Source organism: Rana temporaria, chromosome 4 (assembly GCF_905171775.1).
Source record: "Rana temporaria chromosome 4, aRanTem1.1, whole genome shotgun sequence".
NCBI lineage: Eukaryota > Metazoa > Chordata > Amphibia > Anura > Ranidae > Rana > Rana temporaria.
In genome coordinates, this window is record NC_053492.1 from 111,481,546 (window position 1) to 111,553,634 (window position 72,089).

Sequence of the window (72,089 nt, forward strand, 5' to 3'; positions counted from 1 at the left end):
TGATTTTAACCATAACGATACTATTCTAAAAAGCAACGTGCCTACAGCTTCAAGAGTATTGAATTTTTTTTCATTATTTTAGTCATTTGTAGTTTCATTTAGTTTTCGGTTGTGGCAAAAAATACGAATAAAAAGCCGCATGTTTCCTGGCCAGGGACTGAGATGTAAAAAAACATATTCAATAATGTAACATAAATGTTACAATACTGCCAAATTAAAGTCATGGGGGAAGCCTGAGCCCTTTTAACTGGCATACTACTGAGGAGTAAGAGGGGCTTTTTATGGCAATCCAGTTCCTCTTTTGGTGCAGCTCTGCAAACTGTACATGTTTCTCTGGAGGAAATCGGTTGCTCAGGGATAGGAAGGGAGCAAGCTGCAAAACACAGCTTCCTGTAAAAGACTTCTGCTTTCTCAAGGGCAAGCGATGTGTCATGGTATTTTTTTTCTTGCTCAACAGAATCTAGGGGGGTAGAGGACTTAATTCCTACCCTGGTAAGAAAATCTGAATAACAAAATGTCCAGATGTGTATGTATACAGTATGTGCATGCATGTCTACAGTACCTTGAAAAAGTATTCATACCCCTTGAAATTTTACACATTTTGTCATGTTGAAACCAAAAATGTAAATGTATTTTATTGGGATTTCATGTGATAGACTAACAAAAGAGGTACATAATTGTGAAGTGGAAGGAAAATGATCAATGGTTTTCAATATTTTTTACAGATAAATATCTGAAAAGTGTGGCGTGCATTTGTATTCAGGCCCCATTGTTCTGATATGCCCAACTAAAATCTAGTGGAACCAATTACTTCAGAAGTCACCTAGGGCCAGATTCACAAAAGAGATATGATGGCGTATCTCCTGATACGCCGTCGTATCTCTGTGATCCGCCCGTTCTAACTATGCGACTGATTCATAGAATCAGTTACGCATAGCTAGCCCTAAGATCCGACAGGTGTAATTGACTTACACCGTCGGATCTTAGGATGCAGTACCTCGGCCGCCGCTGGGTGGAGTTCGCGTCGTTTTCCAGCGTCGGGTATGCAAATTAGCAGTTACGGCGATCCACGAAGCTACTCGCGTGCGTAACGTCGGTTTTTCCCGTCACAAAGTTAAGCAATCTTTTTCATTGCTTAACTTTACACAAGCCATGTTAAAGTATGGGCGTCGTTCCCGCGTCGAATTTAAAAAAAATTTTTTTGGCGTAAGTACGTTACGCACATCGCCATTCACAAACACGTTGGGGCGCCGTAATTTCGCGCAAAGCACGTTGGGAAATGAACGAACGGAGCATGCGCAGAACGTCCGGCGCGGGAGCGCGCCTAATTTAAATGGTACACGCCCCATTTAAATTAGGCAGGCTCGCGCCGGACGTCTTTACGATACACCGCCGCAAGTTTACAGGTAAGTGCTTTGTGAATCAGGCACTTACGCTGAAAACTTGCGGCGGTGTAACGTAAACGGGATAAGTTACGCTGCGCCGCAGGTACCTAAATCTGGCCCCTAATTAGTGAATAGATTCCACCTGTGTGTAATTTAATCTCGGTATAAATATAGCTGTTCTGTGAAGCCCTCAGAGAACCTTAGTGAAAAAAGAGCTTCATGAAGGCCAAGGAACACACCAAGAGAGGTAAGGGATAAAGTTGTGGAGAAGTTTAAAGCAGGGTAAATTATAAAAAAAATATCCAAAGCATGGAGCACTGTTCAATCCATCATCTGAAAATGGAAAGAGCATGACACATCTGCAAACCTACCAAGACATGGCCGTCCACCTAAACTGACATTAATCAGAGAAGCAGCCAAGAGGCCCCATGTTAACTCTGGAGAAGCTGCAGAGATCCACAGCTCAGGTGGGAAAATCTGTCCACAGGACAACTATTAGTCGTGCACTCCACAAATCTGAGTGGCAAGAAGAAAGCCATTGTTGAAAGAAAGCCATAAGAAGTCCTGTTTGCAGTTTGCGAGAAGCCATGTGGGGGACACAGCAAACATGTGGAAGAAGGTGCTCTGTTCAGATAAGACCAAAATTTTACTTTTTGGCCTAAAAGAAAAACGTTATGTGTCGTGAAAAACGAACACTGCACATCACCCTGAACACACCATCCCCACCGTGAAACATGGTGGTGGCATGCTTTTATTCAACAGGGACAGGAAAGCTGGTCAGAGTCGATGGGAAGATGGATGCAGGGCAATCTTAGAAGAAATCCTGTTAGAGTCTGCAAAAGACTTGAGACTGGGGCAATGGTTCACCTTCCATCAGGACAACGACCCTAAACATACAGCCAGAGCTACAAAGAAATGGTTTAGTTCAGTGGACTCCAAACTGCAGCCCGGGAACCGGATATGGCCCTTTGCTTGCCTTTATCTGGCCCCTTGGGCACTATTTTACCAATGAGTTCAGTGATGGGGCACCATTCCCCCTACTGACACCATCAATGGGGTACTAATCTCTTCATTGATATCAATAATGGGCACTATTCATTCTATTAAAGCTGATAATGGGGCACTGATGATGAGGTATTTTTTACTCCTACTGGTCACAGTCCATTCCCATCAAAGCCTGAAGGACAGTAAACTGGCCCTTTGCCTGGGAAGTTTGGAGAATCCTGGTTTAGATCAAAGCATATTTATGTATTAGATTGGCCCAGTCAAAGTCCAAACCTAAATCCAATTGAGAATCTGTGCCAACAATATGATCAAAAAAACAAATACGGTAATTTCCAATGGCTAGGTTGCTGCTCCTTTAACACCATTATTACAATAAAAAAAAAGGGAGCCTATTTGTGCATAGCTGGTAGAGACATTCCCAAAAAGACTTGCAGCTGTAATTGCAGAAAAAGGTGGTTCTACAAAGTATTGACTCAGGGGGGCTGAATACAAATGCACGTCACACTTTTCACATATTTGTTTGTAAAAAAATGTTGAAAACCATTTATCATTTTCCTTCCACTTCACGATTATGTGGCACTTTGTGTTGGTCTATTACATAAAATCCCAATAAAATAAATTTGTGCTTTTGGTTGTAACATGACAAAATGTGGAAAACTTCAAGGGGTATGAAAACTTTTTCCATGCACTATATATTAAGGTGACCAGATGTCCCTGGTTTCCAGGGTCAGTCCCCAATTTTAGGGCGTTATCTCCGGAAAAAATATCCTTGATATCATCCCCAGATTTTTCATGATTTTTCCAGCTTAAAGTCTTGTACACACTGCAAGTTTTATTTATTTATTTCATTCAACCCAGCGAGCTGAATGAAAAACATCTGCTCAGAAAACTGCTGAAAAAAGTTCAGGTCGGAGCCGCTGTACTAACAATTCAATGTTAGTAAAGCGATCTCCCCTGCTGTTATATTGTGTTCTGACAGGGGGACAGCCCCCCACCAGAACACTCCGGCCAGCGCTCTCAGCCATTGGCTGAAATTAGCTGCCAGTTGGCAGACCCTTTTCGGTCATGCTCCTTTTTACGATACGGCACTGAATTACCTGTACTGTCAATTGCGCGGTTGTGTGACGCTGTACCCAAATAAAATGTATGTTCTTTTTTCCCCACAAATAGTGCTTTCTTTTGGTGGTATTTTATCATCTCTGCGTTTTGGGTTTTTTTACGCAAATTTTGAATCCCCCTAGGAAGCAGCAAAAACTTGACAGGGGTTCTAACGTCTCACTATTCTGCCCAAAACAAAAACAAAATGGCTTTAGATACACTTTAAAAGACAATAAAACTGCTTTCTCTAGTCTCTCTGTTTCAATCTCATAAATCTTGCGAACTTTGGGGAAGCCAGAACATTTTGTTGTCCAAAAAATAATAATTTTGCGTGGTGACAGTTTTGACAATGAAGAACTATTTGTGTATGAGGATATTACACAAGGTCAATTTCCTTGGTATAAAGAAACTTTGTTTTTGCAGTTAGTGCCGGGAACATACTGTAGGCTGTTTATGACACTGGATGTGCAATGAAGCCAATCGTGAACAGTGTAACTGAAAATGCTGAGTTGACTCTTTCTACCTGAATACAAAAATCCCAATTTAGAGGTTGTATACCCCAAGTGATGGCATAGGCTAAATACGGTGCAAAAGTCTGAGGCACTACTCATTACAAAGGCATAAAGAACTGCCAAGTACAGACAGATGCGAGCCATTGCGCTTAACAAAGACAAGAGAGATTCATAAAGAGTGCAACCAAGTCAAGAACTTATTGGATGGAAACAGGTGCATGAACTTGTTGCTCATTTGGCAGGACTGAATGGTTCAGGCTCTCAGCGGTGTTCTAAAAGGCTGAGCAGGTATCTGGGTGGATCCCAGCAGCTGGCTCAACCTCTCAGAACACCGCTGAGAACTTGAACCATCCGCTCCCGTCCCCTGCACAGCCAGGCACTCCAGTGAGCACTGGAGGGGCAGAGCAGAGAGCTGGTGGCTGACAGTCACTCACTGACTCTCTGCCCACTGAAGACCAACTTTGATCACTCGGTTCTCAATCTTAGAGGCGGTGGGGAGATGCAGCATTGGACCCATGCTGTATCCACCTAGGTGAGTATGTGTATTTTTTTTTTTTAAATCCTGCACTTCTCTTTTAATTTATTGCAACTATTACAAAGTACCCAGAGAGGTGACAGCAAACATTTGATAAAATCATTTTAGAATAAAGCCAAAATTTAGAATAATCCCTTTTAAAGAAAATGTGAAACATCCATGGTGAGGACCATGGACTTAGAGCTTTTCATAACAACCCCCTAAAAACTTGCAGCTAAATCCAGCAGGATGCTGAGAGGAAAACGTTTCTGCATCTTGGTTAACCTCTAGCTATAACACTTTTTTTGACTGGAGGATTTCACTGCCTTTAAAGTGTTACTAAACCCACAACAGTAAAATCAGTCTATACAGTATATGCAGTAAAGCATGATTGTTATACTCACTGTGGAACAAAAGGGGCCAATCCTATGTATTGTGTAAAAATGCTGTTTGATCCCGTCTTCTCAGATCCACCCCTTCTTCCACTGTTCTCAATAAATCTCCTGATATTACAGAGCCATGGGGGCACTCTGCACATGCTCAGTTTGGTGTGCATTGCTAGACAGTTTTTTTTTTTTCTTGGGAGGGTGCATGTGAGAGTAACAGTCTGCAAGCAAGAGTTCTGCTGGAGGAGACTGTAGTAACCAAGTGTATATAGTTGTTCCAACTGATTGATATACAATCACAATTGCTTGTTCTACTGGGCATCCCATGTATTCCTATCACTATCCAAGTTGAATCAATAAAAATACAAAACAATCAGATGGACTGTGCATTGTCTCAAAAGTGACTGGGACGTGAATGCCAGGCTGGGCAATGCGACAGGTGGGCCACAACTTTCAGAAGCCCCTATGGGGGTACCGCTACATTCGGGGGCTCATTTGGGGACCACCTGTTCACTGGGAACATGTCAGCCATTGCCCCTAGCAACTGTGGTTTAACGAGCCGGGAACTTTGTTTGTTCCACCAGTATTGAGGAATTGAACCCTGGAAAGGACTTGTGTGCTCTGCCTGCTATTCAGAATTGTAAAAATAAGTGCTCTTGCTCATAGCAACCAGCAGGAGTTATTACCAGTTATTACTGCCTGCTTACCCAGCTGCCCCAACCAGCACTGGGGTGGACACTTATATTAATCCTGCAATTCAGTGACTTTTCACCATTTGCTGTCACCGTGGCAACCACAGCGGGGCATCGCGCCTATGGATTACAAATATGTCCAGCGACCTGCTAATGCTGGGCATCTTGAACTGTTGCTTCAAACTCCTGCATTATTCAGTAAAGTGTGCCTGGAAGTGTCTACTGTTGCCGGGGTGATCAGGGTCAACCTGTGGGTGCCTGCGGGCGGGTCTGTGCTAAGATAGTATCCTTCAGTGAGACATGGGTTACAAACTTTATTGTTGCTACCTGCAACCACCAGAAAAGTCAGCAGTCATTAGTTGCCCGGGCACAGTCGGTGCCATTGCCGAGCAACATGCCTGGACAAGTCCTATTAGCATCAGCATGCCTGCCAAAGTTCGTCTAACAAGGGGATACAGCAGCGTGCCCAGGGAGGAGACTGACTATCAGTCACACAGACGCCAGCCCATCTGAAAGCGAGGGACGGTGCAACGTCCCTGAGGAGACCAAAAGTTTCCTGCTAGCAGCAGACACTACGAGGCAGAGAAAGATGGCGGAAGGTAGCCGGCTGCTACCCACCTTGACGTGGTTGCCTGAAAAGCAGGACCGGGCACTGGTGGATACCGGTGTCCGACTGAAGCCTCGTGGGGGATTCGCTCTGGGAGTGATGGATGGGACGGAGTGGTTGTGTCTGCTGTGTCCGGAGTGTCGGATCCCGACTGCGGTGGTTGCTGCCTGGGCCCAGTGTGGCCATTGTGATGAACCGCTTACCCGGCTGGCGTCCATTCATCAAAAGCCATGCTACTATACTGTGGATCTGCTATCAGGACTCTGCTGTCCACAGCCGCAGAAGGTCGGAGAGGGCCTAGAATCCCCCCTAAAGATGGAATGGAGTTGCGGCCTAGCGACTCCCCTGTGAAGAGAGAGGAGTCTGTCCTGACCTGTGGCCTGACCAGGGACCTGGTAACTGTGAGTACTGCCCCGCTGGAACCAGCTCAAGTCCATGAAGAGCCGGCCAGCTCTAAGCCCCTTGCCGCCCTAGTCCAGAGGAAGGTGCGCCTTCAGGTGAGCTGGACGGGGAAAACTATTGATTGGGGTTCCCCCAGACTATAGGCCGTATTTGGATCCCTTGAGAGGCTGGCGGAGTGGTCATCCCAAATTGAAGGCTCGGAGGAGTGGGAAACCGGAGGATCTCAAATCGTGGTAGCCCAGTCTGAGAGTCAGTAATTGGGTCTGGAGAAGCCACAGGAACCCTGACCAGTAGCAGGCAGCTTTTCTTATACAGGCCTTCTACCACCCAGACCAAAGCACCCAACTATCATCAGTGGGTCATAAGGGCCCAGGACGCCAGGGAACGGAAACCCTAGAGAATTATCAAGGTTTTCCTGATTCCAGTGAGAAGTGCAAAGAAGTGTAGCCCTGGAATGGAGCCTGGACTTTCCATATATTCATCCCCAGATTATGGACTCGTGGAGAACTCCTGGGGAGAGTGGAAGGATGACCTGATCTAAGACTTGATCTGCAACTGTCCCTAAGCCACTGGGGGTACCGGAGAGTGAGGTCTGGGCCCGGTTTAAAAACATTGAGTGTGAATGGTGGCTAGGAAGATCCATCTACAAAGACTGGGTATTCATTGCCAGGGCAGGATGGTCCACACAGTTATTCAGGTTCCAGCCAGGAAGAAGGAGGGAACCGGAAGAGGTTACCTGATCCTCACTTTTATGCTTGAGAGGTCTGTAAGGAGCCACAGTGTGTGTAAAGGTGAGCCACATAGACTGCAGCGGAGTTTTAGAATGTGTCCTTTTTCCCTGATTGCAGGAACAAACTAGCTTGCCACCCTGTGTGCCTGATTACGTAACGTTCCCATTGCAAGGACATCTGGTTGAGGTTTGTTCTCACATTAAATCTTTCAAAGAGCCTGTTTTTCTGGGGGGGGGGGGGGGCATCAGAAACTCCAGAAAAGAACTATCCATCCTGTATACATGTGTTTTTTCTTCCCTATTGTTTCTGTTAGCAGGTTATGACCCCCTCCTGACAGAACAAGTTAGAAAAAAAATGTGTGTGCTACATTGAATTTATTTCTTGAAATTTCTGTTGGTAGGACCCTAACCCCCTCCCAACAGAAATCGTGTACAGATAAGGATGTTGTTATTTTGTCTTCTCTTAAGATCTTCTGGGATGGGATGGCTGTCAATCCCCTCCGGCTGATGACAAGAATTTCCTGTGGGCAGAGTGTCTTTCTCGAGGGAAAGATGCTCTGGCTCAAATGTGTATATGTATGTGTTATTGTTAACTGCAGGGACCTGTAGTTAGATGTGCCCTGTTTGCTCGGTACATATGTAAATACCTACCAGAAATGTTTATATATATTTTTTTACAGTTCCTCATCCATGTTGTTTCCTTTCCACCTTCCATTTTATCTTATGGGATGCCCTTGCTACTAGGCCTGGAGCCATTTTTGGAAATTTTCCCATCTGAGGGACCAGCTGGATTTTGGTGGGGTGGGGGTGGGGGGGTGAATGTAGTACCCTCTACATAAGTAGGTGCTAGAGGTGAGGATTTTTGTAGTGCAGGTAAATGTAGGCAGGCCTAGCTGGAAGCTAAGCCTGTTTGATTTGATCTGTGTGGGCTGGGAGCGGCTCAGAGCGGCAGCTGTGATTTACAGACAGCATCACTCCACGGTTACCTCCCTCTTGCTTCTAGAGGATTCTAGAGGAAGAGGAGGGGAAGAGAGACGGAGGTCTGGGCTGTCTCAGGGAGCCCTGACCAATCCCCAACTAGAATTAGCAGGGGGCAGGCCTCTTTGAAACACCCAGCATCAGCCCAGCTGGGGGAGGAGTTGTTGGCTGGAGGAACTGAGAATGGAGTACTAGGCTGTCGGGGCCTTGGAGGGAGCTCCCCAGTCTGGGGGGGGGGGGGGGTGCTGACCTTGGGCCTGGGACTCGGGTGCAGGACGAATGCCTTCAAGAACTCATGGAGAATCTGAACAGGAGGCACAGAGAGGAGACAGAGATGACAGCAGGAGCTAGTACTGCCGGGCAAGTATTCAGGAGGGAACCACTGGTTTGAAGCCAGGAGGGCTGGTGAGTGACATATGCTATCAAGAGAACTGGAGAGGCATGCCAGAGAGGACTGAGAGGAAACATTCAGAGCTGGTGGGAAGCCAGTGAGGATTGCAATGTCACAGGCAGTGAAGACAAGCAACTGCAACCAGGAGGGCTGGCAGGGCCTGAAGAGGGCTTACTGGGAGTAGTCGAGAGAGTGTAACAGTCTGCAAGCAAGAGTTGTGCTGGAGGAGACTGTAGTAGCCGAGTGTATATAGTTGTCCCAACTGATTGATATATAATCAACCAATTGCTTGTTCTACTGGGCATCCCATATATTCCTATCCAAGTGTAAATACCTCAATAAAAATAACAAACAAGCACATGCATAGACGTGCGCACAGGGTGTGCCAGGTGTGCCCAGGCACACCCTAATCACCCGGTGCAGAACAGATTACCCCTACTGACCTGGCTCCCCCTCCTTTTCCCGACAGCACTGCTGGCTTCACCCCTCTCCCACCGGCTGTTGCTGTGGATGTTTTAGGATGAGTGGCACCTTCCCTTTCTGAATGAACATCGCGAGTGATCGGTAGAGTATGTTTGAGCTTTGGGGTGCACACCCTAGTGCCAAAGGCTGCACACACCTATGAGCACATGGACTGTTAATTGTCTCATTGACTGGGAAGTTATTTCCGGGCTGGGCAGGGTGACCGGTGGGCCACAACTTTCAGCAGCCCCTACAGGGGGTACAGCTACAGTAGAGCTGCACGATTAATCGTCAATCGTTATCGCAATCTTTTTTCCGTTGCGATTCTTGACACAGGGTTTCACGATCTTTGACATGAAAATAATTTTCTCTCTGCACTTTGGTATGCAAAGAATTTCCTCTCTGCTCTCAGCCAAAAGTCAGTGGAAAGTTAAGTCTAAACATTTGTATCACATTAACTTCTGTATGTAAATTAGGAACGTTTAACCACTTAAACACCAAACCTTTTTCTGACAGCTCTTTTCAAGTTAAAATCATTATTTTTTTTTGCTAGAAAATTACTTACATTAAACATTAAAAAATTTTTTAGTAGAGAGCCTAGAGAATAAAATTGCGGTTGTTGCAATACTTTATGTTGCACTGTATTTGCGCAGCAGTCTTTTTAAATGCAATTTTTTGGGAAAAAATTACTAGCCAGTAAAGTTAGCCCATTTTTTTTTTGTGTGTAAATGTAAAAGATTTTACGCCGTGAGAATCGTGATCTTCATTCTAAGCAAAAAAATCGTGATTCTCATTTTGGCCAGAATCGTGCAGCTCTAAGCTACAGTACCTATAATGTACATATAAGGGTTCATTCACACAGCCATGAAATAACACATATACAGTTGAACCTCGGATTACGAGCATAATCCGTTCCAGGAGTATGCTCATAATCCAAAGTACTCATATATCAAAGTGAGTTTTGCTATTGAAGTCCATGAAAAAAAAAATTAGTTCCGCATTGACTTCAATGGGATTCAATACCGAATGCGGCCAGAGGTGGGCTTGAATTCTTCCCGTCTTGCGAGTCAACACTTGCAAACCGAGTCAGAATTTAAAAAATAAGTTGCTCGCAAATTAAAACGCTCTCAAACCAAGTTACTCTTAAACCGAGGTTCCACTGTACTGTACAAGTGATTTTTAATTACAGATCTGAACACAGCTGCATTGTTTTCAATAGAGCCATTGACACAGGTGAAGGGCATTTTAATTCATAATACAAAATCCCCAAATCTGCATCCAAGAACATGCGCTTTACTTGGTTACGCTTATAAACGCATGTATACACATTTATGAGCATGTACATTAATTCTAAACAAAGGGGCAAAAAAATTACCATTATGTACGCATACGCGTCTTTACATTTCTTTATGCGTTTAATTCGTACAAGTATTTTACGGATCATTAATGCAGGACCTTTTCTCCTAAAAATAACGTGTAATAAAATCAGTAAAAAATTTACGGCCATGTAAATGAAGACTAATAAATAATAATCAAATACATATGGCCAGTTTAGATGTAAAGGTGGTGTTTATCTTTGTGTCTTTATGCAGAAAGCATGGAGTGACCTCTTCTGGTCAAGATATGTACTGCATTAAACATGTCAGGTGGATGAGAGCTTAAAATGTCATATTACTCTTCATGCTTGTGTTTGGCTAGTATGCAAGGCCATGCCATGTGATTATCACAGTTGTATAAAATAAGAATATTTGTATAAAATAAGAATATGCATGATTAAAAAAAAGACAGCTGTTTATAACTAGAAGGGATAAAGCAGCAAAATATATAAATAATTATCACTCATTTTCATATTTGTATGATTAAACGTGCAATCAGCATACTTTTTTTCATACAGTTTTTTTATACACTGCAGATCGACACACCAATAAAAAATTTATTTTTGAGTAAAAGTTGAATGAATTTCCTTCAGATGTTTGTCTCACAGTTTGAAAATATTTTTTTATGAAGCATGGTTGTTTAGTAAAAGATGACGGAATCCTTTTGAGGCTGCAGTTGATAAAAAAAAAAAAAAATCACATTATTTTTTTTATTTCAGTATCTTGTGTACATTCTGCTACTGACTGCCCATTAAAGGAGAACTATTAGGGCTTATTCACATGGGCATCTACTGTAATACCCTCTGTTGAGATGCATAACATGTAAAGTTTTGTACGCATCACTATAGGAATCAATGAGGCCATACACACAGCTGCTTCTACAAACAAAAATGCGCACCATGTTTAGCAGCATACAAGAAAGTAGGACATAGCTGTATCCTGGGCCATACATAGCCTATCTGCAGATGTTACATGTGTAATTTGTGCACGCATACATACATACATACATGCAGAAAGTTATTTGAAGAATTCTGTACAATCTTAAAGCGGAGCTCCAACCAAAAGGGAAATCTCTGATTGTCTGCCTCCCCCCACTTCCACTGCTACATTTGGCACCTTTTGGGTGGGGGAGTGGGTACCTGGTTTTGACAGCTTGGCCCCCCTCCTTCCCCCGAGACACTTCACAGGTACCACAAGACTACGGCCCATTCATGAAGCACCTTAATGCATTAAGGTGAAAAAACACCTTGCACTGTCCAGCCCCCCCCCCCCCCCGTTTTATCTACCTGAGCCCCGATTTTCGCTGGGCACGATCTCTCAGCTCTTCATTGGATAGATTGATAGCAGCGCAGCCATTGGCTCCCACTGCTGTCAATCAAATTTAATGACACAGGAGCTGGGGCGAGTCATACACAGGGTATGACATGGGAGCGCGCCTCGGGAGAGAGCTTCGCAGGGGGGGTTAACTATTGCGGGGAGGAGCCACAAGAGCCACCGTGGGACCCCAGAAGAGGACCATCGGGGCCACTCTGTGCAAAAACGAACTGCACAGTGGAGGTAAGTATGACATGTTTGTTATTTTTTTTTTTAAGTGAACCTTTAGTACCACTTTAAAATGCAGCTAAATAGAATGAAGAAAATAACTGACACTTTGACATACACAGTAATTTTAATAGATACACTGCTTTACATGTTCATTGACATAAACACAACAAAATAATTTTATATATATATATAAAAAACAAAAACTTTACTAAAAGGTTTTGCCATTATTGATAGACAGATGAGATCACAAGACAAAAGTGTGCACTGCCTGCCAAAGCCCCTTTTATAATGAGCTCACTGTAATACAGTACACAGTGATCACTGTAAATGACCCTGGCATAGAAATAAACCTTTCCAAGTAATAGCAGCATTAAAAGTAAACCCGTAATTGAAAACTGAGAACATGATTCACAATGCATACAGGGGTCTCAAACTGGCGGCCTTCCAGCTTTTGCAAAACTACAAGCCCCATTATGCCTCTGCCTGTGGGAGTCATACTTGTAACTGTCAGCCTTGCAATGCCTCATGGGACTTGCAGTTTTGCAACAGCTGGAGGGACGCCAGTTTGAGACCTCTGTGAATGATTGGCACACAATTATGTGTCAAAACAAGCAGTAGATGCCGAGCTATAAGCAGCTGAAATTTTGCAAATCTCAACTTTTCCTGTAAAAGTTTAATTTGGCCCGACTCTGCCTGCCTACCAAGCCACCCTATTGGTTGTTTAATGCAATATGAAGATTTAGAAGATAGAATGAACCGTCCTCGATATCAAGATCCATGACTCTGGATCTACTGATTATTTGTACAAGTGTTTTTCACTTAGGCTGGGTTCACACTAGTGCGATGCCAGACACTGCATGTGATTCGCACCGCCTTGCTGTGCACATCACATGCGATATCGGTGAAATGAGAATTCTGCCAAACAAACTGCATGGCTGAAATCGAATTTGCACCAAAATGGCAAAATTATGCAGGACCTTTTTTTGGTCCGCACTAGAACCAGATCGCATGGGTGTTCACACCCATGCGATCCGATTTCTGTACCATTTCACACTTTGCACTGCGATCTGTGAATCAATTTGGGGGTGTCATTAACTTTACATCAACACCCACAGTGGTTCACAGATGTCAGGGTAAACCGCCTGCGATTCAGGTGCGATGAGCAAACCCGCACAGTAGAGCTGCACAATTAATCATTAATAAATCGCGATCTCGATTCAACCCCCCCCCTGACAATCTCTATTGCAGAATTTCCCGATTCTTTCATATAACAAGTGGAGAGACTATCTGCTCACTCAGCTGTCAAAAGAAAATATCCGGCAGTATGCCAAGTTTTTAACAGGAAACATTGTAACTAAGCTTCCTTCTTAGATCAAAGGGATAAACTTCTGTGTGTAAAGAAAAATTGGGCAGTCTGCCAAGTTTGTAATAACATGAAACTTTGTAACCAACTTCCTTCTTAGAGCAAACTTGTGTGTAAATGCAGTAAGTTTAACCACTTAAAGTCTTAATCTTTTTCTGACACTCGTTTCTTAACCACTTCCCTACCACGTCATTGTGAAATGACGGCGGCAGGAACCCCTCCTCGATCCGGGTGGACGTCATATGACATCCTGGGCTTTGTAGGGGGATATCTGAATGATGCCTGCAGCTAGAGGCATCATTCAGATATCCTTCTCTTGTGCCGGCGATTCTGCACAACGTAAGAACGATCATAGCGGCGGTTCTGCCGCTAGATCGTTCTTACAGGCGGCGGGAGGGGACATCCCCCCCTCCCGCCACCATCCGGTGCTTCTCCGGGCTCTCCCGTGCCATCGGGGGCCCAGAGAACGAAACGTCCGGCGCTGGCAGGAAGCATAGTGATGACTGGTGACCAGATGGTCACCAGTCATCTCTATGACCGTCGGAGGACCCAGGCGCGATGTGATGACGTCACGCCCGGGTCCCCGTAAGTAAACAAAGCTGCTAAGCAACGGTAATCATGAGATCGGTGAATTTCTTTTCACCGATTTCATGCTTTCCAGCCCGGAGGAGAGATGTGGGGTCTTATTGACCCTGCATCTCTCCATAAAGAGTACCTGTCACACACATTCCTATTACAAGGGATGTTTACATTCCTTGTAATAGGAATAAAAGTGATAATAAAAAAAAAAAAATAAAAAAAAAAGTGTAAAAAAATAAATAAATATGTAAAAAAAAAAAGAAAAAAAGAAATACAATTTTTTTTTTAACGCCCCTGTCCCCAGTAGCTTGCGCGCAGAAGCGAACGCACACGCAAGTCCCGCCGACATATGTAAACGCTGTTTAAACCACATATGTGAGGTATCGCCGCGTGCGTTAGAGTGCCAGCAACAATTCTAGCACTAGACCTCCTCTGTAAATCTAAACTGGTAACCTGTAAAAAATTTCAAAGCGTTGCCTATGGAGATTTTTAAGTACCGAAGTTTGGTGCCATTCCATGAGTGTGCGCAATTTTAAAGCGTGACATGTTAGGTATCCATTTACTTGGTGTAACATCATATTTCATATTTTACAAAAAAATTGGGCTAACTCTACTGTTTTGTTATTTTTTTAATTCACAAAACAATTTTTTTTAAAAAAAAAAGGCATTTGAAAAATTATTGCGCAAATAGCGTGCAAGATAAAACGTTTCAATGACCGTCGTTTTATTCCCTAGGGTTTCAGCTAAAAAAACATATATAATGTTTGGGGGTTCTGCGTAATTTTCTAGCAAAAAAATTATGATTTGTACATGTAGGAGAGAAGTGCCAGAATAGGCCCGGTATGGATGTGTGTATAACAGCCCGGTATGGAAGCGGTTAAAGGGGTTGTAAAGGTAAAAAAAAAATTCACCTTAATGCATTCTATGCATTAAGGTGAAAAAACATTAGATGATGCCGCTCCCCCCCGAGCCCCCGTTTTACTTACCTGACCCTTCGAAAGTCCCGCGCTCGCCCCCGTCATCCTCGAGACGAAGCCCGGTCGTTGATTGGCTGAGGTGGATGGATTGAAAGCAGCACAGCCATTGGGCAATGAGCCGAGTGAGTGGCTATGGCCGCCGCTGTATCACAGGAGCGCGCCCGCAACAGCTACACACCATGCAAGCTTGCTCGCATGTCTGTGTGTAGTTGTTGCGGGGAGGAGCAGCGACAGCCGCCGAGGGACCCCAGCAGACCAGGATCAGGGCCACTGTGTGCAAAACGAACTACACAGTGGAGGTAAATATAACATGTTTGTTATTTTTTAAAAAAATATATAATTTCATTTACAACTCCTTTAAGTTAAAAATCAATATTTTTGGCTAGAAAATTACTTGGAACCCCCAAACATTATATATATTTTAGCAGAGACCCTAGGGAATAAAATGCAGATTGCTGCAAAATTTTATGTCACACTGTATTTGTCCAGCGGTCTTTCAAACGCAATTTTTTGGGGAGAAAATACAGTTCAATGAATAAAAAAAAAGGGTTGGCCCAATTTTTTTTTGTTTGAATGTTACGCCACGAGAATCGTGATCTGTCTCCTAAACAAAAAAATTGTGATTCTCATTTTAGCCAGAATCGTGCAGCTCTACCGCACAGGAATCGCAGGGTTTCCCGCATCGCACCAGTGTGAACCTTAAAGTATAGCCCACCTTTGTAAGGACAGACTGTGGTTGATTTACTAAAATTGGAGAGGGCAAAACATGGTGCAGCTAGCTGTGCATGGTAGCCAATCAGGTTCTAACTTCAACTTGTTCAATTAACCCCAGTGGTCCAATACAATTACATTTGAGTGTAATTGCTTAAACGAAAGTATGTCATGTACAACTTTCTTTACCTGTGTCAATATGATGCTATATATGCAATTATTTTAATAAATACTTCATTCTTTTCAATGTAAAATAAGCCTTGAGATACACACAGAGGGTGTGGTTTGGCTGCTTTGCACTTCGGTTTCTCATCCGAGCCCTGCAGAAGTGAACCTGTCCACAACAGTCACTTTTCTTAGAAATTCTGAGGATTTGTGAACCCCTAATTTTGGTAAAGATGGGGAATTTCCAAACAATACTACTTCAGGCTGTAACATAGAAGCAGGAAGAGTTCTGTAGTCCACAGAGCTGAACTGGCTGGGGCTAATAACAGTGCTTGAGGTAGAACTGCAGAGTGAACAGAATGACACAGGTTTTCTGGCAGGATCACCTGGTGTTTTTGGCACTCAGGAAACACCGGAGGGCCAGGCTGGGGAGGGAGTGGGTGTAGCTGGCTCAGGCTCTCACTTACACACTGAGGCCAGCTGTCAATCAGGCAGCTGGGTGGATCCTGACAATATTGGTATCTTTCCAGAGCCTGGAGCTGCTCCGCCATGTCAGCCGTCAAGCTGGTTTTGTTTATATATACTGAATACTGCATATACTGTATGATCATACTGAACTTTTTGATTTAAAAAAAAAAAAAAAAAAAACGCACATTCCCCTTGACTTTGGTGCAGCTATTGTTAGAAAGCCCAAGAACAGATTCAGAATACACTGGAGGGAATTTAGCCTAGACTGGTTTACATATGACCCTATATTTCCCAGAAAGAGGTGGATGTCCGTTTCTGTAGTCTTCCTGCCCCAACAACCAGTGTTTGAACCATCAAGCTGAAGATTAAATCTGATGTTGCATACTGTCTCATCTACGCACAACATACTTTTCTTTATATTGTGTGATAATACGAAAGGGGACCCTTTACATCTTCCCCCATTTATATGTGTTTACAAAGAATACAAATAAAAAAACAAGACAAATAATATATTGATTGCACATACTCTAAATAAGTAAAAAAAAAAAAAAAAAAAACTGCTGTGTCATGGTTCAAACTGTCAGATTTGACGAGATATACTGTATCTAGAAAATTCCAAGGATTTCCATACATTCAAACAGTATTGTAGTGTTAATTCATATTTTTAAGGTTGTATTCAGAAGCCATCTTCAGAGTTATCATCCCACCCAGAGCTCTCCACCGCGTCACCCTGGTTGAAATCCACTTCCACGTTGTACTCAAATTCTGGGTCATCTTTCTTTTTTCTGTTTTTCTCAAAAAGCTCATCCATTAAGTTCTTTCTTTTGGCCAGTTCCTTGTCATCCAGTTTGTTAAGATCTTCATCTGGATCAATACTTTCCTCCTTCCGAATCCCATCCAGGCTGGCCTCCAAAGTCTCCTCCTTTAAATGTCCCCTTAGTAGCTTATAAAGCCTTTCCAGCTGTTTCAGGGATACCTGCTCCAAGTACTGCTTGTGCCGTGGATTGTTTTTAAGCTGCTCTGCTGCTCGGCTGCAGTCTACAAAAACAATAAGTCAGCAAGATGAGCTGAGAATGTTTTACAAATTAGCAAATAAAATATCCCATAGCAAGTCTTCCCATTTTTTGGTCATTGTCAGAAGGTACATATAAAAAATCAACTATAAAAATATTCTATGTGTAGATCTATTCGTAATCAAATAAGTATAACAGTAAAAAATATAATAGTGAATAAGGCTGGGTTCACACTACGGTTTTCCCGTCTGTCAGCCGCATACGATTTCAGTATTGAAAACGTACGGGCACGGACGGGAAAACGTATAGATAGACAATGCATTGCAAATCGTATGCACTCAGATGCATCCGGGTGCGTACGATTTGCTGGCAAAACGTTTTTTAAACGTACGCAAAACCGTGTTCAACCACAGTTTTACGGTCGTTTTTAAAACAGTATGGCAACCGCATACGTTTTCCTTTAACATTAATGTCAATGGAAAACGCACATACGTTCCCGTCCGTTTCAGCCGCATACGGTTTTTCATATAAATCGTATGCGGCTGACGGACAGGAAAAACCGTAGTGTGAACCCAGTCTAAATATGATGATACATACAGTGTGTACATAAATGTGGACATATAATTAAAGGGCCACTAAACACAAACTCCATTCAGTTTTTCATAGACTAGTTCATGTTAAAAAAAAAAATAATATTATAACTACGGTATATAAGACATTAAGACTGGGTTTGCGCCATTGCGAATTGGATGCGGTGATCCTGCAATAGCAGGAGATTTGGACCGTTTTTTATGGAGCCGGTTCACATATCTCTGCAGCAGGTCCGGTGAATTTTGCGTCTTTTGGTCCGTTTCAGATGTGAATTCAGCCCAAAATCTGACCTGAAATGGTGAATCAGCATGCACCGGACCCCTGCTGTGAGCCAAGCCTTAAAGTCCCCCTTTAATCCAATTATAAATTTATATATATATAAAAAAAAAATGACCTGTGTAATCTTCATACATAAGCAGTAGATAAGCACATTAGCAATAGTAAAGGAAGATTGGCAGAGAAATCAGACCTTTAAATTATTAAAGCCAAAGGGTCAGCATGCCAGGAAAGCATTTGGCAGCCATCTGTGTATCTCTCATAACAGGTTTCCATTAAAGTAGAATTCCAGCCCAAGACTAAATATGCCTCAAAAATGTTCCCTTCCTTCTTCTCCTACCTATTCTGCCTAACTAGTGTAAGAAGGATCTGTACAATTACCTTATTTTAGTCCACTGCGGTCTTGCCACGTGATCCCACAGCTTTGGCAATGTCAGTGAGCGCCGGCTGCAGGAATAGGAGGGAGCTTGACAAAAGCTGACTCATGAGAGCCTATCAGTGATATTACAGCTCCTGGAATTCCCAGTTGTGATGTGCAGCCACCACTTACTGATAAGACTTCATGCATACTAGAAAGTAAGGATGAGCTCCAGCGTGTTCGCATAGTACACGTTCAGAGCCCGCCAGGAAGTCTGCACAGCGCTGCGCTAATCACAGCCAGGGAGACATTTCCCGATCTCAGCAACCGAGCATCAGGACAATGGCTCCCTGGCTGTGATTAGCGCAGCCATGCAGACTTCCTGGCAGGCTATGCACGTGTACTATGCGAACACACTGGAGCTCATCCTTACTAGAAAGCTAAAAACTTCTTTAGAAACGCTGGACAAAAAAAAAAAAAAAAACGCTAATGTTTTAGCATTTTTTGCTGGCGTTAAGCAGTGTTTAGCCTAGTGTGTAAGCTACCTTTAGTAGCCGCAGTGTTAAGGAGCGGGACTGTCGGAGTCCTTAACAACCAGTGAATAGCTGGTTGTTAAGGAGCGGGCCAGGAAGCCAGCAGCTGTGCCCTAACAATGGATGAGTTATCAGCTGTCAACGGGGTTCCCCACTGACAGCTGAATGTAAAAAAAAAAAAAAAAACACATTGCCGAAAATACAAAAATTTGAAAAAAAAAAAAACAGGGTGCTGTACCAGCGCATACCAGGCCACATTCCCTCAACATGGGGGGTGCTTTCAGGCAGGGGGGGGGGGTCTCCAGAAATCTCCCCCCCCCCATGTGAATGAGTAGGGGTACATAGTAGAGACATAATAAAAATACAACACAAGTCTGACAAGTCCTGCTGTATATCCACCATCAATCACGATGCCCACCGCGCGCCTCCAGTCCCAGTACAAGCCCCTGACATCTACTGGACGCTGTCTGACAGTGCATGTTATGGATTGTTGGTTTTCCACAATTTAGTATTGCCTGCAATGGTTTTAATTTTATTTTTTACATTCATCGGGGACTCCGCTGACAGCTTAGGACTCATCCATTGTTAAGGATGCAGAGGCTGGCTTCTCGGCCCACTCCTTAACAACCAGCTGATCACTGACTGTTAAGGATGACGGCGACCTCTGCTTCAAAGTTTAGTAGAGTTTAGGAGCTGGCAGCGTTTTTTCTGCCAAAATGCTGCTGCTCCAAAACATGCTGGTAAAGGATTTTTTTTTTCTGCCAAAAAACGCTGATAAAACCCTGTGTGCATGAACACAAACGATAACATGAAGGGGAGTTTAGAGGCAGTTAAAAAAAATGTCTGACGGCCAAAACAGCAGCTTTAAAAACGCCCAGTATGCATGAGGCATAATGGGGATTGCGTGACGTGACTGGAGAGGACTAAAATTAGTTAAGTGTACACATCTTTTCAACACAGGATAGGTAGCAGGAGGCAGAATGGAACATTTTTAAGCATAGCAAGAGACAGGCTGGAATAAACCTTTCCTAAGAGAGACATGAGGCTGCCTTTGCTGCTTCTTCCCCTGTAAATGCTAGTTTGCTGGCTGTCATGTTTACTCTCGTGCTTCAATACTTTGTGTCCCTTACCATATACCTACCTGTATGCCTTTATAAATATGCATGCTTGTCCCAGGTCAATTACTGAACCTAGTTGGTCAGTGTAGTTGCCAGGCAACTAGCATATTCAGAAGGTGATTGGCAGTGACAGCTCTGATGTGTTTTTCATAAAAGGTTACCTTTAAACTTTGAAAAATATCCTGTACCTGAGAACTTCGAGAAATTCCTGATAGGCATGATGCGTTGCCGTGTCTTCCCTTCGGTCTTCTCATATACCAAGACAATGGCTGGTGGTTCAAACCGTATACCGCATTTCCTGGCCTTGCAGCTCATGGCACCGATAGCCTGCTGCCTTAAAATCAAAAGATAAGGGATTAAAATGAAGATGATCTTATGACTTTATCACACTCAAAGGAGACATCATTTTATAATAATGATGGAAAGAAAAGTGGAGCTCTTTCCCCAGAAACCCACTGGGATTGTCATTTGCGCTGTAAAGGTATGAATGAGAAAGCTGGCAACTGATTGGATCGAAAATACCTAAGCCTGTAAAAAGAGGGCATTATTTTGGTTCGAGAGTCATGTTAACTTACCCTTAGCTAGTTACATAAAGACAGAGGACAGCTCTGTAAACTGTTTAACCAATGACTCTGATGTCTTCTGAATGGAAACCTGTGCTGAGAGAAATTTGGAGGCTGCCATTACTGGCCTCTTATGGGGCAGTGCCGTCATAAGGGGTGGGGCCTCCAAATGACGTCACTCGGTGACCCCGCCCCATGTCAATATAAGTAGTGGCACACCGCAGACCCAGCATTAGAGCAGGAAAGAGCGTTATAATAAACATCGGAAGAAAAACAGAGGGAAAAAAACAGAGGGAGAAGACAGCGGAGAAGACTGCAAAAAATAACGAAGTCAGCGGATAAGACCCGGCAGAGGCAGAAGACAGTGGACAGAGGGAGAAGAACTGAAGAGGGCTAGAAGACCCAGACGGGAGAAGAAGCGGCAGAGGCAGAAAACATCAAGAAGAGATCGGAAGCGACGCCAGAGCCGTCTTAATAAATTACTTTAAAAACCTGTGTACTGCCTTTTATTTTTGACACTTTTTTTTTAGGTGAATAAGTAGGGGTAAAACTTTGCACTCGCTTGTCCCCACCCACTTTCCTGACCTGCCGGGCTGCGTGCTCCGATAAGGGTTTGGTGTGGATTTGGGGGGGGGGGGCACGTGCCGTTTTTTTAAATTTGGCGTTGAGCTCCTTTCCAAGATCATCAGAGCACAAGTCGCATGCCAAAGTTGGATCAGTTAAGACAGCGATCCGGCTTTGATTCGACTCCAGCGATATTCAATGGGCTGAAGTAGGATCAAAGTCAGACCAAAGTAGTACAGGGAGCATTTTCAAAGTCGGACCAGTTAAAGTGTAGGTTCACCCGGAAATAAGATTTTTTAACCTTAGATTCCTGCTCATTTTGTCTAGGGGAATCGGCTATTTTTTTTTAAATCGAAGCTGTACTTACCGTTTTAGAGATGCATCTTCTCCGCCGCTTCCGGGTATATGCTGCGGGACTGGGCGTTTCTATTTTGATTGACAGTCTTCCGACAGGCTTCCGACGGTCGCATCCATCGCGTCACGATTTTCCGAAAGTAGCCGAACGTCGGTGCGCAGGCGCAGTATAGAGCCGCACCGACGTTTGGCTTCTTTCGGCTACTCGTGACGCGATGGATGCGACCGTCGGAAGCCTGTCAATCAAAATAGGAAGGGGAAGCGGCAGAGAAGATCGCTCTCTAAAACATTAAGTACAGCTTCGATTTTAAAACAACTAGCCGATTCCCCTAGACAAAATGAGCATCAATCTAAGGGTAAAACATTTTTTTTGGGTGAACTCCCGCTTTAAGACGGCTCTCATAGGGAACATTGATTTTTCACACGTCATGCGACATGAGCTCCCGATGTCGGAGCGTTTGTCGTACCAGTGTGAACCCAGCCTTAAAGAGAGTGCTCCTAATCTCAGCTTTGTACCTGTATAAAAGACACCTGACCACAGAAGCAATCAGATTCCAATCTCTCCACCATGGCCAAGACCAAAGAGCTCTCCAAGGATGTCAGGGACAAGATTGTAGACCTACATAAGGCTGGAATGGGCTACAAGACCATTGCCAAGCAGCTTGGTGACAACAGTTAAACACAAAATACCTCGGTCTGGGGCTTCATGCAAGATCTCCCCTCATGGAGTTTCAATGATCATGGGGTAGGTGAGGAATCAGCCCAGAACCACACAGGAGAATGTTGTCAATGATCTCAAGGCATCTGGGATCAGATCACGACTGAGGTTTTTTTATTTATTATATAATTAAATTAAAAAAACACACATTTTCTTCTGTTATAAAACATATCCAATAAAATCATATTTCTTCATAAATTTAGGCAAAAACGTATTCTGCTACATGTTGCAAATACTGTCCGTTATTGGGGCCTATCCTGCTAACACTGCGTTTTTGAGGATACTATACTACCGGAAACATTAGTATAGTTCTGCTCCTGATCAAGATACTGATCCGTATAGACACTATACTAGTAACAGCGATGATCAGCAAATTCTAGTGTAAATGTGATAGGGTGGCGGACAATCTAGTGCTAACAGACACCGGCTGGGAGGAACACTAACGTTGCTAGAGACGCTAATAGTTATCAGTGATAAAACCATACTAATGACACTGGCTTAGTGACAGGAGTGATCAGAAGGGCAATCAAGGGGTTTAACTGTGTTCCTAACAAGTCAATGGGGTTGATTTACTAAAAACGGCAGAGTGCCAAATTCAGTGCAGCTCTGCATAGAAACCAATCAGCTTCCAGGCTTTTTTGTCAAAGCTTAAAGGGTCACTAAAGGAAAAAAAAATTTTAGCTGAAATGACTGTTTACAGGGTATAGAGACATAATAGTTAACAGATTCCCTTTAAAAATGATTAAAAATAGATAAAAACCAATCATATAATGTACCTACAGTTTAGTTTCGTTTTTGCTGTTGTTTCATGGTTCTCTCATGTACAGAGAAAAAGAGCCAATAGAGTGCAGTGATGCTTTGTAAAATGAAACTGGATTGGTGCTGACACACAGTAATCGCACCTCCTTGATTAGTCACCACAGTGAGAAATCTCCCAGTACTGTGGTGATCAGGAAACAGACAACCAGGAAGTGTCCAGAACAGAGAGGAATTACAGCAACATCAAAGCAAAAACGAACAATGAGGACATGAAACCAGGACTGCAGTAAGGTAAAGGAAGCTATTTAGCTAAAAAAATCCTTTAGTGACCCTTTACGGCTCTATTCACTCCTGGGCGATTTAAATAACGGCGGGTGGAATTTTCGGAAACTTCTTTTGGACAACATGTGTATCGCATTTTTGTTTTCATGACAAAAATCACACCGCGTTTGTGGTACAATTGAGAAATAATTGCATCGCAAACCAGTTTTGCCGCGATTCAAATTGTGCAGGTGTGAATGAAGCCTAACTGAACAAGCTGAAGTAAGAAGCGGATTGGCTACCATTCACAGCAGCTCCAGATTTTGCACTCCTCAGTTTTAGTAAATAAACCCCACTGTGTGCTGCTTTTCCTCCGATCATCTGGCTGGGTCTCTCCTTGCTGTCAGTTCTGAACGATAACTGATTACAGGGAGAAAACCAGCAAGATCTGTGTGTTGTGTTTACCAACCCACAGATCTCTGCTGTGATTGGTCACAGATGATTTACAGCCAAAACGATTGGCTGTAACCTGTACAGAAACTCGTACTGTGTCCAATCACAGCACAGGTCAGCAAAGGGTAGGGCCCATGCATGCCTCCGATTCAGGAGGTACACCGCAACATATGTTGTGGTGCCAGAGGCTGCCGTCCGCCAGCAGTAAATGTACAAGTGTGGTGTTGTTGATGTATATTGTTAGGATGTTAAAAAAAAATGCACAGTGGTGCTTGCTTTTTTTCCTGTTTTGTTGCAGTAAGTGCAATCTCAGCACAGGAACATTGGCAGCTCAGTGACGCATATGTGCAGCTTATGGGAATTAAAGCTCACCCTTTTGCCACGCTGATATGGGCTACGCAGATGGCAACAGGTTAAAGATGAAGTAAACACTCTTTTTTCAAAGCACCCTGCAAGACAAAGGCATAATGAGCTAGTATGCATAGCATACTAGCTCATTATGTAGTACTTACCTGAGATCGAAGCCCCCGCAGCAGTGCTCGCTGCCCTCCTCCATCGGCACCATCTCTCCAGGTGTGACTTCTGCATATCACGGCTCCGGCGCTGTGATAAGCCGGAGCCGCGATGACGTCACTGCCGCGCATGCGTGCGGGAGCCGTCAGCGACGACGCGCTCAGTGCGCCTGCGCCGTTGTCTACGGCGTGCATGCCCTGTAGACATTGGTGCAGTGTTTTCTGCAAATATCTCCTAAACCGTGTTTCTTCTCTCTGCAGCAAGCAACTAAGTATCAGCATCAACAGGCAGCGCCGCTCCGTTCGCACATAGTGTCACAGGCGCAGTGGAGGACTGCGTCTGCGTCGCGACTCCCGAATGATTGGAAGCAAGCAAACATTTGTTGATGGGCGCTGGTGAGGCTGCATTTGATGGGCACTTCATTATAGAGGGGTATACATGGGCAGGGCAAATGGGGTGGAGTAAGGGGGCGTCTGCAAAATGAGATTTCACCTAGGGTGTCAAAAATACCTAGCCATGCATGTAGGCTGCCATTCTGACCAATAGGGATGAGCTCAGGTATATTTACATCCTAGTTAGGATCCCTACTGACTAATTGAAAATGTGTCATCTTGAGCCAGTGGCTTACATCAGGGGCCTCAAACTGGTGGCCCTCCAGCTGTTGCAGAACTACAATTCCCATGAGACATTGCAAGACTCATAGTTACAAGCATGACTCGTATGGGCAGAGGCATGATGAGACTTGTAGTTCTGGAGAGCTGCCAGTTTGAGACCCCATGCTCACATCCACTCGGAGTCAATGACATGCAGCAGGTTTGCAGATATGGTGACTTCACTGGCTGCATGCTTGTCCTGACTCCTCAGCCATTGAAAGCCTAAAGATCCTATGGCAGGCAGGCAACTAGCAGAGGTCAGCAGCATCCTACATACAGATTACTCCCAGTTTCCTTCAGCTGCATGTACCTGACATGTATAGGAGTCGGTCCAGGCAAGCTGGAAATGCCAGGACTGTACAAGAGGCTGACCATGGCTGCTCAGGATCACACTAACAATACTACAGCTGCTACATATTATAATGAGAGCGCCCGGATAACACCCCACAATCATACTACATTACAATGAACACACAACATTCAATGTATTCCACAACAAGACACATTAGGAGCTGCAGTCACTCACCTGAGCCTCTAGACAGGCGTTACCCTGGCAACAAACAGCCAAGACCCGCAGCCGGGCTGTCCTCGTCGCGCCTGCAGTCATTACTTTTTATATCAGAAGGAGAATTCGTAATTATGGTGCTCCATTCTCAATGAAAATATCTAATATCACCCCCAGAATGACGCATTATTAGTTCGGGGATCGTGGTTTACGTTAGTTTGGGACAGGCAGCACAGGTGGCTTTTCCATGTTTCCTGTCAGGAGGACCCCAGAGAAGGGCGGAAGTGCAGGAAGACACGCTGTGCGGTCAGTACTGATCATATAGGTTGGGAAGGGACAGGCAGGCCATTGAAGGGGGAATGGTGTCCCTGGAAATGGATTTAAACATGAATAGTCTATAGTTCTTATGTGAGAATGTTGTGTTTAGTGCCTTCTGTCTGTAAACCCTGTTTGTTTTTTAATATAGATTAAAGGGTATCTAAAACTAGACTATTTTTAAATAGAGTGGCAAGGGGTTAGAACGCCTGTCAGGTTTTTAGGGGCTTTATTACTGTGTGCCCCCTCTATGAGCACTGAGTATGACGAGAAAGGAAAACACTGAGTTGTCACCAGAACAGAAATAGAGAGGAAATCATCCAATGGGGACACTCTTCCCTGATGACAACTGTCTAATAGAGCATTTTCCTCAATTTTGAGGTTTCCACTCACTTCCTGTTGTGCTTAAAGGGCAGGAAATGTCAGCCCATCCCTCTCTGTCCCTCTGTCCACCCATCCCTCTCTGTCCCTCTGTCCACCCATCCCTCTCTGTCCCTCTGTCCACCCATCCCTCTCTGTCCGCCTGTCCCTCTGTCCACCCATTCCTCTCTGTCCGCCTGTCCCTCTGTCCACCCATCCCTCTCTGTCCGCCTGTCCCTCTGTCCACCCATCCCTCTCTGTCCGCCTGTCCCTCTGTCCACCCATCCCTCTCTGTCCGCCTGTCCCTCTGTCCACCCATCCCTCTGTCCACCAATCCCTCTCTGTCCCTCTGTCCACCAATCCCTCTCTGTCCGCCTGTCTCTCTGTCCACCCATCCCTCTCTGTCCGCCTGTCTCTCTGTCCACCCATCCCTCTCTGTCCGCCTGTCCCTCTGTCCACCCATCCCTCTGTCCGCCTGTCCCTCTGTCCACCCATCCCTCTCTGTCCACCCATCCCTCTCTGTCCCTCTGTCCACCCATCCCTCTCTGTCCCTCTGTCCACCCATCCCTCTCTGTCCCTCTGTCCACCCATCCCTCTCTGTCCGCCTGTCCCTCTGTCCACCCATTCCTCTCTGTCCGCCTGTCCCTCTGTCCACCCATCCCTCTCTGTCCGCCTGTCCCTCTGTCCACCCATCCCTCTCTGTCCGCCTGTCCCTCTGTCCACCCATCCCTCTGTCCACCAATCCCTCTCTGTCCCTCTGTCCACCAATCCCTCTCTGTCCGCCTGTCTCTCTGTCCACCCATCCCTCTCTGTCCGCCTGTCTCTCTGTCCACCCATCCCTCTCTGTCCGCCTGTCCCTCTGTCCACCCATCCCTCTGTCCGCCTGTCCCTCTGTCCACCCATCCCTCTCTGTCCACCCATCCCTCTCTGTCCCTCTGTCCACCCATCCCTCTCTGTCTGCCTGTCCCTCTGTCCACCCATCCCTCTCTGTCTGCCTGTCCATCTGTCCACCCATCCCTCTCTGTCTGCCTGTCCATCTGTCCACCCATCCCTCTCTGTCCGCCTGTCCCTCTGTCCACCCATCCCTCTCTGTCCGTCTGTCCCTCTGTCCACCAATCCCTCTCTGTCCCTCTGTCCACCAATCCCTCTCTGTCCGCCTGTCCCTCTGTCCACCCATCCCTCTCTGTCCGCCTGTCCACCTATCCCTCTATGTCCACCTGTCCCTCTGTCCACCCATCCCTCTCTGTCCGCCTGTTCCTCTGTCCACCCATCCCTCTCTGTCCGCCTGTCCCTCTGTCCACCCATCCCTCTCTGTCTGCCTGTCCCTCTGTCAGCCTGTCCCTCCCTGTCCACTAGTCCCTCTATCAACCCTCTCAGCATTCACCGCAATACATAGCCTAGGATGGGGACTACAAGTCCCAGAATTCACCACAATACACAGCCTGGGATGGGGAATACAAATCCCAGCATTCACTGCAATACACAGCCTGAGGTCATGGGGGACTACATGTCCCAGCATTCACCCTAATACACAGCCTGGGGTTGTGGGAGACTACAAGTCCAGACATAGCCAGCTGTATACTGAGCTCTGTATACAATTATAACACAACCAGCTGTATACTGAGGACCTGTCATCCACCTGCTCAGCGGGGATTAGCAGAGAAATTTTCGCTGAGCAAGCAGTTTGCGCTTAGCAGAGGCGCCCGTGTGCAAGGGGCCTAGGGTGGCATGAGTTACTGGATCTCCTATCATCCCCACCTTGCTGTACTGTGAGCTGCTGCCCATCACACCATCAAGCCTTGTACACACGGGCCGAATGCCGGGCGACATTGGTCGGTTCAATAAAAACTGGCTGCCATTCGGCCCGTCTGTATGGCAGCCGGTCCGACAGAAGCCAGCTATTCAATATGCTGAAGAAAAAAAAAACTGGCTCCTAACTTTTCTAGCTGGCTCCTAGATTTCAAGCAAATTTGTCAAGCCCTGTTTTATCTTAATACATAGAATGCATTAAGATAAAAAAACTTTTTTCCTTAACAACTCCTTTAAAGCCCAACTCCATGTGCCCCCCAGTCCCCCCGCCCGGCTTGTTTCGTCTAGGGATGTGTGAGTTAAGCCTGGTAAACATGAGCCAAATATCTCAGTTCAAAGGAACACGGCCGACATTTGACGCATGTGTACTGCAGCCTGTCCAACAGAAGTCAGCCGAATGTCTGTCTTCTGTCGAAAGGGCATGCCTGAAAAACATCTGCCGATCAGTGCTGTCAGCCAATGGCTTGAGAGCGCTGACTTATGTGTTCTGGAGGGTGGGGGGGTATCCCCCTTTTTAGAAAACAATAGTTCAGTGGGGGAGATCCTTGTACTAATATTGCATAGTTATTACAGCGGTTCCTCCTGAGCTCTTCAGTTTTTTTTGTTTTTTTTCGTTCAGCCCGCTGGGTTGAACAAAAAAAAACTGATAGTGTGTACCTGGCATAAGGCTCACCATACACATTACAATATCCTTTAGATTTGCCAAAAACAATATAGTGCAAGGGCTGGCCTGGTTGGATAGTTTAGGAAGTTCCTTATGGTACATAGTTTTGGTAAAGCTAAAGTTGATAGTATGGTCCTATTGTAATGTGTATGGTGACCCTAAGGTGTAAATACTTGCCTTACTCCTTGCTTCAGCAGGGAGGAGAGCGCCAGAGCAGGGCCACTACAAGGGTGATTTTTTTAAATAATTCCTAGAGTTAAGCTTTAAAGCTGATCTCCAGCTTTAATTTAATTTAAAATATTTTGTTATGACCAAGCTGGTCCAAATGAACTATTTAATCACTCACAATTCCAGCAGCTGTGAGCACTGTATAAACTGCGTGTAACCTCAGCTACATACAATATACAGCACCGTGTTCTGGCAGTGGGGTTAGAACTTCTCGTCCCACTCCTGAAACAAAATTGAGCTGGGCTGAGCACTGCTCAGCCCTTCAGAGAAAGCTTTTATTCTATGGGCCGGATTCAGAAAAGAGATTAGCCGGCGTATCTCCTGATACGCCGTCGTATCTCTGAGTCCGGCCGTCGTATCTATGCGCCCGATTCATAGAATCAGGTTACGCATTGATATCCCTAAGATCCGATAGGTGTAAGTGACTTACACAGTCGGATCTTAGGCTGCAATTCCAGGCCGGCCGCTAGGTGGCGCTTCCGTATTTTTACGCAAGGAATATGCAAATGAGGAGTTACGCCGATTCAGAAACGAACGACTGCCCGGCGCTTTTTTTTTACGTCGTTTGCGTTCTGCTTTTTCCGGCGTATAGTTACCCCTGCTATATGAGGGGTATGTGCGGCGTATCCTATGTTAAATATGGCCGTCGTTCCCGCACCGAGTTTTGAAATGTTTACGTGGTTTGCGTAAGTCGTTCGCGAATACGGCTGGACGTAATTTACGTTCACGACGAAAGCATAACGAGTTGCCGACGTCATTTGGAGCATGCGCACTGGGATTCAGTCGCGGCCGGCGCATGCGCAGTTCATTCGGCGCGGGGATGCGCATCATTTAAATGATACACGCCTCCTACCCGCCGAATTTGAATTCCGCCGGGTGGATTTACGCTACGCCGCTGCAACTTTACAGGCAAGTGCTTTGTGAATACAGCACTTGCCTGAAAAACTTGCGGCGGCGTAACGTAAATGAGATACGTTACGCCAGCAGAAAGATCCGCTGATCTTTCTGAATCTGGCCCAATGAATGAATACAAACCTTCCTCTGGCTGAGGTGGAGTTATCAGCCCACCTCTACCACAGCCAACAAGAGGAAGCTTTGTATTTATAGAAGACAAAGCTTCCTGTGAATGACTGAGCAGCACCCAGCCTGAGGCTGGGTTCACACTTGTCTGACAAACGCTCCAACATTTGGAGCTCATGTCGCATGAAAATCAATGTTTCCCTATGAGAGCCGTCTTAACTGGTCCGACACAAGTCAGTTCGACTTTGAAAATGCTCCCTGTACTACTTTGGTCTGACTTTGGTCCGACTTCAGCCCATTGAATATCATTGAAGTCGGACCAAAGTAGGATCCTTGTCCTTACCATCCAACTTGTGACATCCGACATTGTGATTACAACAGTAGTAAAAGGAATTTATCTCACACTGAGATTTTTTTGATTGGTCAAAGAACAAGTCAGACTATCACAAAGTCAGATCAAAGTAGTGTCCTGTTCATGAAAGTCGGATGGATGTCGGACCAATGTAGGACTGATGTCGCAGAGCAAATAGGATGAAAGTCGTATCACTGTTATGTAGTATTAGTGTGAACCCAGCCTGAATCGATTTTGTTTCGGGGAGTCGGATAGGAAGTTCTCATCCCGCTATCATAACACAGCACTGTATGCAGTGGAGACTATACAGCAGTGGTCATCAACCCTGTCCTCAGGGCCCACTAACAGGCCAGGTTTTATGTATTACCTTGGAGAGATGCAGACTAGAATACTGCAATCACTGAGCATCAAATGATATCACCTGTGATTTATTTTAGTTATCTTGCAAACCTGGCCTGTTAGTGGGCCCTGAAGACAGGGTTGATGGCCACTGCTATACAGTTTATACAATGCACAAAGACCCTGCAACCATTAGGCCCGGTTCACCTGAGGTGTCTACAGTGTGTCTCTTGCACCATCCCTCTAAATATAAACAGTCCCCCAATATGAACATTCATGTTTAGGGGTGCACTAGGTGGCAAAGATAAGCTGAGGGTGATAGGATTGTGCCAACACTCTAATGTCTCTGACCAGATTTAAGCTTTGCAGTTGATGTGGAACTCAAAGTTTGAGCATTCCTGGCAGCCTGTCTTTAGATGCATTTGGTAGGAAGTAAAATAGCCATTTATACTGTTTTCTGTTACAAAATGTAGTTCTCAAAAAAATAAATAAAAATAATAATGCAAAACGATTGTAGTTGTATAAACTTTTATCACATGGATTTGTTACTAAAAAGTTGTATTGTTTAGACTCTGAGGGATTTGACAGTTTTAGAACTTACATATTTATTATTATTGTATCACTTGTTTACAGGAGAAAACTCTAGACAATCCATCCTGTCCAAGAAATATAACACTTTGTTGTTTTATCATCATGTCAAAACTACAAGTCACAGTAGTTTCTATATTACTGATTACTATTCATTCAGCAGCCAGTACAGGTAAGTCGGGCATAACTTGTTCCACATACATATTGGCATCTGCCATGGATAATAATAAATTGAAGATAAGCCACATCCAAGCTTTGGGTAGCTTATATGGGCTTGCTCTAGGTCTGCATCTCAGGCCTATACTGTAGTACTTTTTAGTTTTTTTAGTGCCATTAAGGGTAGTAGGCTAGGTTGATTTTATTAAAGTGGAGTTCCACCCTAAAAATGAACTTTCTATTAACAGTTTGCCTTTAATGTAAAAAAAAAAAAATTACTCACTTCTATCTGGCTATTACTAGGCAGATTTCGTAATCTGCCTACTTCCTAGTCCTAGGTGGTTCAACTTCCTGTCCTAAGACTCCGTTGCCTCTTGGGAAATGATGGCACTCATTTCCCAGGAGTCTCTGGGCATTACTGTGCCTAAAAATCGCCCAGCATGCACCTCTCCCTGAAAACCAGGAAGAAAAAGGAACTGGTCTTCACATGCCCACACATTTGATGGATACGGCCACAACATGAGCTGGAGGATATAAGGCAAGTGTTTGCAATGATTTCTGGAACAATTGGGGAGCTATTAATATGTTTTAGGGATTATTTATTGTAAATAATTTTAGCTTGCAAAAAAAAAAAAATTATGCCCAGAACCCTGCTTTAAGATAACGCCTACCTTTTAAAGCAGGAACTATAGTATTTTAGAACTTATTCAGTCAGATACAGTTTTCACAGATACACTACATGGTCATTTAAAGCTCCCTTTATGTCATTGGAGCCTGTTCTCACCAGAGTGATACTTTGCCGTGCATTTAAAAAAAATGCTTCAATATTGGGGGCAAGTGAATTACCGGTATATTGTAACCTTCATATAAATAAACTTGGCCCAATGTATTAAATTGTATGACTTTAAAACTGAAAAAAACATAGGTACAGTGCCTTGAAAAAGTATTCCTACCCCTTATAATTTTCCACATGTTGTCATGTTACAGCCAAAGATTTTAATGTATATTATTAGGATTTTACCTGATAGACCAACACAAAGTGGCACATAATGATTACGATAAGTGGAATGAAAATAATAAATGTTTTTCTAAATTTTTTACAAATAAATATCTGAAAAGCATGGCGTGCATTTGTATTCAGCCCCCTTCACTCTGATATTCCTAACTCAGGTCTAGTGGAACCAATTGCCTTCAGAAGTCACCTAATTAGTACATAAAGTCCACCTAATTAGTACATAAAGTCACGGAGCACTGTTCAATCCATCACCCGAAAATAGAAAGAGTATGGCACAACTGCAAACCTACCAAGACATGGCCGTCCACCTAAACTGACAGGCTGGACAAGGAGAGCATTAAGAAGAGAAGCAGCCAAGAGGCCCCATGGTAACTCTGGAGGAGCTGCAGAGATCCACAGCTGAGGTGGGAGAATCTGTCCACAGAACAAGTATAAGTTGTGTACTTCACAAATCTGGCCTTTATGGAAGAGTGGCAAGAAGAAAGCCATTGTTGGGGGAAAAAAACATAAGAAGTCCTGATTGCAGTTTGCGAGAAGCAATGTGGGGGGCACAGCAAACATGTGGAAGAAGGTGCTCTGGTTAGATGTGACCAAAATTTACCTTTTTGACCTAAAAGTAAAAAGCTATGTCTGTCGGAAAACTAACACTGCACATCACCCTGAACACACCATCCCCACCGTGAAACATGGTTGGGGAAACCTCATGTTGTGGGGATGCTTTTCTTTAGCAGGGACAGGGAAGCTGGTCAGAGTTGATGGAAAGATGGATGGAGCCAAATATAATAGTCTGCAAAAGACTTGAGACTGGGGTGGAGGTTCACCTTCCAGCAGGACAACGACCCTAAACCTACAGCCAGAGCTACAATGGAATACTTTCGATCAAAGCATATTCATGTGTTAGAATGGCCCAGCCAAAGTCCAGACCTAAATTCAATTGAGAATCTGTGGCAAGACTTGAGAATTGCTGTTCACAGAAGCTCTCCATCCAAACTGACAGAGCTTGAGCTATGATTAAGCACTATGTTATAGTGTGAAACGCGTCATGTGGTATCATGTTTGCTGTGACATGTATGCTGTGATTCTATTTTTACAATAAAAAGCAATTTTCTTTGGAGTGCGGCTGTCCAGACATCCCCTTTTATTTTGCATCATCCAAACTGACAGAGCTTGAGCTATTTTTCAAAGAAGGTCGTCACTCTCTAGATGTGCAAAGCTGGTAGAGACATCCCCAAAAAGACTTACAGCTGTAATGGCAGCAAAAGGTGGTTCTGCAAAGTATTGATTCGGGGGGTGAATACAAATACATACCACACTTTTCACACATTTATTTGTAAAAAAATTGGAAAACCATTTATCATTTTCCTTCCACTTCACAATTATGTGCCACTTTGTGTTGATCTATCACATAAAATCCCAATAAAATACATTTACGTTTTTGGTTGTAACATGACAAAATGTGGAAAATTTCAAGGGTTGTGAATACTTTTTCAAGGCACTGTACATCGCTGCAATACATGCACTATTTCCAATGTTGTGTCTCATATGCTGCAAGTAAAATAAAAATACATTTTGATGTTGCTAGACCACCTGTCACCAGGACAAAAAGTGAGGGGAGATCTCATCATCAACCAGAAGCTCAGTAAAAACATGACAGATATTTTGACCCCTTCCTTGGTCAATTAAGTGTTTTAATTTGCTTGTGTCTCCAAGAGATTTCCGCTGGAATAAAATAAGTGGAATTCTTCTTAGTATTGCACAGTACAAATAAAATCTGGCAGCGATACTAACCCTGCTTCATCCAAAACAAAAATGTGTTGGCTGAAATCCACTTTAACCACTTGCTGACCAGCCACGGTACATATTCTGTGGTTTGGTGGCTCACGCGATTGTGCCTGCTCTGGTTTAGGGGCGCGCTGGACACAGCGAATTGCGGATCACGGTACTTAGGGCCAGGTGATCATGTGATCACAATGCCAACAAAGCTGTCATGAATTAATTCATACATAACAGCTCTGTTTCCTATGCTGTGATTGGCCCCCAGCTATCACATGGTAGGTGGGCCAATCACAGCACCCTGTACCATTTGATTAGCTGTAGTCAATCACAGATCACTAGCGATTACAGCTGTCATGAATGTAACCCATTTGTGACCGCTGAAATCGATCCTCATTGTAACCGCAAACAAAGTGTAAAAAAAATCTCTGATCAACCCCCCCCCCCCCCCCACACACACACACACACACACACACACACACAAATTACTACAGTATTACTATGGTGACACTGAACTACTGTGATGAAAGTATGAAAAAAATATATATAAAAGATGTAATTAAATATTTTACATTTTATTTGTAACATATTGTCACCAGTCAGTGTCCCTGATCACCGCTACCAGTCATATGATGATCCTGTACTGCACTGGTGACAGTATGTAAAAAAGAACAAATTGCGATTTTTTTTTTTTTTATAACATTTCATTTTCAAAAAAATGTTGACAAAAAAAACAGCTTAAAAAAACTACAATGCCTCTTACTAAATGCCTCAGACTGTCTCCTTTCCAAAAAGGGGTCATTTGGGGGGTATTTGTACTGTCCTGACATTTTACTTTGCCAGTTAAAGTAGCACAGTGCTGAAAAGCAAACAATGCTCTGGTCGTGAAGGGTTAAAACCTTCCGGAGCTGAAGTGGTTAAGGAACAGGTCAGCCAGCTATACCTAATGAATACCAGGATGACTCAGGTTGGCTGTGCTCCTCCTTTTTTCCCTGTTTGATTGGATATAGTTATTACAGTGGTACCGTAGACAGAGAAAAGGCTGCTGTGTATTTACTGTAACTCATGTATTTGTATTGCAACTTTGTTTACAGATGCAGAGTATTCATGTCCTCAGCTGAAAGTTGAGAGAGAGATTTTGAAAAATGGGTTTCACAGGTAATTTTTTTTTCTTGCATTAACCTTAAGCCTGGTACACACAATGAGATTATCAGACGAATGATCGCATGCTAGTCTCCATATTGAAAATTAAAGGGGTTGGAAAGGTTTGTTTTTTATTTATTAAATAGGTTCCTTTAAGCTAGTGCATTGTTGGTTCACTTACCTTTTCCTTCAATTTCCCTTCTAAATGTTTTTTTTTCTTTGTCTGTTTCTCCTCAGTAAGCTTGCCCCCATCATCCGAGCAGTGGTTAGTCAGCCAGAACAGCTTACTGAGGAGGAACAGGAAGTGAGAAATTCAGACAAAGAAAACAAAGAAAAAAAACATTTAGAAGGGAAATGGAAGAAAAAGGTTAGTGAACCAACAATGCACTAGCTTAAGGGAACCTATTTAGAAATTAAAAAACAAACCCTTACAACCCCTTTAAGAGGTTATTAAAGTTTGAAAATTCTCATACGACAGAATGGAAATTTGAAAGTAATGTAATGTGTGATTAAACGAAAATCGTACGATCTGGTATCCTACTAAAAAAAAAATTATTTTTTGTCTCTTTGGATAATTGGGTACGAAATACGTGCACTAGCGATCAGATTATCCTACGATTGATTCGAAAGCGCTATTTTTTTATACGATTTTCTGATGGTGTGTACGAACTGGCCTTTAGGAAACTATCTTACATTCTGGTAAAGTTATCAGCAGCTCTGTATTTGATGTTGTTGTGAAGCAGTGTGTATAAAAAGGAATATGTCTATAGGAGTTCTTCTCTCTCTGTCCCTAATAAAAAGGTAGGCAGGTTTCTAATATATATTTTTTTTTGCAAGGAATTAGGAATGATAGATGACCACATCTGGTTTCAGGAGAGACATCTGCATGTGGTTGCCTCCTGGACCAGACCAGGGCCAACACTTTTGGTGGTCTGTATTTTCTTCATACAGGCTATTCTAATTTATTTTTTGGAGAAATTTAATTTTTGAAACTTGAACCTTTTGTAAAGGTTTTTAGATGAGTTACTATGTGACCAAAACATAAAGGAAACTCAAAAGATGTCTAAGCATAGCCTCCTAAAGTGGTTGTAAGGCTGAAGGTTTTTTCCCTTTCTATGCATGAAGGGAAAAAACCTGAGCCCCCGCTCGATTCAGTGATATGTACGAGAGCCTCGTCCCGGGACTCCCTCTCCTCATTGGCTGAGACAGCTTGGAAGTAAGCACACATCAGTACCCCCGTAGCAAGCGGCTTGCTATTGGGGGCACTAGTCAAGGGTCAGGAGCGCCGGCCGGGGACCTGAGAAGAGGAGGATGGGGGCTGCGCTCTGCAAAACCACTACACAAAGCAGGTAAGTATAACATGTTTGTTTGAGTTTTTTTTTTTTTCAAACCTTTAACTACTTCAGTCCCGGGCCATAGTAAAATGACGGCCTCCAGGTGGCTCTATAAATCCGGGAGGCCGTCTTTTTACGGCCTCGGGTCTTCCGGCCACTGGGGGGGCACTGCGATGCCGATGCGCGTGCCTGGCGGCCGCGATGCCTGCCAGGTACCCGCGATCGGCAGTTTTAGAGCAGGGACGTGGAGCTCTGTGTGTAAACACAGAGCTCCACGTCCTGTCAGGGAGAGGAGACTGATGCTGTGTCCCTTGTACATAGGGACACAGATCGGTCACCTCCCCCAGTCAGTTCCCTCCCCCCACAGTAACAATCACTCCCAGGATACACATTTAACCCCTTTCTCACCCCCTAGTGTTAACCCCTTCCCTGCCAGTCACATTTATACAGTTATCAGTGCATTTTTATAGCAGTGTTCGCTATATAAATGTGAATGGTCCCAAAAATGTGTCAAAAGTGTCCGATGTGTGTCTGCCGTAATATCACAGTCCTGACAGAATTCGTAGATCGCCGTATTACTAGTAAAAAAAAAAAAATAAATAATAAAAAAAATGTCAGAATTCTATCCCCTATTTTGTAGCCACTATAACTTTTGCGCAAACCAATCACTATACGCTTATTTTTTTTATTATTTTTTTTTTTACCAAAAATATGTAGAATACGTATCGGCCTAAACTGAGAAAAAAAAAATAGTTTTTCAAAATTGTCGCTCTTTTTTTGTTTATAGCGCACAAAATAAAAACCGCAGAGGTGATCAAATACCACCAAAAGAAAGCTCTATTTGTGGGGAAAAAAAGGACGTCAATTTTGTTTTGGGAGGCACGTCGCACGACCGCGCAATTTTTATTTAAAGCGACGCAGTGCTGAAAGCTGAAATTTCGCCTGGGCAGGAAGGGGGTATACAGTGAGGAAAATAAGTATTTGAACACCCTGCTATTTTGCAAGTTCTCCCACTTGGAAATCATGGAGGGGTCTGAAATTGTCATCGTAGGTGCATGTCCACTGTGAGAGACATAATCAAAAAAAAAAATCCAAAAATCACAATTTATGATTTTTTAACTATTTATTTGTATGATACAGCTGCAAATAAGTATTTGAACACCTGTCTATCAGCTAGAATTCTGACCCTCAAAGGCTTGTTAGTCTGCCTTTAAAATGTCCACCTCCACTCCATTTATTATCCTAAATTAGATGCACCTGTTTGAGGTCATTAGCTGCATAAAGACACCTGTCCACCCCATAAAATCAGTAAGAATCCAACTACTAACATGGCCAAGACCAAAGAGCTGTCCAAAGACACTAGAGACAAAATTGTACACCTCCACAAGGCTGGAAAGGGCTACGGGGAAATTGCCAAGCAGCTTGGTGAAAAAAGGTCCACTGTTGGAGCAATCATTAGAAAATGGAAGAAGCTAAACATGACTGTCAATCTCCTTCGGACTGGGGCTCCATGCAAAATCTCACCTCGTGGGGTCTCAATGATCCTAAGAAAGGTGAGAAATCAGCCCAGGACTGCACGGGAGGAGCTGGTCAATGACCTGAAAAGAGCTGGGACCACCATTTCCAAGGTTACTGTTGGTAATACACTAAGACGTCATGGTTTGAAATCATGCATGGCACGGAAGGTTCCCCTGCTTAAACCAGCACATGTCAAGGCCCGTCTTAAGTTTGCCAATGACCATTTGGATGATCCAGAGGAGTCATGGGAGAAAGTCATGTGGTCAGATGAGACCAAAATAGAACTTTTTGGTCATAATTCCACTAACCGTGTTTGGAGGAAGAAGAATGATGAGTACCATCCCAAGAACACCATCCCTACTGTGAAGCATGGGGGTGGTAGCATCATGCTTTGGGGGGGGTTTTCTGCACATGGGACAGGGCGACTGCACTGTATTAAGGAGAGGATGACCGGGGCCATGTATTGCGAGATTTTGGGCAACAACCTCCTTCCCTCAGTTAGAGCTTTGAAGATGGGTCGAGGCCGGGTCTTCCAACATGACAATGACCCGAAGCACACAGCCAGGATAACCAAGGAGTGGCTCTGTAAGAAGCATATCAAGGTTCTGGCGTGGCCTAGCCAGTCTCCAGACCTAAACCCAATAGAGAATCTTTGGAGGGAGCTCAAACTCTGTGTTTCTCAGCGACAGCCCAGAAACCTGACTGATCTAGAGAAGATCTGTGTGGAGGAGTGGGCCAAAATCCCTCCTCCTGTGTGTGCAAACCTGGTGAAAAACTACAAGAAACGTTTGACCTCTATAATTGCAAACAAAGGCTACTGTACCAAATATTAACATTGATTTTCTCAGGTGTTCAAATACTTATTTGCAGCTGTATCATACAAATAAATAGTTAAAAAAATCATACATTGTTTTTTTTTTTTTGATTATGTCTCTCACAGTGGACATGCACCTACGATAACAATTTCAGACCCCTCCATGATTTCCAAGTGGGAGAACTTGCAAAATAGCAGGGTGTTCAAATACTTATTTTCCTCACTGTATGTGCCCAGTAAGCAAGTAGTTAACACTACTTTAAGTTATATGTAGTGGTTGCCAGTCACAATCAACCTGACTTGTTCTAAAAAAATAAAAGTTGGTCCAGTTGAATGTGACTAACTACTACTAGCTATGACCTCAATACATAACAACCTTCGTAAGACAATGCAAGAGGTGGGTTCCTGTATTTTAACTGTTTATAGTAAACCTGTGTTCTGCCCATACTGGGGAATGGTACAGGTTCACTTTAAAGGAGGCAGTGTCAGCAGAATTTGCTTACCCTACACTCTGTCCAGTCTCTCCATCGACTGCTAGAAACTACAAAGTCCTGTATATATTTCTATTTTTTTTGAGAAGGGCAAAACCTACATAGACAATACAGGTTTCCTTTACTCCCATGTGACTGCACTTGGGTCTGAAAATTAGTTAATTAGTCACTGGGGGAGCTAGTAGAAAGTCACTAAAATCTGGTGACACTGACTTTTCATCAAATCTGTTACTTTGCTTTATACAATTCCTCAGACCTTTGAGTCACTGTGCTTATGTTTTACCAGTTTTTGTGCCAAACATTATGTGTAATGACACTGTAATAGAGATAAAGGTAAGAGAAAGCAGAGTCTGCAGAAGGAGACATCACAGTCTGTGTAGAAAAATGAGAGACATGGAAGGTGATGGTTGGCTGTTCTACGATCTATATGTAGGCTGTTCATTTTCAGTTTGTCTTTGCTATATACTTAAAGCGGTAGTATAGTCTGCTTTGTGATTTTTAATGAATATCTCCTAAACGTGCACCGTTTAAGAGATATCCACCCTGGATGCAGCCGTGACGTCACCGGCGTCACGGTATGCTGGACCTTCAGAGCTTTGTGCCAGAGCAGAGGGCATCCACGCGCATGTATGGGAGTGACGTCATTGCAGCTCCGGCCACTCATACAGACAGAGCCTGCGAACCCGGAAGAAAGGCCCGGGGAAAATGGAAGCCCTTTCAGCGGTGACAGCGTGTCACCGGAGGGCTTCATGCTAAGTATTTATAGATGCATACTAGCACAATATACAATTGATGTACAGGTGTTTTCTTTTTTAAACTGCCTGGGTTTACTACTGCTTTAAAGAGTAACTTCACATTTGATGAGAAAAAATCCTTCCCCTCTGGGTGATCTATGTACATTACAAGGATTTTAACAAACTTTGTTGCAGATTCCTACCTTTTTGTTATTCTGAAGAGACCCCTGTGTGTTTACGTCTGTGTCCATGTGGAAAGTGAACCTAATGGGAGTGGTTTTATAATTATCATCCAGCTGCTGCACCGGCAGGGCATTCATGAGGAAAATTGCAAGATCTGCACCCCGTGATTTCCTATTGGGAGTATCTCACCAAAAATAAAAATTTTGTTGCAGGGGATGCCTGATATCTGACTTGTATCTTAGTTTAGACTGGGAAAATCAATGAACCAACCGCACAAGCAGGAAATGATGTTTCTGGGGGGCGTCTGCATAACACCTCCGGTGAATAACATTCAGTTACAATATGACTTGAGTCGTGATTGAATATGCTATATTATTTATTTTTATTTATTTTTTCACACGAAAGTGGAGTTACCCTTTAAGCAAAAGGTAGTGCATGCAATGTAGAAAAGCCAAATAAAAATATTTTTGCCAAGGTATTATATCTTGAAGCTCTTTTAATAATTTTTTCGGATACTCTTGATGTACACCTAGGAATACAGTATATTTCATTGTTATGCTTTAGTAATCATATTGCATGCAGACATTTTAATATACTTTTCTATTCATGTTACTAGGGATTTAGTAACCAGAGTGAGTATTCCGGACGTTGTGGAGCAGGTGGACAGCTGCAGAATTTTGCTCAATGAGACCATCCCATCTGGACTATTTATGGATCCGTTTCAGATTTCCTCTCTACAGCAGCACCATCTTGTAGAGGTATCTACATGGGTGATCTAATTACAGTGTGTCTAATGAAACCTGCAAATGTTAAAGTTGATATGTAGTCACCCCAATAAAGTTAGATGTTTTTTTGAGCCCAGTTACAGTGGGTAAAATGATTTTTCTATCCCCTGCCGATTTTGTAAGTTTGCCCACTTACAGAGAAATAAAGGGTCTATAATTTTTATCATAGGTGTATTTTAAATGATAGAGACAGAATATCAACCAAAAATCCAGAAAAAAACAAATGATACAAATGTTATACAATGACTTGCAGTTTAGTGAGTTAAATAAGTTTTTGATCCCCTACCAACCAACAATAATTCTGGCTCCCACAGACTGGCTACAGTATGTACTCATGTGGTACACAGATTAGTTTTGTCAATTTAAGAAGGTGCTCCTAAGGACAATTTGTTATGTGTATGAAAGACATCTGTCCGCAGAATCTCTTTTTTTCCATTCACACCTAACTGTCATAGGCAATACCAAAGAGCTGTCAAGGATGTCAGGGACAAGATTGTAAACCTGCGCAAGTCTGGAATGGGCTACAAGACTATCAGCAAGAAGGAGACACTGTTGGAGCGATTATTTGCAAATGGAAGAAATACAAAATAACCATCAATCTCCCTCGGTCTGTAGCTCCATGCAAGATTTTGCTTCATGGGGTCAGGATGATCATAAGAAAGGTGAAGGACCAGCCCAGAACTACACAGGTGGAGCTTGTGAATGATCTCAAGGCAGTTGAGACCACAGTCACCAAACAAACCATTAGCAGCACAATACACCACCATGGATTGAAATCCTGCAGCACACGCAAGGTCCCCCTCCTCAAGAAGGCACATGCACAGGCCCATTTGAAGTTTGCCAATGAACATCTAAATGATTCAGAGAAGGATTGGGAGAAAGTGCTGTGGTCCAGAGAGACCAACATTGAGCTCTTTGGCATTAACTCAACTTGCTGTGTTTGGAGGAAAAAAATGCTGACTATGATCCTAAGAACACCATCCCTACAGTTAAGCACGGAGGTGGAAACATTATGCTTTGGGGCTGTTTTTCTGCTAAAGGTACAGGCCTACTTTTCCGTATTAACCTCTTTCCCACCGGGCTTGTTTTTCAGATTCGGTGTTTACGAGACTAAAACTGTTTTTTTTGCTAGAAAATTACTTAAAACCCCCAAACATTATATATATTTTTTTTCTAACACCCTAGAGAATAAAATGGCAGTCATTGCAATACTTTTTGTCACATCGTATTTGCGCAGCGGTCTTACAAGCGCACTTTTTTTGGAAAAAAAATCACTTTTTTGAATTAAATAAGACAACAATAAATTTGGCCCAATTTTTTTACATATTGTGCAAGATAATGTTACGCCAAGTAAAATGATACCCAACATGTCACGCTTAAAAATTGCGCCCGCTCGTGGCATGGCGTCAAACTTTTACCCTTAAAAATTTTGATAGGCGACGTTTAAAAAATTCTACAGGTTGCATTTTTTGAGTTACAGAGGAGGTCTAGGGCTAGAATTATTGCTCTCGCTCTAACGATCGCTGCGATACCTCACTTGTGTGGTTTGAACACCGTTTTCATATGCGGGCGCCACTCGCGTATGCGTTCGCTTCTGTGCGCGAGCTCGTGGGGACGGGGCGCTTTAAAAAATGTTTTTGTTTGTTTTCTTATTTATTTTTATTTAGTTAATAATTTTTTACACTGAAATAAAAAAAAAAAAATTTATCACTTTTATTCCTATTACAAGGAATGTAAACATTCCTTGTAATAGAAAAAAGCATGACAGGTCCTCTTAAATATAAGATCTGGGGTCAAAAAGACCTCAGATCTCATATTTAGACTTAAATGCAAAAAAAGAAAAAAAAATTGAAACTGTCATTTTTTCAAATGACAAAAAAAAAATGTTGCTTTAAGACGCTGGGCGGGACTGACGTTTTGACGTCACTTCCGCCCAGCAGAGCTATGGGGACAGGTGAAGGAAATTTTTCCTTCACTCTCAACCCCAGTCACTTGCTGAACAGTCCTGATCCCCTCCGCCGCTACCGACGGCTCCAGTAAGCGGCGGAGGGCGCGGGAGAGCGGCGGGAGGGGCCCTCTGCCACCACCGATAACGGCGATCTTGCGTTATCGTGTACACCACCGCCCACTGAAAAGATGGATACCTCGGTTGTGGCAGCAGCTGCTGCCGTTACCGAGATATCCATCTTTAAAAACAGGACGTCTTTTGGGGCGGTGGTCAAGAGGTTAAGGGGCCAATGGCCATGTATTGTAAAATCTTGGATGAGAGCCTTCTCCCCTCAGCCAGAAAACTGAAGATGGGTCCTAAATGGATCCTCCAGCATGACAATGACATAAAACATACCGCCAAGGCAACAAAGGAATGTCTCAAGAAGAAGCACATTAAGGTCATGGAGTGGCCTAGTCGGTCTCCAGACCTTAATCCATATAGTAAACTAATAGAGGAAGCTGAAACTTCAAGTTGCCAAGTGACAGCCAAGAAACCTTAAGGATTTAGAGAAGATCAGTAAAGAAGAGCGGACCAAAATCCCTCCTGAGAAAACCTTGTGTGAAAACCTTGTAACCAGGTACAAGAAAAGTGCTTGCAAACAAAGGTTTCTCCACCAAGTACTAAGTCATGTTTTGCTTGGGGATCAAATACTTATTTTACTCACTGAACTGCAACTTCATTTATAACATTTGTATTGTGTTTTTTCTGGATTTTTGGTTTATATTCTGTCTCTATCCTTTAAAATACGCCTATGATAGAAATTATAGACCCTTCATTTCTTTGCCCCACTGTTTACTTTGACTTGCATTTATTACCAGTAATGTTCAAGACTTTGTATTTAAAATAGAATTTCCAGAGAATATGGTGGGTGTTACTATGCGGATGGGGCATGTTTCCCAAACCCATCGTCCATTACCACTCTGCAGCCAGAAAGCACAGCAGGATCCAATTCTTAATTAGAAATGGAAGCCAGTAAAGAACTACTATGGAATGGTATTTTCAGATCAAATTGCTATTCCACCTTTATTACATTGTATTTTCTAGATGCCATCAGTTCAGCATTTGTATCAGATTTGTTTTCTCAGAACAGGTTTCCTTTAATATTTTCAATCAAAATATATTTTAAATATATATTTATCATTGCTTAGATTATACCCCAAAAGTTCTTTCCAAATACATTTTATATGAGTATAAAATGCTTGTTGGTTCTGCCAATTTGTCCCGCTTCCTGCTTCAGCCTGTCAATGCTGTCTACAGATTGCTAAAGGCCTGGTAAGCATTACAGCTGTGGTGCGCATGGTCCCCACAGTGATATGAAGAAAGCTTTGCTGACTCACATGGTGCTCTCCCACCTCTCTCTTGCACAGAACCTCACTGAAATCATAGTGATCAGCAGTCTAGCTGCGCACGTGATGCACTGCAGCTTAGTGCCACCCACCTGGGCCCTGCAAAGTGGAGGAGGATTGCGGTCATGTAACTGCCTCAAATAATATTTTTTTTAAAAAGGTGTTTTTTTGGCCATTTTCATCAGTGATTACAATGTAAACAATTTGATAAAACGTGCGCCACAAAGAAAAAAAAATCAATCTAAATAAAACCAATACATTTTGAAGCAGCAGCTATCTGTGCAATATGAATACCATCAAATCCAGTCACTTCATGCAGACAGCGCTATTACCATTTTATATAGTAATATCAAACAATCCATACAGAAAAAACTCATATATCCATAGAAATAAGGTGTTGAATTAAACAATCATCATATCATAAATATAACAATAAAAAACTATTTATATTAAGAAGAATAAGAAAACAGATGAAGATCCCATCTCCAAGAAAGCAGAGAACATGCTCCACTTTCAGCATTGCAACCACCACCAGAACCTGCTAAATCATTCACTAGAAATAATGGCTGATAATAAACCAGCAAATGCACATTTGTATACACATGTAATACTCAGGGGACCAGAGAATCTTTCCTTACAACTGTCTCAGATGATCATCCATTAACTGTAATCTCAATACTCAAAAAAAGGGATGTTAGAAAAGACTAAGGGAATTCGTAGCATAAAATCATTAAAACCTTTTTATTCAACAAAAAAACAACCCCATCCACTTACACAATACAAACTTGCTACAGTGCAATTAGTTTTACCAGCACGTCCCTGGTAGCATCCTCTGACCATTAGTCCAGACCATGGGTGCATGGTGACGTCACATCAAAGGCCCCTCCCTACGCGTTTTGTCGACTGACATCCTCCAGGAGTGAATTGTGTAAGTGGATAGGGTTGTTTTTTATTGAATAAAAGGTTTTAATGGTTTTACATTATGGGTTCCCTTCTTCCTTTCCAGCATGTGTATACAAATGTGCATTTGATGGTTTATTATCAGCCATTATTTCTGGTGAGTGATTTAGCAGATTCTGATGTTGGTCGCAACACTGAAGGTGGAGCATGTTGTTGTTTTTTTTATAGTGAGTCAATTTGTATTTGCCCTGGTCAAAATAACAGGACAAGGGATGAAGATTTACAGACAGTTTATTGGTTTGTCTACAATTTTAGACTATTGTTTAATAGATCAGATCTTCAGCTATAAAACTTTCTTTTATTAATCTCATAATCTTTTTTAGATGTGCGTCCAAGCTCACAATCAGTCTCTATAATACAAAATTATGATTTGTACCTGTCAAATTAGGCACATCTTTTTTTTATTTGCATTTATGTATACTGTAGCTTATGATGCTGGCTCTCAATCCCTGCTGTAACAGCCAGGGCTCTCATTAGAATGGTTCTTGACCACGTGACCACTATGTCAGCTTTGTCTCTTTGATGAAAATTAAAACTTTTAGCCTACAGATGAAGACTGGCACCTTCAGGCTGCAGTATTCATCTGTGGCTGCATCACCTTAATAGTGTAACTGTGATATACACTTTCATTATCAAAAATTATAATAGGTTAAAGAGGATCTTCAGTTCAGCCCAAAAAAATATAATAAAAGCAGCTACAAATACTGGACACTTGCCTGTCCAGTGAACAATGCTTTGATCCTGGGAGGTCTGTCCTCCCAGGATCCCAGGCCTAATACTGGGAGGACGTCATATGTCCTTCCAGGAAGGGAACTTTTTTTGTTTTGTTTTAGAGTGGAGAGGGATTAGAACATTTCCCCAAGTTCCCTGATTGGCAGATTCATCATCTATTTGCCATGGTTTGGGTTATCACTGGAAGTGAATGTAAAAGTAAATCAACAATTTTGGACTGGCCCCAGAACAGGAATAGAGGGGAAATCTTTGAATGGGGACACTGGTTCTGGTAAACCTGGTGACAACCAGAGATATCCCCATTTTGGAGGGGTTTCTTCTCACATCCTGTTTTGTCTATCAAGTCAGTCATGTCAATCTTAAAGCGGGGGTTCACCCTGTTAAAAAAAAAAAAAAATGTTTTTTTTATTAGACCATTACATTCGGCATCGTAGCGCGAGCTACGGTATGCCGGTCTTACATTTTTTATCCCCGTACTCACTGTGCTATCGATGATTGAAGAATCCGGGGAATGGGCGTTCCTATGGTGAGAGAAGGTGATTGACGGCCGGCCCTGGCACGTCACGCTTCTCCGGAAATAGCCGAAATAGGCTTGGCTATTCACGGCGCCTGCGCATAGCCTGTGCGCAGGCGCCGTGAATAGCCGAGACCTACTCCGGCTGTCTTCGGGGAGCGTGACGTGCCAGAGCCGGCCGTCAATCATCCTCCCTCTCCATAGGCACGCCCATTCCCCGCGGGAGTCGGATTCTTCAATCATCGATAGCACAGTGAGTACGGGGATTAAAAATTTAAGACCGGCATACCGTAGCTCGCGCTACGATGCCGAATGTAATGGTCTAATGATGTGAAGGAGGGTGAACCACCGCTTTAAGGTCTCATTCCTCCCCACCCCACCATGACCACTGTGACTGGACAGCGAAGGAGAAGCAGCAGACTAATGAGCTCACCTCCTATCGCCATGTTACTTGGTAGGACATCAGTACTGCGGCACAACTAATTGGCTGTATGAACTGCCTCTACTTCTCCCACTCTCAGCTCTGCTATAAAGGGATTGCACAAGGTTGATACCAAGTCACATTCTTACACTGCTTGCAGTTAAAGAAATACATTTAATGATGTATTAATGAATACAGAACTTTATTTTATTTTTTTATTTTTTTTATCTGCCTGGATTTTAGCTGTATTTTTTACACACGTGATGAGGAACTGATAGTGATCTTTACAGTGTTACTCCAGTTCTTTAGCATACAGTTTATTGCTTGATGTAGTCAAAGAAGTAAAACATCCTGTATGCTTATGTCTCTTATTTAGGCAATAGTGCCAACATCCATTGATGTAGAAGCTCCTGAATACCTTTCTAAAGAACACACTGCTCTGGTGTACATGAAACCAGATGAAACTTGCAAAGATTGCTATATCTCCACGGTGCCAGTTCATGCACGATACCATCGCCCGTCTGCTGAAGCCTCTGAGGTGTCTATACATGTCCGCAGTCCTCAGTTACTTATTCGTTGCAGCAAAGGTGACTCAATAATGTTATTCTGCTGGCTTTACTCAGTAAACAGAGCATACTGTAGCTTGTGTTTGCTGATGTGACTGCAGTCACCTGGTTTTTAGTTATTTGGTGACTGCGGTTTACATGTTATTCATTTTTGCATTTCACTTGTCCAGGAGAGAAAACGACAGACCAGTTTTAAAACTATCTGAATCACTCAGAAACAGTATGCAGAACAGCAAAGTCGGATTAAACTCACGCTTCTTCTGGGTCAGTAACTCAGTGTTTTAAAGCAAGAGGGTCCACATGAAAGCCAGGCAACTGGCAGTGGCAGTGCTAGTATAGAAATGTATTTTGAATCACTTGGGTAATATGAGTTCTGATTGTGCTTTGATTTAATTCTGTCATATGTGATTGCATAGTAAACACATAACATATGTCTTTACCACTCATGCACACTAGACCTGAAAGCCTAACTGTTCCCTCCCCTTGGTCAGAATTGTGCATGGTGAGTAAAGGAGTAGCATCTTCCAGAGTAGGTCAGAAAGCCCCATGTGTTTAATTCACTGCACTGCACAGGACAGTAAAGTTTGACTAGTTTATAGAGTTACCCCTTCCTCTCCCATTCTGAATACTACATGCTAATATGTATAGGGGATTACAGGAGGCTGATATCAAAGCAGATCAAAGTACTGTTTAAAAATACATGTAAAGTGGTTGTAAACCCTCTCATATACCCAGTAAAGTGAATAGCCTAAGATGATACACAAAGACCATCGCCCGTCTGCTGAAGCCTCTGAGGTGTCTATACATGTCCGCAGTCCTCAGTTACTTATTCGTTGCAGCAAAGGTGACTCAATAATGTTATTCTGCTGGCTTTACTCAGTAAACAGAGCATACTGTAGCTTGTGTTTGCTGATGTGACTGCAGTCACCTGGTTTTTAGTTATTTGGTGACTGCGGTTTACATGTTATTCATTTTTGCATTTCACTTGTCCAGGAGAGAAAACGACAGACCAGTTTTAAAACTATCTGAATCACTCAGAAACAGTATGCAGAACAGCAAAGTCGGATTAAACTCACGCTTCTTCTGGGTCAGTAACTCAGTGTTTTAAAGCAAGAGGGTCCACATGAAAGCCAGGCAACTGGCAGTGGCAGTGCTAGTATAGAAATGTATTTTGAATCACTTGGGTAATATGAGTTCTGATTGTGCTTTGATTTAATTCTGTCATATGTGATTGCATAGTAAACACATAACATATGTCTTTACCACTCATGCACACTAGACCTGAAAGCCTAACTGTTCCCTCCCCTTGGTCAGAATTGTGCATGGTGAGTAAAGGAGTAGCATCTTCCAGAGTAGGTCAGAAAGCCCCATGTGTTTAATTCACTGCACTGCACAGGACAGTAAAGTTTGACTAGTTTATAGAGTTACCCCTTCCTCTCCCATTCTGAATACTACATGCTAATATGTATAGGGGATTACAGGAGGCTGATATCAAAGCAGATCAAAGTACTGTTTAAAAATACATGTAAAGTGGTTGTAAACCCTCTCATATACCCAGTAAAGTGAATAGCCTAAGATGATACACAAAGACCATCGCCCGTCTGCTGAAGCCTCTGAGGTGTCTATACATGTCCGCAGTCCTCAGTTACTTATTCGTTGCAGCAAAGGTGACTCAATAATGTTATTCTGCTGGCTTTACTCAGTAAACAGAGCATACTGTAGCTTGTGTTTGCTGATGTGACTGCAGTCACCTGGTTTTTAGTTATTTGGTGACTGCGGTTTACATGTTATTCATTTTTGCATTTCACTTGTCCAGGAGAGAAAACGACAGACCAGTTTTAAAACTATCTGAATCACTCAGAAACAGTATGCAGAACAGCAAAGTCGGATTAAACTCACGCTTCTTCTGGGTCAGTAACTCAGTGTTTTAAAGCAAGAGGGTCCACATGAAAGCCAGGCAACTGGCAGTGGCAGTGCTAGTATAGAAATGTATTTTGAATCACTTGGGTAATATGAGTTCTGATTGTGCTTTGATTTAATTCTGTCATATGTGATTGCATAGTAAACACATAACATATGTCTTTACCACTCATGCACACTAGACCTGAAAGCCTAACTGTTCCCTCCCCTTGGTCAGAATTGTGCCTGGTGAGTAAAGGAGTAGCATCTTCCAGAGTAGGTCAGAAAGCCCCATGTGTTTAATTCACTGCACTGCACAGGACAGTAAAGTTTGACTAGTTTATAGAGTTACCCCTTCCTCTCCCATTCTGAATACTACATGCTAATATGTATAGGGGATTACAGGAGGCTGATATCAAAGCAGATCAAAGTACTGTTTAAAAATACATGTAAAGTGGTTGTAAACCCTCTCATATACCCAGTAAAGTGAATAGCCTAAGATGATACACAAAGATTAAACAAATCCTCCTACATACGTTTTACTTTTTTATCCACAGTCTTCTCTTTTCTACACCCCTTCAAAGTGCTGACTTTGGATAAAATCCTTCTGCGTCTGTCAGTAGTACAGAGGAGGGGGTGGAGGCTGCAGTTAGAGCTCTTGTACAGTGTGTGAGAGCTAATTGGAGGAAAGGGACACACCCCCTTCACACACAAAACGGGAACAATAAAGAGCTGTATTGTGAATAGACAAGCTGTGTGCTGATCTCTCCTCCCCGTCACCATTTTATCTCACATGTCGGGACAATTTCACAGAAGTGACTCATGCTGATAACAAAGGAACGAAAGCACCAGAGAGAAATGACACTAAGAGCTTTGGGGAGAGACAATTGAACACTACAGATATATTTTCTTTGCTCAGATTCCATGACTGAGGTTTACAACTACTTTAAGGTATAACTAAAACCAAAGCTTTTTTTTTTTAGCTGTGGATAGAGTGGTGAAGGATTACAACCCCTGTTGGGTTTTAATTACTGTATGTGTCCCCACTGGGAAGGCATACCCTTTTTACTTGTCCCGATGACCAATAGAACAGAAAGTGATGGGAAATCCAAAATGTTACAGTTGTCAGCAGAGTTAAAATAGAGCTGAAATTTTCCAATGGAGTCCCCTTTTCCAGAGATTTCATCTCACATTTTTGGAGATTTTCTCTTAATTTCTGTTGTATCTTTAAAACAGGAAGTAAACATAAATCTCACCAACAGGACTGCAAAGCCAAAAAACAACACACAGAAGTTTCACTCCTAAACATACAAGATTTAGCACAAAAATCAACTACAAAAATAGTTGCCTACGCTGCTGAATTTTATATACCATGCCATACAGTTAATTTACCGTACAACGCGCTTAAAGTGATCTTAAAGCTTTGAGTTTTTATTTTTTTATAAATAACAAACATATCATACTTATTACCTCCACTGTGCAGTTTGTTTTGCACAGAGTGGCCCAATCATCCTCTTCTGGGGTCCCACGACGACTCTCGCGGCTCCTCCCCACAATAGCTAACCACCTCTGGGAAGCTCTCTCCCGAAGGGAATTACCTTGCGGGCGCGCTCCTGTGTCATACGCTCGGCCCCGTGTTTTTTCACCTTAATGCATCCTATGCATGTATAATGCATAGGATGCATTAAGGCCCCTTTCACACTGGGGCGGGAGCAGCGTCTGCGGTAAAGCGCCACTTTTTAGCGGCGCTTTAACGCTAATTTCGCTGCGCTATTAAGCTGCTAGCGGGGTGGTTTTACCCCCCCGCTAGCGGCCGAGAAAGGGTTAAAAATGCCTGCAATGCGCCTCTGCAGAGGCGCATTACCGGCGGTATAGCCACGGTGTCCCATTGATTTCAATGGGCATGAGCGGTATACACAGCGCTCCTTCACCGCTCCAAAAATGCGGCTAGCAGGACTTTTTTTTACCGTGAAATAAATCAGTGAACCGTTAACGCTATATAGGAAACATGACAACTGGTTCAGAAAAACCAATCACTGTACCTTACTCTGTGTTTTATAATTCCATTTAACCAAAGTAAAAACAATTCTTACAGGGCTTTTGGTAAGACTGTAGAGTCTTGTCACAAAATTCTGTTCTGTGGTACCCCAGTGAACAACACACTCCTCTACACCTTCACATTCAGGACCATTGAGTGGATGTGAACATGTATTTTACATCAGCTAGCGAGACAGCCAAGTACACAAAATTTAAATTGGAGCCATAGAGTGGTTATACTGTTGGTGAGTCAGGGGACTCACTATACAATGTATTTATTTATTTATTAGAAAATCATGATATCTATTTTACATAGCACTAATAGAAGTACATAATATGTCTTGATATCCGCCTCCTGCATAGCAGGACTGGGAGAAGGAGGGGGTATAACGCTAAACCAATAAGCCTATTGCTTTCTTTAGTGCTTTCACTCTAACAGTGTGGATGTGCTTGCAGGAGGGTAGAACAGAGGGATGTCAATATAATTGTGCAACTGCAATGTATTGTTAAATTACAAGTTGGCTCTGCTGTTTGCCAGGGAAGCTTGGATCACAAGACTGGCTAATTATGATCACCAGTCTTTTGATTTTGTTTGCATAGAGTACAAATTTTAATTTACCTTTTTTTTTTTTTTTATAAACTGGATTGAAGTGTACTTTTACATTTTTGTATTGTTCTCATTTTATTTTTAGACTTTCCTCCAAGAGATTGTACAAAGCACCCTTTAGTAGAAGCCCCTTGTGGATCTTCAACTGAAAAAGAATGTGAATGGATGGATCTGCCATACACACTGGTGTGTTATTTATTCAGAACTAAATTATTCTTGGGTGTATAGTTCCGTCTGTCTTCATTGTTATGTCTGTATGAGTAGTAAAGTAAGTCAATCATGGTCACATTTCTGAGCAAAGCAGACAATTTCCATTATGTTCTAGGGACCCATGGTATATCTGTACATTGCATTCAAGTTTTAAATTAGGATAAGAATAGTAAAGTTTGTAATGTGTGTGAGATACACTTTAAAATACACACCATTTCATAAATAGAAATACGCATACATTTATAACAGCATGGTCCGAATTTACTAACCAACTTTGCTTTACTTGTAAATGTCATAACGCCATTGCGTATAGTTATAAGTTGGGATTGGATGAAGAAAACAACTCTGGTATCTTAGATAATAGACATATCCTATGGACATAAGTGTAGATATGATATTATATCAAATTTACCACTGAACACCAATGCAAATACTGTGGTTATAGAAAAGAATTGCTGCCCTTTAAAATAATCACATTTTGTTGCTTTGCAGCCCAAAATTACGAGAGACACAGTTTTTGTTTTATCCAGCTGTATTTACTCAGTGCAACTTATAACATCCAAGTGAAAGATAGAACACCAACATGTCAAAGAATTTACAAAATGTTTAAAATGGAATCGCGGAGTTGGAAAAGGATCACCCCCTCCTAAAAATGACTTGTAAACTCAATCAGGTGTAGCTAATCACTTTCTCGCTGACACAAAAAATCATTTGACAATTCATTTTTCATTTTGATTAGCTTGGCATGAAAATGGCTTTCCTGGAGCATTCAGTCCCTGTTGGTGTTCTATCTTTCACTTGGATGTTATAGGTTGCACTGAGTAAATACAGCTGGATAAAACATGTCTGTCCTCGTTTCAGGCTGCAAAGCAACAAAATTTGATTATTTAAATAGGGTGATTCTTTTCTATACCCATTGCATGTTATTAAATTACATTTCTTTCTCATCCATTGAGGGATGCAGAAAGTCTTTCACTTTCAGGTTATGCTGCTGCCTACGAGAGAATTGAACACTGGCAAACAAAACTGTAGGCCAGCCCAGGATAACCCCTACTACTACCAGGATGCCTCTGTATTTTGCTAGTGTTCTAGGGGGACCTTTTTTTTTTAGCTCTTTTGTGGTAATGACTAACCAATTTTTGCTCATACTATTTTTTTCTTAAAGGGTAAGTATACCTTTACAGAAATAATAATAAAAGCACATATTAAAAAAACAAACAAAACGTGCACTTATTATTTTTCAAGTTTGGTAAGCATTGCTGCCGCAATCTGTAGATCACGGGTGCAATGTGGATTCCTGCAGACATGTTCTACAGATTTCAGCCCATACCTCTTTTGTTTGAAAGCCAGAGGACATGTTGGCTTCAAGTGCTCTCAACGTCTACTATCTCACTTGGTTGCTGGCCGCCTTTGAATTTCTCACTTTCTTCATGTTTCTGAGTGCTGGCGTCACCTGTTGGGTGGAGTATTGCAATTGCGATCCACACTCACTTTACTGCCATTCAGCCTTGAGAAAGTACCTCCTGGCTGCTTATTCTTGCTTTTCAAAGTACCATGTGGAACTCTGATCCTGGCTTTTCATGCTGCCCACCTACAGTAACTGTGATAACCTCCTGCCATCTGACCCCCTCCTGCTACCAGCTGTCTGGGTTTTGGCAGTGGCTTACCACATATGCCTAGACGTATGTTGCCTAACTGCCACAGGGGCACAACATGTCTGATTCTAGACACAAAGGACCAGCTGCTGCAGGTGCCCCAGCTAACATTCTACCAGCGGCCTTTGGTGCTGCTGGCAGCATGCCTACTGATGTGGCCAAAATCTTCAGCCCGGAACTATGTTGCTCTTTGCTTTTAGAGACTATCCCATGTCTGCTTTTCTTCCCATCTTAGTTGTGTCCCTGCTTTTCCAAACCTGGCTAATTTGGCAAAGAACCTTAAAAGGTATTCAGCCACTAGGGACCGATTATCAGTGCAGCCGATATTCACTTAGAAGTATCAGTATCAGTAACAAAACTGACCGATATTACCAATATTGCTTCAAGGGGTTTTACCCGGGTTTTGCATGCAGCTGCATGCATCTACCCAGTACCGTTCTTTATAGCGGAAGGTCAGCTTTATTGTAATAACAACCGATGCGGCCAAGCATCTAGGGACAACGTCGCTTTGAATTTGCTTTGGATACTATTACCAAGGATGCCACTGGTCGCAAGAGAACCCATGTTCCTCAGCAGAGGAAGCCCAAACCCCATACTGGGAAAGTTAGCCCCTCAATAATGGCTAAGAAAGTCCCTTTTAACTTTTTTCAAAGATATTTTTATTAAGTTTCAAAACAAACCAACATACAAAAAAAGAAAAAACAGAGCAAAATTCAGTTGGCCAGTAGTATACAGCAACAAGCAATACATTTGTACAGTCAATAAACAGTTGATGCATAAATCACATACTGTATTGTGGTTAAATACATAAATAGGTGGTTCAAACACATTTATTGGTGCAAATTTGGCAACAGTGTATACCAGGATAATGAAGGACGTGGCACGACCTGAGAATACTTTTAGGATAGACGTCCTTTTATTTCACCACTCATGCAACATCCACATCCAAAGTCCCCTAACTTGGTTTTAAGTCCCCCAACAAGGTCTGGGGCCCCTAGTTTGCCAAACCTTCCACGGCATAAAAGTGTGGCTCCAGGACATTCCCAATCTCTACCCTCTTATCCCTTCCCTTCTTTTTCTACTCCCGGACACCCCTCTCTTTTTTTTTTCTCTCACTTTTTCCTTGTTCATCCTGAGCTTTCCTGACATTCTCCTCCCTTATCCTGGCATTGGCTAAACATTTCTTCCCTCTCCACATCCCCCCACCCCTTTTTTTTTTTTTTCCTCTCATAGTATCCCATGCTGTGTAAAGACATTTTATTTGTTTTTTTCCCCCGGTTCTTTTTCGGTTGTGGATCTTTATGTGATACTACTTTGATTAATCTGTTGTTGGATCTCTCTTTTTCTGTCAATAAGCTCTGCACTTGTTTTAGATTGAGACCACCTCTCAGTATCTGTGAAGCCATATGCTGACAATTATGCATCCAGGCTCTACCGTATTCCTACGATCTGTTTTGTTGAAAACTTCAATAGAAAACAACGTGAAAGAAAGAGAGTGTGCCCAACTTTCCAAAGTGTGTGGAGGAGTGGTTATTAACCTCTGCAGACACTTGGATGGTTTGTATCCAAGATGCGAGATGTGGTTTCTGGGGGCTACAAGCTTCAGTTTTGCTCCTATTCCCCCTCCTCGGTTTCTCACCTCAAAATACTCTGTCTTCATTGGAGCCAAGAAATGTTTGCATAGAATCCACTTGGTCTATCACCAATTTCCTTTCACCAGGGAGACTTCCTGGCTTCTGTTGACATCAACTGCATACATGCATGTCCCCACCTTACCAGCACACCATAATTTCCTATGCTTTGCAGTGGCCTGCCTTTTCAATTTGTAGACCTGCCATTTGAACTCTCATCTGCATCAGTGGTGGTCACAAAGCTGGTTTCCCCAGGACTGTCCCTGCTGCTTACTCATGGCATCCCTGTTGTGGTATCCCTAGATCACCTCCTGTTGAAGGAACAGTTGGTGCAGGCTCTGTCAAACAATGTGGCCTTGACTGTGCAGACATTACAACAGTTTGGATGGATACGGACCCTTCTGAATTCACTGCTATGACCAACATTGTTTGGAGTAGTCCTAGACACAGCTCTGGCCAGAGTTTTTCTCCCTTCTCAAGTCAAGTCTCAAGTCCAGGAGTCCTCCAACACTCTGATTTTGCACAAGAACCCTGGATCTGATGGTAGACTCTCTTCAAGGCAATACCATTGGCTAGCTTCACTGCACACACCTAAATGCAATATTTTACCGTCATTGAACAAGTCAGTACTGACCCCTGGACTGACTGATTTTTTTTGGCACCCTGGCTTGGTGGTTTATGAAATTGTCTGTGCAACCAGGGAAGTTCTTCTTGTGCCATCTTTTGGAGGTTCCTCACAAGGAATGCCAGCTGAGGAGGAATCCTGAGTTCTGTCGGTGCAGGGGAATCTTGTCTCCCGTTTAATATCCTGGAGCTTTGGGCAATTATACAACACTGATGAATGCCACTGGGCTCTCCCCTCTTTCTCTCCCAGGTCCTCTCGTATAATTATTTAGGCACAAGATAGTATTTGGGCAGAGTAAAGAAAACACAGTCCTCTGAGTAGTAACAAAGCTTTGGATCCCCTTAGGATTCCCCTAATTGCAACCATGACCTCTAATTCTATATCACACTTTCACAAAGACCTACCACTGTTCGTACTCACAAATCATTTGATGAAAAATTATTTTAGAATCCTATTTAAGTTTAAGCTAAAGCTATGTTTAATTTTCTGAGGAAATTATGGTTTCTGCATAACAATATTGTAAAAAGGAAATAGGAAATGCTGTCAAGGGATTTTCTACATTACCCAGAATTTTTTACCCAAATTGAGACCCTTTTTTTTGTGTTTGTTCTGTCCATGATAATTAGGCAAGCATGTTTTTGCTTCTGGTCATTTAATAACTTATGTCTGCGTGCCTTCTCAGAAACTGTATAACTACTAACTAGCAAAACCCATACATCTGCTGGTTTTAAGTCTGGGAACAGTCACAGACTAATATTTTGTCAATGGGATATACTTTATAGTTGAATCTTTTTTCTAGAAAAAAAGGTGACATGGGGCAAATCTAAATGGTAGCAGCAAGGATGATTCCAAAGCCACATAAAGCAATAACAAGTTGTTTCATTTAGTTCATGTAGCGTATGTCACTGTAACATACTTTTGTATTGTTTGAGAACAACTCAATATTTCCAGAATAATAATTTAAATGCAACATTTTACCAACCATAGATGTGGTGGGGAAAGATTCCCCTTGAATAAAACCAGCGCCTTTCCATTAAAAAGAGTTAGTCTATTTAGAGTTGGCTCTGCTGAAATGTTTTGTAGAATGCGTTCTACTTTCCTAATGAGAAGCACGGTATCCCTGACTAATGACAGTATCTCCTTTACTTTCTTCACAGGTTAAAGACAGCACAACGGTGAAAGTGCCAGTGGGGATAGTACAACATGGACCAGTTGTTTGTATTGTGACTATTGCTGTCACCCTGATTTGCACTGGAATGCTACTCAGAACAATTTACAAGCACAAGCAGAAGTCCACATAGCAGCATTTGAAAGAAAGAAAGAAGGAACTTGCTGCATTGGCAAAGTTCAGTTACATCAGAGACAAAACAAGGAAGTGAAATTCAGACACAATGAGTTCTACAGTAAACAGCTCGAAGCACAATGACAGTTTGCAAAGTGAAGTAACCCATAGCAGAAAGTTTGATTTTTGGAAAACTGAACGCAATTACAATTAGAAGTTGTTTCTGATTGATTGCGAGGGGGGGGGGGGGTAATTTGTTCATGCGCATTGCACTTTTCACTTCCTCACTGAATTCCACTTATGTTGGTTAAGGTTTACATTTTTTTAGTCCAGACTGATATCTCACTGTCTGAATGAAAAGAAAATGCATTCTTTAATAGCCTTTGTAAATATCCAGTGAGACTTTATGTGGGTTCAGGTGCTATTCCAAAGTCATTTGGATACAGCTGCGATTCTCTTAACCACTTCCTTACTGGGCACATATACCCCTTCCTGACCAGGTGAAATTTCAGCTTGTGGCACTGCGTCACTTTAACTGACAATTGCGCGGTCGTGCGACGTGGCTCCCAAACAAAATTGACATCCTTTTTTCCCCACAAATAGAGCTTTCTTTTGGTGGTATTTGATCGCCTCTGCGGTTTTTATTTTTTGCGCTATAAACAAAAATAGAGCGACAATTTTGAAAAAAAAAACAATATTTTTTACTTGTTGCTATAATAAATAGCCCAATTTTTTTTAAAAAACATTTTTTTTCTCAGTCTAGGCGATACGTACTCTTCTACATATTTTTTGGGGGAAAAAAAAAATCGCAAGAAGCGTCTGGTTTGCGCAAAAGTTATTGCGCTTACAAAATAGGGGACAGAATTATTATTATTTTTTATTATTTTTTTTTACTACTAATGGCGGCGATCAGCATTTTTTTCGTGACTGCGACATTACGGCGGACACATCGGACACTTTTGACACATTTTTGGCGCCATTCACATTTATACAGCGATCAGTGCTATAAATATGCACTAATTACTGTATAAATGTGACTGGCATTGAAGGGGTTAACACTAGGGGGTGAGGAAGGGGTTAAATGTGTACCCTAAATTGTGTTCTAACTGTAGGTGGAGGGGGGGTGACTGGGGGAGGTGACCGATCTATGTCCCTATGTACAAGGGACACAGATCGGTCTCCTCTCTCCCCTGACAGGACATGGATCTCTGTGTTTACACACAGAGCTCCACGTCTTGTCCCTGTAGCCGCCGATCCCGAGTGTCTGGCGGACATCACGTCCGCCAGGCACTCGCATCGGCATCTCAGCGATGCGGCGAGCACACGCGCGCGCCCGCGCCGCTGGATGCGCACGCAGGCCGTCTTTTTACGGCCTGTTAGAGATTCACAACCACCCCGCGGCCGTATAAAGTCGTACGGCCGTCGGGTAGTGGGTAAAATCAGCTCCGAAAAACACTATAGCCTGCTAGAAATCGCACATGAATTGCTTAGTCTTTGAACACCTATGTGTTTTCTATGCCATTTCCATTGGACTCTATGGAGATGAAAATCGCATTGCACAGCACCAAACACCCACAGACCCTTTTTTTTTTTTTTAAATATTGCATTCAGACTGCATATATAAGTGAACGACCACCATAGAAAGTCATGTTATTTCACTTGTCATGCAATTCCATGTGTTCTGGAACACATATGAAATCGCATCAGTGTGAACCAGGGCTTACATGCAGTTATTTATAGCAGGAAACATCTAAAAGCAAGTCATTAGAGGTCTGTCACCAAATGGGTAGAAATATGTAGGTCTATCTTTATGCTAGGGAGAAAGCTTGTTGATTTTATGTTGATCACAGTTTTATCTCCTTGACACATGTTTCTGTTTGCTATTAATGTTTATTCTTCTGGCTCATCAGTTGTAAAGGAACTTGACAACTTTTACATTCCTCAAGATTGTAGGATGCTTTAGTTTACTTGTATGTTGCACTGTGTGAGTCCACTGACCTAAAGGGACACTAAAACCCATAACGGAGGGCGGGGCCTTTTCTTTGGTTACGGTCCGGTCCCGGGTAGGTGTACAGGAAAAGAGCACAGATATCAACTCTAATGTCCCCATGGGATGTTTTTTATATATATATATATATATATATATATATATATATATATATATATATATATAGTTTGTTTGTGTTTGTTATACATTTAAAGCGGAGCTCCACCCAAAAGGGGAAGCTCTGCTTGTTTGCACTTTCCCCCCTCCACAGGCGTATTGGGGGGGGGGGGGGCGGGTACCTGGTTTTGACAGGTACCTGCTCCCACTTCCGCGTAAGATCGCCGATCTCTCTTATGTGCAATGCCCGCGTCTGCACCTGAAGCCGATGGACGAATTGGCTTGGGGTGCCAACATCGAGGGATCCTTGGACAAGTAAGTGTCCTAATATTAAAAGTCATCAGCTACAGTATTTGTATTGTATTGTATTGCCTTTAGAATGATATTCATAGAGGCATCCATAGAAGAGGTCGGTTGTACACTATCCTGAGCAGCTGTATGACATCCACTGTCTGGTTGATTAGCTTTAACTGTGGCATGCTAGAAGATCTTTATGGAATTACTTATTTAATTTGTGGCAGATGTTAGCATGGCCAGATGGATCCAAAAAATTACTGATAAGGAATGTGTATATATATATTTTTTTCAACTGAGGGTTTATGTTTATATGGGATTTAATAATAAAATTGCAAGTTTTATACGAATACATGCATTATTTACTCTTTTTGTTTGTATTTGTAAGGGTTACACCCATACCGTTATCAGTGTTGATACAAAGCATTTGCACGAGCACTTGTGCAAATGCTCCGAATCCTGAAACCGATACCTTTGCGATTGAATGGGCTCAAATCGCACTGCAAAGAATCTCATGCAATTTGAACAGGAATGCAGTAACTTCAGCCTGGGCTCACACAGGAGCAGTGCTGGAAACCACACGTGATTCAGACAGGAATTGCACCGCAATCCTGTTCAAATCACGTTTGATTTGATTGCTACGGCAGCGCAGCGTACCGTTTTTACGCTACGCCTCCGTAAATTACTTGAGCTACGCTTCATTCACGAAGCATTTGCTCCGTAATTTGCGGCGGCGTTTCGTAAAAGGGGCCGGCGTAAGCGCGCGTAATTTAAATGATCCGTAGGGGGCGTGGATTATTTAAATTAGGCGCGTTCCTGCGCCGAACGTACTGCGCATGCTCCGTCGGGAAAATTTCCCGACGTGCATTGCGGTAAATGACGTCGCAAGGACGTCATTTGCTTCAACGTGAACGTAAATGGCGTCCAGCGCCATTCACGATCCACTTACGCAAACGACGTAAATTTCGAAAATATACTTACCATTGGCTGTGCCTCCTAATAGCAGGAGCAGCCTTACGACGAAAGCGACGAACGCAAACGACGTAAAACACGACCGCCGGGCGCGCGTACGTTTGTGAATCGGCCTGAGTATGCAATTTGCATACTCTACACTGACAACTACGGGAACGCCACCTAGCGGCCAGCGTCAGAATGCAGCCTAAGATACGACGGCATAAGAGCCTTATGCCAGTGGTATCTTAGGCTACAGTCGGCGTATCGAGCTTTCTGAATACAGAAAGTTGATACACCGGCGCTACTTAGCAATTACGCTGCGTATCTATGGATACGCAGGCGTAATTGCTACCTGAACCTACCCCAGTGTATCCAGGAAGCATGTTTGTTTATTCCTGGGACATAAAGAGAGAGATTTACTAAAACTGGAGAACTCAGAATCTGGTGCAGCTGTACATGGTAGCCAATCACCTTCTAACTTTCGCTTTTTCAATGTAACTTTGACAAAAAAAGAAAACTGAAAGCTGATGACCGGATTTTGCACTCTCCAGTTTTAGTAAATCTCCCCCAGTAGGTTCATGACAATCTTAAGTAGGGCTGCAACTAATGATTATTTTCATGATTGATTAGTTGGCCGATTATTGTTTTGATTAATCAGATAAAAACCTCAAGGTTAGTGTATAAATTAGTTAATATGTAAAGTTTAAAAAAAAAAGACAATGTATTCTTGAATATCTCTATGCAGTGGTAAATATAAATATCCAGCTATATGGTTGGGGAACAAAATCTTTAATCTTCTCTGAAAATGACAGACAGAAGAGATATGCTGTATGTATTATTAAAGGTTGAATCTGGTATGTAGATCAAAAGATCCAAATTTTAATGAAAGATACATTTTTTTTTTTAAAGAGACCTAAAGTGCTGTTTTGCAGATTTTCGGACAGGGCTGTATTAGAATAGTATGCATGACAGACTCCCTTGTCATAGGTAGGTAGCCTTTCACAAGCTTCTTTGTTTTTTGTTTTAAGAACATTTGTTCGATTGTCTAATTATTAGTGGGGTCAAATCAACTTTTGTTTTCGACCACATTGGCGGGAAAATTCGAAGGAACAGAATAGAAAACGTTTCCAATCTAATGAATTTTCGGACAGTGTATGTGGTTTTCATTCTGAAATTACATTCATTTTAAAATTGAATGCTAAAAGCAAATGGACCTTTTGAACAACGCTCGTCCATTTCTTGAATGTACAAAGAATTGTTGTACAAATATGCGCATGAATATTATCAGCAAAAAATTGATACGTGTATGACCAACATACCGGTAAGACCAGAATAAGACATTTATGCAAGCCAACTAATCGATCATGAAACTAGTTGACAACTATTTTGATAATCGATTATGTCGATTAGTTGTTTCAGCCTTAAAGTGGATGTAAACCCAATTTTTTTTATCATAATATGAGGTGATCCACAGTATAAAAAGTGAGAAATCCACCCCTCCCCCACATAACACATCCTGGTAATATACAATGAACTGTGGATCACCTCATATTATGATAAACATAACATAACAGATGATAAACATGTCCAAGCTAGATATGTAAATAACCTGTCACTCAAAGCATGGAGAGAGGAAAGGACTTTTTATTTAGACAGGTTTTTATCTGGAAGTCTGTTAATTTTCACTGAACAATAAAAGAGGATTGCTCAGAGCTGGATCTGGCAAGACTGGGCACAGATGATAGGAAATCTTATACTCTACATTGTGATATAAAAAAAAATGTGGGGGTTTACATCCACTTTAAATGCTACATTACAAAAGTATCAGTACACTAATACTGTAGATGTTGTTCTGAGTCAGTTTACAGAAGGACAGCAAGAGCTGCATCTGTGACACCAGCCAAGTCAAATGACAGCCAGGATTTGCTGATAAATATGGCCAGGGATCTGCAGAGAAGGAGCAGGTACCACAAACACCTACAGTAATAAGATTACATTTTTAGGCACGTGCAAGGCATTCCCAAAGTTCAAGACTTGTTGAAGTCTATGTACTTGTCACGTCAAATCCAAGACAAGATTAATGCTTCTGCAATTATGCAAGACATTTGGAGAAATACATTTTAACGTGTATCCTCACAGGGTGACACTGTGGATACAACAACAGCAGTGTGCCCACTTTTTCGATAATTATTATTATTATTATACAGGATTTATATAGCGCCAACAGTTTGCGCAGCGCTTTACATCAGGGAAGACAATACAGTCACAATACAATTCATTACAGGAGGGATCAGAGGGCCCTGCTCGTTAGAGCTTACAATCTAGAAGGGAGGGTCAAGTGGAACAAAGGGTAGTAGCTGTGGGGGATGATCAGATGGACTCAAATGCAAATACAGTTGTTAGGTGTGGGTAGGATAGGCTTCTCTGAAGAGGAGGGTTTTCAGGGATCCTCTAAAAGCTAGTAGAGAAGGAGATAGGCGGATAGATTGGGGTAAGGAGTTCCATAGGCTTGGAGAGGCTCTGGAGAAGTCCTGGAGACGAGCATGGGAGCAGGTGATGAGAGAGCTAGAGAGTAGGAGGTCTTGAGAAGAGCGAAGAGAACGATTAGGTTGGTATTTAGAGACTAGGTCAGTGATGTAGCTGGGGGCAGAGTTGTGGATGGCTTTGTAGGTAGTAGTTAGTAGTTTGAATTTAATTCTTTGGGTGAGCGGAAGCCAGTGGAGGGATTGACAGAGAGGAGTAGCAGAGACAGAGCGGTTGGTAAGGTGGATAAGTCTGGCCGCAGCATTCATGATGGATTGAAGGGGGGTTAGAGTATGCAGCGGTAAGCCAATGAGAAGGGAATTGCAGTAATCAAGGCGAGAGATGACCAGGGAGTGAATTAAGAGCTTTGTGGCGTCATTGGTTAGAAAGGGGCGTATTTTGGAGATGTTGCGAAGGTTGAGGCGGCAAGATTTGGACAGTGATTGAACGTGAGGTTTAAAGGACAGTTCAGAGTCCAGGACTACACCTAGGACCTTGACATGTGGGGATGGGCTGATAGTTGTGCCATTAATTTTGACAGAGAGATCAGGGGAAGAGGCACGTGGGGGAGGGAAAATGATAAGTTCCGTTTTAGATAGATTGAGTTTGAGGAAGTGGTGCGACATCCAAAGTGATATATCCGATAGTAAATTAGTGATACGTGAGGAAAATGAAGGAGTGAGTTGAGGGGTAGAGAAATAAATTTGAGTGTCGTCAGCGTAGAGATGGTATTGGAAGCCGTGGGAGGCTATCAGCTGACCCAGGGAGGAGGTGTAGATTGAAAATAGGAGGGGTCCAAGAACAGAACCTTGGGGGACCCCAACTGAGAATGGAAGTGGAGAGGAGGAAGTAGAATTGTAAGTAACGCTAAAGGTACGGTTGGATAAGTAAGTAGAGAACCAGCGAAGAGTACAGTCACGGAGACCAAAGGTGTGAAGTTTTTGGAGGAGGAGTGGGTGGTCAACCGTATCAAAGGCGGAGTAGGAGCACAGAATAGTGTCCCTTAGTTTTGGCTGTTAGTATATCGTTTGTAAGTTTTAGGAGAGCAGTTTCTGTGGAATGTTGAGGTGTAAATACTGACTAAAGACTAAGAACATGGACTTTAAAGGCACACAGATAAAAAAAAGCGAAATAACTAGGGTTTTTTTTATTGTAGAAAAGATATTATGCAAAGCAAGCTTATTTCTCTCTCCATGGGGGGCCACATACTGGTAATGACTCTGGCACAAGTTCAAATCTCTCTCTCTCTCTCTCTCTCTCTCTCTCTCTCTCTCTCTCTCTCTCTCTCTCTCTCTCTCTCTCTCTCTCTCTCTCTCTCTCTCTCCCCCTCTCTCTCTCTCCCCCTCTCTCTCTCTCTCTCCCCCCTCTCTCTCTCTCTCTCCCCCCTCTCTCTCTCTCTCCCTCTCTCCCTCTCTCCCTCTCTCCCCTTTCCTACCAGGTTTTGTAGAAGGGGTTTAAGGCTGTGATTGCTTGATAGGGGGTCCTTCAACCCAGAACCGAAGACTGTTGCGCTGCTTATCCGCACTGATGGGGCTGGTGGCTTATCTTCGAGTTTTACGTTGTCAGACATTATTGGTGCAGCTCAGTCCTAGGGTTACAAGAGAAAGGGTCAATTCTCTAACAATCATGAATGGATTTGTTCACAGTTTTTTTTTTTTGTTTTTTTTTCACTTTTTAACCACTTATGGACTGCCTCCTGCAAATATACATCTGCAGAATGGCATGCCTGTACGTCCTCTTTAAGTGCCCAGCCGTGGGTCGCGGGCACCCGCCCGCGACCCGGTCCGAAGCTTCGTGGCCGCGGGACCCGCGGACCCGATCGCCGCTGGAGTCCCCCGATCGGTCCCCGGAGTTGAAGAACGGGGAGAGCTGTGTGTAAACACAGCTTCCCTGTTCTTCACTGTGGCAGTGTCATTGATCGTCTGTTCCCTGATATAGGGAAAGGCATTCAATGATGTCACACGTCCAGCCCCGCCACCCTACAGTTAGAAACACATATGAGGTCACACTTAACCCCTTCATCGTCCCCTAGTGGTTAACTCCCAAACTGCAATTGTCATTTTCACAGTAAACAATAAATTTTTATAGCATTTTTTTGCTGTGAAAATGACAATTGTCCCAAAAATGTGTCAAAATTGTCCGATGTGTCCTCCATAATGTCGCAGTCACGAAAAAAATCGCTGATCGCCGCCATTAGTAGTAAAAAAAAAATGAATAACGCTATAAATTTTGCGCAAACCAATCAATAAACGCTTATTGCGATTTTTTTTTACCAAAAATAGGTATAAGAATACGTATCGGCCTAAACTGAGGAACAAAAATGTTTTATATATTTTTGGGGAATATTTATTATAGCAAAAAGTAAAAAATATTTATTATTTTTTTAAATTGTCGCTCTATTTTTGTATATAGCGCAAAAAATAAAAACCGCAGAGGTGATCAAATACCACCAAAAGAAAGCTCTATTTGTGGGAAAAAAAGAACGCCAATTTTGTTTGGGAGCCACATCGCACGTCCGCAATTGTCAGTTAATCGGATAATACCCTTAAAGCGGTTGTATACCCGCTGACACTTTTTTTTCCCCTACACCTGTAAGGCAAAAGGCATAATGAGTTAGTATGCGCCGCATACCAGCTCATTGTGAAATACTTACCTTAGAACGAGGCGTCGGTATCTCTGCCGGTCCACGCAGAGGAAGATGACATTTTGCCTCGGCGTGTCTTCCGGGTATCGCGGCTCCATCGCTGTAAGTGGCTGGAGCCGCGAATGTCGTCACTCCCGCACATGCACGTGGGAGACTTCTTTCTGGAAAGGTCCAGCGTTTGCCGGGCTTTCAGCCGAGAATCCCTGATGCGCATGCGTCTCTGAAGTCAGCGGCTCATTGCAAGGGGAATATCTCCTAAACCGCCTTATTATAGGCTTACCTGTAGGTAAAAGTTATAAAAAAAAGGTGTGGTGTATAATTTTGTTAATATGTAAAGTATAAAAAAGGCAATTTATTCTTAAAGAGGAACTGCAGTCTGCGCACATAATTTGTAATAAAAACATCTTTGCCATTCTGAAGCTTCTCTCCAACCACTTTGAATATTATTTTATGTATACTGTGATTCTGTACTTGCCAAATATGCTGCAGAAATCTCCCTTCACTAAAGTCTGGCTGCTGAAGCTGCTGTGTGGGCTGAAGTGTGGGCAGCTGAAGCTGCTGTCTGTTCACTTCCTGAATTTACAAAGACACACATAGGCACACCTCCAGCTCTACAGCTCTCATTGGCCCTCTTATGACTCACCCCCCCTCCCTTCCTGAAGAACTCTCACGAGAGAGAGAGAGCTGTACATGATGTCATAAGCCTAGGCTTTTTACTAGACAAGAAACATGAAGTGGGCTCTATAAGGTATTTACTGTCAGATAAAAAAAGTTTTATTATCCAAAGTTAAAACAACAAGGGCAGAAGGTTTAATAAATGGAAAGATGAAAACATTTCTGAAGGTCTGCCTTAAATATCTCTATGCAGTGGTAAATATAAATAACCAACTATATAGTTAGAGAACAAAATCTCTAATTCACTCTGAGAAGAACAGACAGAAGAGATATACTGCATATACTATTTAAGGTTGAATCTGGTAAATATCATCAGACTCGGAGATCACATTTTGTATTTAAAGAAAAAAAAATTAAGGACCGTTTTTCCGATTTTCAGACAGAACTGATATATATTATGTATGCCAGGCTCCCTCGTCATAGGCAAGTGGTTTGATAAAAGCTCCCTGCACCTGCTGTCACTTATGCTGGCCATACAAAAACATTGGCCCAGATTCACGTCCAGCGGCGTATCTCTGCGGCGGCGTAACGTATCCGATTTACGTTACGCCGCCGTAACTTAGACGGGCAAGTGCTGTATTCTCAAAGCACTTGCTTTGTAAGTTGCGGCGGCGTATCGTAAATCGGCCGGCGTAAGCCCGCCTAATTCAAATTTGTATCAGGGGGGCGTGTTTTATGTAAAACTACTGTGACCCGACGTGATTGACGTTTTTGCGGAACGGTGCATGCGCCGTCCGTGGAATTTCCCAATGTGCATTGGTCCAAAGTACGCCGCAAGGACGTCATTGGTTTCGACGTGAATGTAAATGACGTCCAGCCCCATTCACGGACGACTTGCGCAAACGACGTAACTTTTTCAAATTTCGACGCGGGAACGACGGCCATACTTAACATTGGCTGCGCCTCATATAGCAGGGGCAACTTTACGCCGGGAAAAGCCTAACGTAAACGTAACTTTAGTGCGCCGGCCGCGCGTACGTTCTGGAATTCGCGTATCTAGCTAATTTGCATACTCAACGCGGAATTCGACGGAAGCGCCACCTCGCGGTCAAAAAAAATGCAGTCAAGATCCGACAGCGTAAGAGACTTACGCCTGTCGGATCTAATGTATATCTATGTGTAACTGATTCTAAGAATCAGGTGCATAGATACGACGGGTCGGATTCGGACTTATGACGGCGTAAATGGCGCTACGCCATCGTAAGTCCTCTGAGAATATGGGCCAATGTCTTCCTTAAAAAAACGATTAATTTTAAGAACATTTTTTTTCGATTTTTAAATTGTTAGTGGGGTCAAATCGACGTTAGTTTTTGACCACAGTGACGGGAAAAGCATAAGGCTCGATTCACACCTATGCAGTTTGCTTTTGATGCATTTCTACAGTGCTTTTTGCTGTGCGTTTTTGCACACATGATTTTTCTACGATTTGCATTTTACCAGTTTATTGTTGGGCAGATTAAAAAATGCAAATCGCTTCAAAAACGCACTACATGCTTTTCTGAGGCTTCTTTATTGTAGTCTATTGAAACAAAAAAGCAGAAAAAGCACAGTTCTGCATTGAAAAAAGTACTTGACCCTTTCCAAATACACAACGGCTGAAAAAAGCAAAGAAGTGAATGTGTCCCATAGGAAACCATGTTAAATGAACTGTAGTGCGTTTCTGCAAAAAGCACCCAAAAACGCATAGGTGTGAACCAGGCCTAAGACGTTTAGTATTAGCAGCAGCAGCATGCTTTTCTTTGTATCACCTATCATCATGGGCAGTGGCGGTGCGCCCCCTCTCGCTCCTGTACCGCCACTGAAAACAATACATAGATTCATGCATTGTCGCCAGCACCGCTGCCGCCCAATATTCAGATGGCCGGCCAGCTGAATAACGGCAGCTGGTTGGCTGTGGAAGTTTCTATCTGAGGGCTGTAATCGGCTTCCAAATAGTTAACCAGGGGACGCACGGGGTATGCATTCCCTGGTTAACACTGACACACACATCTCAGCCAATCAGGTTCACCGGATCTGGTTACCGGTAACCTGATTGGCTGAAGCGACACCGAGGGTGGGACCACATTGAGGGATCGTGGTGGAGGATGGCTGACCGAGAAAGGTAAGTGCCAGGCGGGAGGGGCAATCTGGCGGCATTTTAGGGGCAAACTGGCGGCAATTGATGGGCACAGTGGCGACAATTGCATGGCACATTGGCTGCGTTTGGCATGGCACAGTGGCGACAATTGATGGGCACAGTGGCGATAATAGCATGGCACAGTGGCTGCATTTGGCATGGCACAGTGGCGACAATGGCATGGCACAGTGGCGACAATTGATGGCACAGTGGCTGCATTTGATATCATGGCACAGTGGCGACAATTGATGGGTACAGTAGCTGCGTTTGACGGCATGGCACAGTGGCGACAATTTTATGGCACAGTGGCTGCATTTGATGGGCACAGTGAGGCTGCAATTGATGTTTTTTTTTTTCGTTTGTTTGCGCCCCCCCAAAAAGAATTAGAGCACCAGCTGCCACTGATCATGGGGTTAAAAAACGAATATGAGCCCTTTATAGTACAAAAAGAGCAGATATTCACTGCTTTAAGGAGTTCATTTATACTGTGACGCAGTGAAAGTAATAATATATATTACTTATATATAAAATAATAAATAGACCCAGAAGTAGGATATATGGGCATTTTAACCAGGAGTCCGACATGAAGCTATATGAATGGTGCAAGGGATTTATAATTCATTTATATTAAAGTCGTGCCAAAAGCCGAGACTTTCATGGATATAATACATTTTAACTATAATGCACAATACTGGTAAAAGTTTAATGTAATTGTAATGCCTTATATTACCTCCAGTCTATTAGCCTCCATCTTCTCTGGGTTCAGATGCTGATTTTCCCTGCAGAGAGTCTTGCCTCATGCACACTGGACGTTTAACCACTTCAGCGCCGGAAGAATTTACCCGATTCGGCACTGCGTCGCTTTAACTGACAATTGCGCAGTCATTTGATGTGGCACCCAAACAAATTTTTTCCCCACAAATAGAGCTTTATTTTGCTGGTATTTGATCACCTCTGCGGTTTTTATTTTTTGCGCTATAAACAAAAAAAGAGCGACAATTTTGAATTTTTTTTTTTTACTTTTTGCTATAATAAATATCCTCAAAAAATATATATACAGTATATATATATATATATATATATATATATATATATATATAAAAAAACAAATTCTTTCTCAGTTTATGCCAATACGTATTCTTCTAAATTTTTTTGGTAAAAAAATCTCAATAAGCGTATATTGATTGCTTTGCGCAAAAGTTATAGCGTCTACTAATGGCGGCGATCTGACTGCGACATTATTATCAGACACTTTTTACGCTATTTTGGGACCATTGTCAATTATATAGCTATCAGTGCTATAAAATTCCACTGATTACTGTGTAAATGACACTGGCAGGGAAGGTGGTTAACCACTAGGGGGCGAGGAAGGGGTTAAGTGTGTCCTAGGGAGTGATTCTAACTGTAGGAGGGCTGGGCTACGAGTGACATGACAGTGATCACTGCTCCCGATGACAGGGAGCAGTAGATCACTGTCCTGTCACTAGGCAGAACAGGGAAATGCCTTGTTTACATAGGCCTCTCCCTATTCTGCAGTTCCATGACACGATCGCGGGACACCGGCGAACATCTAGTCTGCGGGTCCCACAGTCACAGAGTTCGCGGCAGGGGCACGCACCTGCATGGTGGTAAATTCAAAAGGAGGTGCAGGTATGTCCCTTTGTGCAGCTGTGCCATTCTGCCGACGTAAATGTACAGGCAACTGTCAGCAAGCAGTTAAGATAACGTTATAAAAATGCCATTAGCTTTGTGGTGAGTTTTTCAACGTTTTTGCAATAGCGTTTTTTAGCGTATTTTTTTCCCAATGGATCAAAAACTTTAAAAAGCGCTGGTGAGCAGCGTTTTTGAGCGTTTATCTGCATTTATCAGTGTTTTTTTTTACGTTAAAGCATTTTTCAAGCTGAAAACAGCTCAAAAACTCCTCTCAGAACCCACTAGTTTTGGGTGTTTTTTTTTACAGCCAAATAAACACCCCAGCCAAAAACAGTTGACAACAGCCTATGTTTGCATGGACACATAAGATAACATGCTGGAGAGTTTACTGACTGTATATGTTTACTGACTGTGGAAAACAGCCAAAAACAGCAGTTGTAAAAACATCCAGTGTGCAAAGTGATTTTTTTTTTCTTTAACCACTTAAGCCCCGGACCAATATGCAGCCTAAAGACCCAAGGTGTTTTTTACAGTTCGGGACTGCGTCGCTTTAACAGACAATTGCGCGGTCGTGCGACGTGGCTCCCAAACAAAATTGGCGTCCTTTTTTTCCCCACAAATAGAGCTTTCTTTTGGTGGTATTTGATCACATCTGCGGTTTTTAGTTTTTGCGCTATAAACAAAAATAGAGCGACAATTTTGAAAAAAAAGCAATATTTTTTACTTTTTGCTGTAATAAATATCCCCCAAAAACATATATAAAAACATTTTTTTTCCTCAGTTTAGGCCGATACGTATTCTTCTACCTATTTTTAGTAAAAAAAATCGCAATAAGCGTTTATCGATTGGTTTGCGCAAAATTTATAGTGTTTACAAAATAGGGGATAGTTTTATTGCATTTTTATAATTTTTTTTTTTTTACTACTAATGGCGGCGATCAGCAATTTTTTTCGTGACTGCGACATTATGGCGGACACTTCGGACAATTTTGACACATTTTTGGGACCATTGTCATTTTCACAGCAAAAAATGCATTTAAATTGCATTCTTTATTGTGAAAATGACAGTTGCAGTTTGGGAGTTAACCACAGGTGGCGCTGTAGGAGTTAGGGTGCACCTAGTATGTGTTTACAACTGTTTGGGGGTGTGGCTGTAGGAATGACGTCATCGATCGTGTCTTCCCTATAAAGGGAATGACGCGATCGATGCGCCGCCATAGTGAAGGACGGGGAAGCCGTGTTTACACACGGCTCTCCCCGTTCTTCAGCTCCGGGGAGCGATCGCGACGGAGCGGCTATAAACAAATAGCCGCGCCGTGGTCCCGGATCGCTCCCCGAGTGGACCCGACCTCCGCATGTAGCGGGGGGGGGTCCCGATCGGACCCCCCACCCGCTAATAGGCGAGGACGTACGTGTACGCCCATGTGCCTGTACGTGCCATATTGTGGACGTA

The 72,089-nt window shown here is 42.8% G+C and overlaps 2 protein-coding genes across 4 annotated transcripts; one reads left to right on the top strand and one right to left on the bottom strand.

Annotated features, from left to right (window-relative positions):
- Positions 1–15,646: 15,646 nt before the first annotated feature.
- On the bottom strand, positions 15,647–25,736 carry CEP19 (centrosomal protein 19). Of its 2 annotated transcripts, none has more exons than XM_040348775.1 (3): positions 25,600–25,736; positions 20,424–20,565; positions 15,647–17,384 (listed from the first exon to the last, which is right to left on the bottom strand). In XM_040348775.1, exons 1-3 carry the CDS (start codon positions 25,678–25,680, stop codon positions 17,023–17,025), a joined length of 585 nt encoding a protein of 194 aa, XP_040204709.1. In that variant the 5' UTR covers positions 25,681–25,736; the 3' UTR covers positions 15,647–17,022. The 2 variants fall into 2 exon arrangements, with proteins under 2 accessions (XP_040204709.1, XP_040204710.1); XM_040348776.1 differs by having other exon boundaries at positions 20,424–20,569; positions 25,600–25,682.
- A 38-nt stretch (positions 25,737–25,774) lies between these two features.
- PIGX (phosphatidylinositol glycan anchor biosynthesis class X) lies at positions 25,775–58,202 on the top strand. Of its 2 annotated transcripts, none has more exons than XM_040348774.1 (7): positions 25,775–25,884; positions 31,299–31,425; positions 35,292–35,355; positions 41,031–41,172; positions 47,539–47,749; positions 52,357–52,457; positions 57,550–58,202. In XM_040348774.1, exons 2-7 carry the CDS (start codon positions 31,359–31,361, stop codon positions 57,691–57,693), a joined length of 729 nt encoding a protein of 242 aa, XP_040204708.1. In that variant the 5' UTR covers positions 25,775–25,884; positions 31,299–31,358; the 3' UTR covers positions 57,694–58,202. The 2 variants fall into 2 exon arrangements, with proteins under 2 accessions (XP_040204708.1, XP_040204707.1); XM_040348773.1 differs by lacking the exon at positions 25,775–25,884 and adding an exon at positions 25,902–25,986.
- Positions 58,203–72,089: the final 13,887 nt, after the last annotated feature.

Excerpts from the sequence above, each read along its gene's own strand:
- CEP19 (XM_040348775.1), bottom strand. The coding sequence starts at position 25,680 with ATGACTGCAGGCGCGACGAGGACAGCCCGGCTGCGGGTCTTGGCTGTT. Across the intron at positions 20,566-25,599 it reads ACGCCTGTCTAGAGGCTCAG|CAGGCTATCGGTGCCATGAG; the intron begins GTGAGTGACTGC and ends ATTTTAAGGCAG. Across the intron at positions 17,385-20,423 it reads GAATTTCTCGAAGTTCTCAG|ACTGCAGCCGAGCAGCAGAG; the intron begins GTACAGGATATT and ends TTGTTTTTGTAG.
- PIGX (XM_040348774.1), top strand. The coding sequence starts at position 31,359 with ATGTCAAAACTACAAGTCACAGTAGTTTCTATATTACTGATTACTATT. Across the intron at positions 35,356-41,030 it reads TTGAAAAATGGGTTTCACAG|GGATTTAGTAACCAGAGTGA; the intron begins GTAATTTTTTTT and ends TCATGTTACTAG. Across the intron at positions 52,458-57,549 it reads TGGATCTGCCATACACACTG|GTTAAAGACAGCACAACGGT; the intron begins GTGTGTTATTTA and ends CTTTCTTCACAG.